Source organism: Orcinus orca, chromosome 1 (genome assembly GCF_937001465.1).
Source record: "Orcinus orca chromosome 1, mOrcOrc1.1, whole genome shotgun sequence".
In the NCBI taxonomy this organism is placed as follows: domain Eukaryota; kingdom Metazoa; phylum Chordata; class Mammalia; order Artiodactyla; family Delphinidae; genus Orcinus; species Orcinus orca.
The window spans coordinates 103,587,728-103,659,458 of NC_064559.1; the positions used below are offsets into that span (position 1 = coordinate 103,587,728).

A 71,731-nucleotide genomic window follows, 5' to 3' on the forward strand; every position below is an offset into this window, starting at 1 on the left:
AATAATAGGGATGTCCCTGGTGGTCCAGTGGCTAAGACTCCACGTTCCCAATGCAAGGGGCCCAGGTTCAATCCCTGGTCAGGGAACTAGATCCCACATGCTGCAACTAAGAGTTTGCATGCCGCAACTGAGACCCGGTGCAGCCAAATAAATAAAAAACATAAATATTTTTTTAAAAGAACTAATAATAAAAGCCACTATTTATGGAGTAACTAATATAAGCCAGGTGCCCTCCTAGGTATTTTATATACTATCATATCTATTATACAATAACCCTGCAATGTAGGTAATATCAAGCTCTATCCAGTTAACCATAATGATTCCCATTCTTAGCCATAAAAGTGTTCTGGGGGGAGCTTCCCTGGTGGCGCAGTGGTTGAGAGTCCGCCTACCGATGCAGGGTACACAGGTTCGTGCCCCGGTCCGGGAGGATCCCACATGCTGCGGAGCGGCTGGGCCCGTGAGCCATGCCGCCGAGCTTGCGCGTCCAGAGCCTGTGCTCCACAATGTGAGAGGCCACAGCAGTGAGAGGCCCGCATACCGCAAAAAAAAAAAAGTGTTCTGGGGTAATTTCTTTCTTTTTTTTAAATCCAGTCTTTATACCAATGTATTTATCAGTATAGTTAGGCCATGCTGAATTAACAAATTAATCCTGGAATCTCAATGACTTAGCACAATAAAGGTTTTTTGTTGTTGTTCTGGTTAGGTCCAATGTATTTTGGGAAACTCACTAGTTCAGCTCTCCTCCCTGGGGTGACTCAGGGATCTAGGCTGTTTCCATCTTGTGGTCCTACCGTTTCTCTAAATGGGAAGAGAAGAGCCACATCAACCTTTAAGTGCTTTAAGTGGGCTGGGAGTCACCAATCACACTCATATTCCCATTTGTCAGGACTCAATCTTGAAGCCCTACCTCAAGGCTGGGAAATGCAGAGAGTACATGAATATTCAATGAGTCACAGCCAATGAATCAGGTAAATGGGGCCAGGCATCCCATGAGGGTCACTATATTTGCAGTGTTGGAGAATCAGAGATAACTTCCTCAATTCCAAAGGTATCAATTCAACTGGCTGAGGTAGCTAGACTATCTGATAATCTTTCAGGTCTTAGAGGTTATTGGACTTTCACAGGTATTGAATAACATTTTGGGCAAAGGTAAAGGAAGAAATAAAATTATAATAGTAACAATAGTAATTAATAATAATAAGCCACTTGTCAGAATGAGAAGAATCTCTAGTTCTTTGGGCACACATGTTCATATGATTATTGAGAGGCTATCATTTCTTTGGGAACACAGGAAGTGAAGCATCTTGTCCAATGAGCCCAGGCCTGAGGTTCTTTCCCTGGGGTTCATGCACAGGCACATGAATGGGCTTTAAGCCTGAAAGTGTTTGCAAAATTTTGTGTATATGCACAAATGTGCATCTTTCTGGGGCAGATTATCCATAGCTTTCATAGAGATTTTCAAGGGGTTCATAATGCGGAAAAGGTTAAGAGTCACTTCTCTAGACTAGGAATAAGTTCTCTGAATAGGAGAAGCAGAGATCAGAGGCTGCCAGGAAGCAGGTGCATAGGAAAGAGGAAACTCATATTCGCACTTGACTCATAGTACTTACACACCAATGCATTTACACACAAACCTAGAAGCAAGAATTATTTCCTGGATGAATGAAGGTTAAATCATTTTCCTCCTATTAAATGATTTTAAATTGGTGAATCTTGGCACTCTCACATTTTCAGATTTTATTACCTTTATGTTTCAGGCAATAGAAACGGCATTAAAAAATGAATCCTTGGCTATCACAGGAGATAGCCTCCTTGCTACCTCTAACTCTTACTGTACATACTCAACAATAAGAAGAGACCCAAAAGGATCTGACCACTTAACTACACCAGAAATTTTTTTTAATTTAATTCTGGAGGATACCTCAGTCTCCTCATCTGTAAAACAATGATATTAATCCTCACGTCCTTCAAAAGAATGACTCGTTGTTTAATGTCCACAGTTGTGTTCTGGAAATTATTAATGACTACAGTAAAATACAAACACTGCTAAATTAGAAAAAGAATGTATCCTAGACAAAAAAAATTTTGCAATCTCTTATAATGAACAAGCCACATAAACAAGTGTGTCCATAAAATAATCCAATTCATTTTTCCATGAAGTTTTATGGAATCAGTTTAATTACTTGATAATCATACCTGCTCAACTCCAGAGCAACAACCTAGATGAAACAAGTATAGGTTTGCTTCTGAGTATCTCTTAAATAATATTAATTTAATTCAAAGTTTAACTAAATTATTATCTTCCATGAAATCATATAGCAACTCACTGAGAAGTCTTGATGACAGATGAGATTGCTGCTTATGCATTTCTTGAAAAATATATTTTGAAGACAGAGAACTTCAATTGCTTCTTGCTGAAAGCTAATGAGGAATTCTTTGAGAAACCCAGGCTGAAAACTTCCTCCAGCTATTTCTCACCTCCCTAGAATTTTCTGAGCCCCTAGGAGAGTCCTCAGCTCCTCTAAACATAAGGAGTTAACAAACAATATTCTTAAATACAATCTACAACAGCCTCCAAGTTCCCCATTTTTTATTTGACACTTGTCAAACATAGATCTTCATTTGTCCTTTATTTCACGATGATTTCCCTGCAAGCTAGGCATTTCCATGTCTCCTTCCCACTCCACATGTTGACTTCTTTAGACCCCCAGGCTCAGTGCAATCAGTTGTCAATCTTTTTGAGCTGGGAGATGCTCAGGTGGTGAAAATGTTTCCACTGTTTTTCTACCTTTTCCAAAATGAGTAGCTCCCTTTGAGCTCTTGGTTTTGATGACCCTAAGTGTGTTCTGTAAGAGCGGGATGCTAATTTTTAAGGGAACCTGGCATTGGCCCCCATGAAGGAGTCAGAGATTGGGTCTGTACATTAACAAACTGACAGCAGAGGAGCACCCATGGCTCACTACTTCAGAAGACATGTTGAAATCATTTGTGTCTCTGCCTTGACACTCTCCAAGTTACAGGTGGTTCCAATTTTCAGCTCGTGGCAGAAACCATAAGCCAAGGAAGCAAATAAGTGTTTCTATAAACTGTTGAAAAGAAACACTCTCCTGCTACCTAACTGTGAAATGCCCAACTTGGGACTTCCATTAACTTTTGACCTTTCTTAGAAACCCATATGGAGAGGATTCAGTTTTTCTAAGTTGGCTACCGAAGACTTGGGTAGCTTTTTAGCAGCAGTATTAGGGTCCCAATTTCTTCAATATACCACACTGGATTGGCTTTCAGACCCCAGCCCAATATGTTATACAGGTACATGTGAATTGATTTCTAGGGATTTCATCCAGGTTATTTGTTCTGCTGCTTCGGTTCTCCCATCATCATCAAGATGGTTCAAATACAGGAGACCACAAGTATCAGTTCTATTATTTCACTCTAGAAACTTGTGTGTTAGCAGATGACAACAAAATGTTCCAAGACTGTCCAAATGAATACAGGCTCTCCCTCTTCAGCTAGGAGAATACGTTTCTGGAAATGGGAACGCTAGCTATAAAGCCTTTTTTGAGATGTTGCTCTGGTGTTGCAAGGTGGTAGAGTTTTCTTCAAATGCTCTGAACTTATAGACGTCTCTGCCCCCGATTTCTTCCAGCTATCAGTCATTCAACTGTTGATCAATCCTCCCAGGCTGTGGCATAGTTAGGAAATCTTTTCAGTGTCAAAGAACTTATTCCATTCCCTGATTATCTGTTGATCTTTACCCTTGTTTCCTGAATTCTTTCCTCAAAGATGCCTCCAATCCCTGCAAAACTCCCATTTTAACATTCAGCAGGATATCCTTCCTTTATTTTTTTGTGGCAGGCATAGCACCATCACTCACACACATTTTGTTAGCCATTATGGGTCAAAACTGTCTCCCAGGGCACAAACTCAACTACAGAAAAATAGGTCACAGAGAAGTAAACAACATATTGCAGAACTCACTCAGCAGCTCCACAGCTCCCACCGTGGTCCAGGCCACCATCATCTCTCACCTGAAAATTGCAATAGCTTGCTAAACTTGCCCCTACCAGTTATTCTCTCCAAGCGGCCACAGTGTTCCTTTAAAGATGTTTCTCAGGTCATGTCACTCCTTGGCTCAAAATCCTCCAGGGACTTCACTTTCACTAACAGTAAAACCTGAACTTGGCTTCACCTTCTTCAGGTCTGTGCTCAAATGTCTCCTTAATGACAAAGCCTTCTCCAACCACCCTCTACCCCTGTACCACACTCCCAATTCCCTGTCCTGCCCTTTTCCCCATCATAGCACCTATCACCATATCACATATTATATATTCATTTATTTGTGTGGCAGATTGTATTCTCCAAGATGACCACAACAAGATTTCACATTCCACATACTTTTCTTACAATGTGATGTTTCCCTTTGAGAGATGTTTCCCATCCCTCTTGAATCGAAGTGGGCCTGTAACTGTGGTGGAAGCGATGCTATGTGACATCTGAGGCTAGGTCATAAAAAGCCAGACAACTTCTGCCTGGTCCTCTTGGGGCACTAAATCTTGGAACTCAGTCACTATAATATGAGGAAGCCTAGGCCACATGGAGAGGCCAACAGCTCACTGTTTTGACCAACAGCCCCAGCTTCAGTCCAAGCCAATAGTCATCATCAACTTCTAGACTTTTGAGGAAGCTTTTGAGATGACTTCAGCCTCAGCCACTGCATGAGACTCCAAGTGAGAACTGTTTAGCTTAGTCTAATCACCTCCCAGAACCGTGAGAGATAATAATAAAATTGTTGTGCTAACCCACCAAGTTTTGGGACCGTTTGTTATTCTGTAATAGATATTGGAACAATTTATGTGTATATTGTATGTCTCTCCTCACTAGAGTATAAGTTTCATGAATTCAGGGACTTTGTTTTCTTTGTCGTTGCATTCCCAGCATCTAGAACAGTGCCTGGCATATAGCAAGTATTCAATAAATATTTGTCGAATAAATGAATACATGCATGATGCATTTTCAGTATGGTATGCTAATGGTGATTGGTCAGTGGTAGATGGTACAATCTGCTGGGCTGCAGCTCATTGGCAGAGAGCATAAGCTGGCACTTAGAGCATGCCAAAATATTTTTCACCAAGAATATTTCAGAGGCAAATGACATTATAATGAATTGAATTATTGCAGGAAAGCATAAAATAGGATTAGAGCTTCATGCAGAATGTCTTTTGATGATTGATTCCATAATCCCAGCATGGGCTTTTCCAGATCAGGTCTGGAACGGTTTCAGAAGAATTTTCAGAAGGCTCAGTGGTTCTTCCAATTCAAGTAATAAAGTTCTTCCTAAGAATGACTAGTTGAAATCCTTCTCGTGTTTTTGAGATGTATGAAATGGGATGATGAAAATGGGTGGTGGTGTGTGCATGCCCACAGGTGCACAATTTGGAATGCTTACCTCCACTGCCTATTTTCATCGTCTGGTGGTTTGGAGTGTGTACCTAGAGAAGGAATAAATGTGGTTGTGCATCTCCCCAGTCTTGCACCAAGTACCTTGATTTAGCATTTGGTTTGGAGCAAATATTTGCGTATTGCTTAAAGAGCAACAATATCCTCAAATATCTAAGGAAAATACTAAAATTTTATCATCACTTCAGGAGGTAATAAAGGAAAAACTTTCTTAGTTACTTGGAAAAGAGGTTAGTTTTTGTTTGAGGAAAAATAACAGGAGGATAGTCTTTAATGGACAGAGCAATTTCTTTGGGCCAGTCCACCTCAGCCTTGATTGGAGCAAAAAGCACAATTGTGGAGTCTACAGTTTCTTTGAATTGAAGATCTCTGCTGAGTCTATTCATCTCAAAAAAGTTTCCATACATGAACTACCTTAATAAGCAATCATGGGTGACTTCCTTCCAGAATCCAGAAGGGTTCAGGGTAAAAATGGCTTTTAAAAGTTCTTCACTTAAAGCTACCTGACCGAATGTCTCGTGAAGAAGAACGAGTGCCATTTTGATGCCTTTGTTCCAATATCAGTCGTTGGTGCCATTGGGCCTCACCATCTGGCCTGTGGCATGAGGTTCCCCTTTTGATTAGGTATAAGCCTTGAGTGGAAAGTGTGGAGATTCCCAAAATTTCCTTGGGAAGTCCAGGGAAGTATTTTCTTTGGAAGTCCCATCTTTCTCACCAAAATTTAGATATTGCTTCTGGGCTAATTATTTTTCATTTCATTTTTTAAAAATTTTTATTTATTTATTTATTTATTTGCAGGCCCAGACAAACTTGACTAGAAAAGAAGCCCGGGCAGGTGTTAGGATGAGCACAGCACATGACGTGCCACGCGCTCCAACCAATTGAAAAACCACGAAAGGGGGAGGGCGGAAGTGACGAGCCGTATCCCTCCGCGGGGCGAGAGGGTCGGTGGGGGGAGTCGGCGTCTCTCTCCCCCGCGCCAGCTCCCGTACACGGAGGCGCATTCCTTGGCCCCCCCGCCCCCCTCCCTCGGGGCCCCCCCGCCCCCCTCGGGAAAAAAATCCACCCCAAATCACTCGAACCCGAGGGAGGTTTCCTTTCACCCTCGGGAGACGCGCTTTCAACGGTTCCCTCTTCTTCGTCTCCCCCCAAGCCCCCGTCCCCTCCCCTGCTCCCACCCCCTTCTCCCGGCGCCGGGTGCAAGGTCCCTTTAAGGCGACGGCGCCTTCCTCGGGTCAGACTACCGGCGGCGACGACCACGGGAGGTGAGTGAGCGAGCGAGCTTTCTCTCTCCCCACCCCCCTTCTCCCGGGGGTTCCGTTATCTTTTCGCTCGGCGAGGCGTTCCGAGGCGAGACAATGAGAGGGGGATGGGGCGGGAGCGCGAGGGGTGGGGGTGGGGGCCCGGTGGCGCGCGCCCCCGCCCCCCTCGAGTGGCGGCGCGGCCCGCGGCGGCGGGCGTGGGGTGCGGCGCGCGAGCGCGTGTGTGAGTGCGTGCGCCTTGGGAGCCGCGCGGCGGGCCGGGCAGGCCCTTGTCTGCCTGCCGGCCGCCCCCGGCGCCTGCAGCGGCGCGCGCGCGCGCACTCGCGGTCCACGGCCCCGCACACACCCGACGTCCACACGCACACCCGGCGCGAGGCGTCTCGGAGGAGTGGGCGGGCGCGGGCGCGGGCGGCGGCCCGCTGGGGAAGAGGCGGGGGCGCGGGCGGCGGCGAGACGGCGGGGCGCGGCGGGAGGGGAGGGCGAGGCCGCGCTGGGGAGGCGGGCGGGAGGGGCCGTGGGCCGACGTCCCCCGGGGGTGGGGATGGTGCTCGGCCGTCCCCGCGCCACCCCCGCCGGGGAACGAGTGGGGCGCTCTTTTTGAGCGCGAGGAGGAGAATGAGTGATTGCTTAGTCTCTCCCTTGTGTTATGTAATCCCCGCTCGGTCGTATAGTACACCCGAAGCCTTAGTGCACAGCGGTTTACAAAGTCTCCTCCCCCGGCTCTAAAATTTTGGGGTGGCGCCGTGATTTATAAAATGGGATGTGGCGGAAAAAGCTTTATTTTCGTATGGTTATATCCTGCCGCGGTGGGCGCCATGTTTATCCCAGGGACTATTTTCTCTAGATTCTTAGCACCTTCTGAAAAGGAGTGATGTTGATCCACCTGCTTTCTCTCCATTCTGCGAGTTTTCCTGATTTCCTCTTCTGTCAGACGCGGGATTCTCTCAAATTGTTAATAACACTGGACGTTTCTCTCATTGTCTTGGATATTTTCAGCTCAGAAAAAGGTAGAGCTGGAAAGAGTAAGTCGTTTAGCCCAGATCTCTTTTTCGAGATGGAAATTGAGATACAGGTGTCCTATCGGAACAGCCGTCGTTCTGTTGCAGACTGTGGCCCAGCCCTCTACACTCTTTTAGAGACCTCCCACCGCAGCTCAAAACCCCACAGAAGTACAATTTCACTTTCAAAGGAATTTTCCCATCTAGATGAAGGGAAACGGCGGGGCCGGGGGGGACTGCTTCTTGGCGAACGACATTGAATTTTGATACCCCTTGCTTTTGGAACTGGGAATTGGACTTTGAACTACTTAGCACAATCGTTCTTAACTTCGGGGTGCATAAAAAGTACCTTGCAGATCGCTAAAAGTGCGGTTTGGGGGGGCCTCATCCCCAAGCTTTTTTGGATGGGATGGGGAGAGGGGTATCATCTCTACATTTTTAATCTGCAATCCTTCAGCTGAGACTGATTAGGGTAACCACCATATTGAGTTTTTGATCCAGCATAAAGGTGCGCAGACTATAATCTTCGAACAATTAAGTGGCAATCTATGCCCTTGATTTCCTTCCCCTTTCATATATTACGGTTATAACGTACCAGCTATGCTGATGTATCTCAAACTAAAGGAACTAACAGAATGAAGACTCTTGGGATGAACAGAATTTTGTTAGTTTCCACCCCCACCTTGAACCAGTGGCATAATCTAGAAAAGCAGTTCCCAGAATGTGGTCTGCTGACCCCTGGGAATCCCCTCAGGCCCATTCAGGAGAGCTTCGAGGTCATAACTGTTTTCAAAATAATACTGAGACAGCTTATCTTTTTCACTGACATTTGCACTTATGATCCAAAAGCAACACTTGATAAAACTACTGCAGGAAACTCTATACTTACTTGAGAATGTCCTTGATGAAGCAGTAAAAATAATTAGTTTTATTAAATTTCAGCTCTTTAGTACATGTCTTTTTAATTTATAAGAGTCTATGACCAAATGGGAAGTGTGCTTGAAGCACTTAACACCGCCTGCTGAGGTAGATCTTTGTTATAAGGAAAGGCACTTGAGAGATTTAGTTGTGAGTTACTTGTTTCCTGGAACAGCATTTTTACTTGAAAGAACGACTGATAAACTACAGCTTTTGACACTTGAGTGTTTGTGGATGTTTTCTTGAAAAAAGTGTGAGCTTGTCACTTCAAGGAAAACGATAGTATTTGTTCCCAGTGATAAAAATTTGAGAGTGAAAATTAGAATTTTTAAAAAGTTGATACCTCAACCGTAACAACTTCCTGGTACTTGAAAGACTTTTCTTATAATGTCAGTTTTAATAACTATGTTTTTTTTATATTGTATGATGACATGTGTCAATAGTTGGAAGATAGGCATAATTCAGTAAGTCTGTATTTTCCAAATGACCATTGCATGAAGTCACCATGAGTAAGAAATCATTTCAAAATTTAAGGTACATCAATGGATTTTAACATAACATTCATTGATAGGGTTTCAGGTTCCAAGATGCAGTTATCCTTTAAGAAACTATCATTTGTCTAGTTTTAGTACTATATCAATATAAAAACTATCTGAAAAGGTTTTTAGAATACTTTTCCCTTTTTCTATCTGTGTGACAGCAGATCTTTGTTATATACTTAACCAGAACAACATAGAACCACAGACTGAATGCAGAAGCAGTTACGAGAATCAAACTCTTCTATTAACCTAGACATGAAAGATTTGCAAAAATGTAAAACAACGTTATTTCACTCTTTGGGGGAAAAATAGTAATTTTTAATTGAAAATGTTATTTAAGTTAACCTGTAATGGGTTTGTTTTTGAATATACTGATAAGTATTTACATTTTTTATGATTTAATTTCTAATGTAAATATCAAAATGTAAAGTCCACATAAAAAAAAGCTCTTTGGGATCCTTAATAATTTTAAGAATGTAAAGGGGTCCCAAGACCAAAAACTGGGTCTGTCTTGTCCTTCTCCTTAAATCATCCAAATCTGTCTCCCTATAGAAACTTCCGGAGAATTCAGAAATGTTGGAATTAATAATGGAAGAGGCAATGACTTGGGGAAGAATTCCAGAGCAAAAAAAGCTTAGTAAATATCCCAGCCAGGATTCAAACCAGCTGTAACCTAGGGCAAGTTACTTGAACTCTCTAAACTTCGTTTTGACCTTATCTGTAAAATGTATTACTTAGGGTATATAGTGAGAATTAATTGTGATAATGTAAAGTGCATAATGCCTGTTATTAGATCATAGTAAAATAAAATGTATTCCAGATAATGTTTCAGTCTTTATTCTCCATATATGTCTTTTTGATGAAAGTGGAGATTTCTAATTTAAATTACAAACCCTAGAGCTGGTGGTGTCTTTGTCATAATATCAGTATGGTAAGACTTTGATAGATTCTTTGGCAATCTGGTTTGTGATAATAAGCCATATCCACAAAAACGTATTTTTACATGTAACTCCAGAGGAGAGGAGAAAGGACTAATGTTTTACTAGTATTTGGCAGAGTTAAATGAAATTGAGTAGAAATGGAATTTAGACAACATACAACTGTCAGTGAAGAAGAACTTTTCTTGGGAGAAGAACTGAATATTGTACCCTTTAAAAATAGGAAACTTAGGGCTTCCCTGGTGGCGCAGTGGTTGAGAGTCCGCCTGCCGATGCAGGGGACACGGGTTCGTGCCCCGGTCCAGGAGGATCCCACATGCCGCGGAGCGGCTGGGCCTGTGAGCCATGGCCGCTGAGCCTGTGCATCCGGAGCCTGTGCTCCGCAACGGGAGAGGCCACAACAGTGAGAGGCCCGCGTACCGCGGAAAAAAAAAAAAAAGGAAGCTTAACTGCTCACTTTAGTTGTTGTTTTAGTAAAGAACCCATAATGAATATATTTGGGTTCTTCTTGATAGGAGATTTGCTGCCAGATAAGTGGAAAGTATTTTATGTTTGAGAATATTAGGCAGATTATTAAGACTATTTAAGAACCCATTGTGAATATTATATGTGAGGTTCTACAGCAGTTACTGTGAGGGACAAAATGGGCCATACGGAAGACTGGGTAAATAAATGCTTCTTATTACAAGTTTAACAATAATTAGTTTTATAGCCATACTAAGTATTCAGCCCTGTAGGTTTTCTGGAATTAATCCCTTTTAAAGTCAAAAATTGAAGTAACTTGAATACAGATTTTTTTGAGGATTATTATTGTTTATTTCTAACTCAGGAGCAAGAGAGTGGTATTCTTAAATTTGTTGTTTAAGACATTTTTTCTGTTCCAAATGTTCTTTTTATCTTGATTTATGTATGAGTGGGTATGCGCTAGCAGTGAATTGAAAATGTTAGATACTGAATTCTTCATTCCTGGAGTTTACTTTAGAGCTATAAAAGAACCAGACAAATTAAAGGAATTCAATGCTTCAAGAGCCAAATCTGTCTGGAGAGTTTTGGTAGAAAACATGTTTTCCTAATCTTATTTGAGGTGAAGATAGGTAGAGATTTCTGCCCATTAAATACTTCAGAGGTAGACTGACAGTTGTAACTGAGGGATTCTTTTTGCTGCTTTTAAATAAGATTGTATAAAGAGTCTCTTTGTATCTTGCTTTTCAGTTATGTAGGCTTTTACTGACTAGCTGATTTTATAGGACCTGAGTATAAGGTAGACTACCATATTTGCCAGCATTTAAGGTACAATTCAGTCCTCCCTAGAAAGGTATGTATCTGGTACACCCATATGGATGGAAAGATGAATGCCAAAGACTTAAAGCCTGTGGGAATCACTAATAGTCCCGTGTGAGTTGCAGTGTTGAGTAAAACCTACTGAGTGCACGAAAATCACGTTACCAGTGTAATTACTGCTACAAAATACAGAAACCAGATAGGTTACCAAGATGTCAGATAATCATGATGCGTTGATTAATGGAAGACGGCAGTGTTCATCTCATCTTACAGTACCTCCTTGGTAACCTGTATAACTCAACTTCGATTTATTTTTTTCTAACATTTAATTATGGTGCAACATCTTTAGAAATGTGTATATATAATCTATGTGAAAATTGCTCCTAGAAATGAGAACAAGTTAACAGAAAATTCAACCCATGAGGCTACCAGTTTGATTTAGTAAATGGCAAAAAGAAAATGGCAGAATATAGTAGAACAAAATATCACAACCAAGATATGAGTAGGTAGTTATTCCCCATTACTTTTTTTCTTTTCTTTTTTAAATTTCAGCTTTATTGAGGTGTAATTGACGTATAAAATTGTATGATGTTAAACTGTACATCATGGTGATTTCATATACATAAATATTGTGAAAGGATTCCCCCCATTCAGTTAATTAACACATCCATCACCTCACATATTTATCTTGTGTGTATGTGAACATTCTACTCTTTTAGCAAATATCAATTATAGTGTTATCAACTATAGCCACCATATTTTATGTTAGATTCCCAGACCTTGTTCCTCTGATCCCCCCAACTTTTTATTTTAAGAAAATTTCATGCGTGTAAAAAAGGTGAAAGAATACTACAAGGAGTGTCTACAATGAACCCACCACCTAGACACAACGATTTTTTTTTCATAAATTTATCCATTTATTTATTTTTGGCTGCGTTGGGTCTTCATTGCTGCGTGCGGGCTTTCTCTAGTTGTGGTGAGCGGGGGCTACTCTTCACTGCGGAGCGGGGGAGTCTCTTGTTGCGGAGCACAGGCTCTAGGCGCACGGGCTTCAGTACTTAGGGCTCGTAGGCTCTAGAGCACAGGCTCAGTAGTTGTAGTACACAGGCTTAGTTGCTCCGCGGCATGTGGGATCTTTCCGGACCAGGGCTCGAGCCCACATCCCCTGGATTGGCAGGCGGATTCTTAACCACAGCGCCACCAGGGAAGTCCCGACACAACCATTTTTCATGTTGGCATATTTGATGTCTGTAAGAAAACGCCAAAATATATATTTGCTGAACCACCTGAAAGTCACAGTCATGATACTTCCACTGAACATTTCATGCATTTGCTAAGAATAAATACGTTCTCCTACATAACTCTAATACCACTATTCTTTCTAAGAAAATTAAAAATAATTTCCAAATATCGTCTTGTATCTAGTCTATATTCAAATGTTCCGGTTCTCCCCAATATGTCATTTATAGCTTTTTTATGAACCAGAATCCAGTAAAGGTTTACATGTTGCATTTTGTTACATCGCTTTAGTTTCTTTCAGTCTGGTTTAGTCTTCTCACTCTGTGTGTGGGCATGCATGTATATATACATGTGTGTGTGAGATTGACATTTTTAAACTGTGTTAGTAGTTTTATAAAATATTCCATATTCTGCAGTTGTCTTATTTCCTTTTAAAATGTCCCACTTTTTGGATTTATCTCATTATTTCCTTGAGGTGCTACTTAACTTATTCCTCTACTGCTGTATTTCCTAAAAACTGGAAGTTAAATTTAAGTGCTTGGTTTGATTCAGGTTAAACATTATTGTCAATAGCTTTTGTTTGTTTACAAAAGAATAAGCCACAGACCAAACAGCTGATGACAGAGTTTGTATTATTGGCTAACATTTTTCTGTTTAAACTTATTACTGCATAACTTTTGGCTTTGAGACATAGAGCTACTTCCATAATTTTAAGTTTAAGCATAACAATAGGACTTTGAGAAGGACCACAGAAATAAGTTTGCATCGTGTCATTTTGGTTCACTGCCCTCTGAGAAAATGATTGGAAAGTTGAAGAGGCAATAAGAGCTGATATATTTAGCAAAAGCAACCCACAGAGGAATAGTAAGGGGGTGAAAACCAGAAATTTTAGAAATGGAGATTTTGGGACTTTGGGAAATTATTTTCACCAAGATTATTTACCAGTTAATACTGATAGTAACCATAAATTTACAGAACTAACATCATAATGCTAAAGTTTTATAAGGAGAAATTACGTACCTAGGCAGGAACAAGTTTCACAGGTAGATCATTATAGGGTGAAACAAACTAGATGTATATGAGTTTTATAAAAATGTTTTTACTGTGTTAAGATGTAACCCTTTGAACAATTCATAGGGATCTTGTTCTCATCTTTTCTGTTGCAGAGAGGATAAATTATTTTAAAAAGAAATGAGAAAATTAACATAACATTGTAAGTCAACTATATTTCAATTTAAAAAAAAAGAAATGAGAGTTCTTTATGCATAGAACGTGGGATGATTTTTTAAAAAATTTTCCCCTTCAGAACATGGATTCAGTTTGATCAGGGTTTCTCAGTCTTGGCACTATTAACATTTTGTGCCAGATATGTCCCCGTCTGTCTCGTGCATTGTAGGATGTTTAGTAGCACCCCTGGCCACTTGCCACTAGATAGATGCCAGTAGCACCCTTCCCCAACCCCACCCCTAGTTATGACTACCAAAAATGTCTGTAGACATTGCCATATGTCTTCTGGGGGCAGATTATCCCTGTTTGAGTATTACTGAGTTGGATAAAAGCCACTGGCATATGTGGATTCCTTAATGATCTAGGTTTCCCTTTATATAACCTATGTACAGACTTTGAACACAGTTCCCTTCTGCAGATATGCTGCACAGCTTGGGTGCTTAGTATATGTTGGAGAACACTGGAATATGATGACATTTTTTAGCTCTATTGGAAATTTTATTGAAGCTAGAAATGAGCTCTTCATTTGTAAGGTATAGGTCTTTTGCTTTATCTCATCCCCCTCCCACCTCCCAGTTTGCTTGGAAAAGAACCTTATTAGCTGTGTGTTATGGGTAAAGTTTTTGTTAGGAGTAGTTGATAAATTTGATATTTTTGAGGTGATCTGTTTATATCTTGGCATTCAAGAAAAGACAGTCTTTAAAAAAATAGTTACTGGGGACTATATTCAATATTTTGTAATAACCTGTAAGGGAAAAGAATCTGAAAAAGAATATATATATATATTATACATATGTATATTACATCCATATATATTTTATATATATGTATGTATAACTGAATCACTTTACTGACACAACATTGTGAATCAGTTGTACTTCAGTTTAATAAATAAGAAAGACATGGTTCCTGCCCTCTCAAATATTTCAGTCTAGTAGTTAAGGGAAGAATGTTAAATTGAGTATCTTTTAGTTAAATATGAATGTTCCTGTTGTTTCAGAGTATCAGCTGAGGGCCCCAAACTAAGAGTCATAGGAGCTAAGCAACCCCACATTATAAAGTATGTTACGGTGACTTCCCTGCCAGTCCAGTGGTTAAGACTCCATGCTTCCAATGCAGGGGGCGTGGATTTGATCCCTGGTCAGGGAACTGAGATCTTGCATGCCCTGTGGCATGGCAATAAATAGATAGTAAGTTACAAGACCATCTCTGCAGGACTTGTAAATTGGGTAAGTCAGAAGCTACTTAGGCTAGTGTTTGGAAAATTCGCCATTTCTTTGGAAGTTAAACATACACTTATCCTGTGGCCCAGAAATTCCTCTCCTAGTTATTTATCCAAAATAATGAAAACATATGCACATACAAAGACTTGTGCCCAAATGTTCATAGCAGGTTTATTCATAATAGCTGAAAAATTGAAAACAACTATCTGTCAACATGTGGATGGATAGTTTATCCATAAATGGAGCACTACTCAGTAATAAAAAATGAACAAACTACTGAAAAATGCAACAAAACATAGATGATTATGTTAAGGTAATGAAGGCAGCCTCAAAAAAAGTTACTTGCTAAAGGGCTTGGTTAAACTACATGCTGTGTCCTCTTTGTTAATCTTTGATCTTAAAAAAATTTTTTTAACTATATGTAAATTCTGCATATAGAATTTATAGGGAAAGGTTGGAAAAAGAGTGGAAGTAATGAGAATTAGTTAGTAAAGTTTAAAAGATTGAAACATCTCCAGTAAGAATCTCAGGAGAAAATAGAAGTTTGTTTTAAGTTTCTAAGACAAGTCTTATTTGTAGATTTGGAATTTTTCTGCCAAATGACATAGAAGTGAAATTGAAGGTAGCTGACTAATAGTTGGGGGTTCATATGGAGATAATTTTATGTTTAAAATGAGCAGAGGGACATCCCTGTGGTCCAGTGGTTAAGAGTCCGCCTTCCAATGCATGGGACGTGGGTTCGATCCCTGGTCCGGGAACTAAGATCCCACATGCTGCAGAGCAGCTAAGCCTGTGCACTCTAGAGCCTGCGTGCATCACAGCTAGAGAGCCCTTGTGCCTCAACTACTGAGCCCACACACTCTAGAGCCCTCACGCCGCAACTAGAGAGAAGCCCACGCGCTGCAACGAAAGATCCCGCGTGCTGCAACTAAGACCCGACGCAGCCAAATAATTTTTTTTTTTTTTTAATGAGCAGAGAAGTCACTAGCATCTAGACTGCGATCTTGGAATATCATTCCACACCAAAAGGAATCAGGGCTCCTTAGAGAAATGGCTGATTATAGGTCTGGGGCAAGAATGTATGAGATGAGCCTGAAACTTACAGCCAGCATTTTATCAAACACAAGGGTTGTGTCAGAAGGACTCAGGAGCTAACTGAGAAGTTCCCAGTAGCCAAAATAGGACACTTTGAGTATCAATAAGGATAACTGCAGTGGATCAAAACATATCAAATATGTTTAAATTGATGTGTCATATGATGTGATATAATGATAGTTTAAGAACAAGCTTATTGGACTTCCCTGGTGGCGCAGTGGTTAAGAATCCGCCTGCCAATGCAGGGGACACGGGTTCGAGCCCTGGTCCAGGAGGATCCCACATGCCACGGAGCAACTAAGCCCGTCTGCCACAACTGCTGAGCCTGCGCTCTAGAGTCCACGAGCCACAACTACTGAGCCTGCGTGCCACAGCTACTGAAGCCTGTGCATCCAGAGCCTGTGCTCTGCAACAAGAGAAGCCACCGCAAGAAGTCCGTGCACCACAACGAAGAGTAGCCCCGGCTCACCGCAACTAGAGAAAGCCTGCGTGCAGCAACAAAGACCCAACATAGCCAAAAATAAAATTAATTAATTAATTTTTTAAAAAAGAACAAGCTCATTGGTCACTTTGAGGAAGTGCTAGTAAAACAGATCATTATTTTGAAAACTGGTAAATAAAGGGAAAGAAGCAAGATGGAAAGAGTCGAGACTTTTACTATATGAACTGCACCACTGGGTAACCAAATAGTAGATATGTTTTGTTTTTTTTTTAAATCAAGGTGTTTCAGGTAATAAATGAAAAGGGAATGATAGATTTAGAATGACTAGATCAAGGCATTGAGCCTGGATAGAAGGATTCCTGTTGGAAGAAAATCCTGCTCTTGTGAGTAGTCTTGGGGGAAAAAAATGTTAAACCTGTATCTAATCATGTCTGTAGATCCAGCTATCAATTTCAGGATATACAGAGGCCAGAGGCATATATTAAATGCCATGTGTATGTAATCAACAATATCCAGACTGTAGAAATTGCAAGAGGTGACCTGGTTCTTCAACAGATAAATTACAAGGTGGGGGGAAAAAGATGAAGCAAGATCTATAAATTAAAAGAGACCTGGGCTTCCCTGGTGGTGCAGTGGTTGAGAGTCCACCTGCCGATGCAGGGAACACAGGTTCATGCCCCGGTCCGGGAAGATCCCACATGCCACGGAGCGGCTGGGCCCATGAGCCATGGCCACTGAGCCTGCGCATCTGGAGCCTGTGCTCCACAACGGGACAGGCCACAACAGTGAGAGGCCCGCGTACCGCAAAAAAAAAAAAAAAAAAAAGAGGCCTAAGAAACTTACCAAATAATCATAATATGTGGACCTTATTTGAATCTGAACCAAACAAACTTTAAGAAATATGGTATTTAGTTAAGACATCGAAGCAACCTAAATGTCTATCAACAGAGGAATGGGTAAAGAAGATGTGGTAAATATATACAATGGAATATTACTCAGCCATAAAAAAGAATGAAATAATGCCATTTGCAGCAACATGCATGGACCTAGAGATTATCATACTAAGTGAAGTAAGTCAGAGAAAGACAAATATGTGATATCACTTATTTGTGGAATCTAAAAAAGGATACAAATGAACTTACTTACAAAACAGAAGGGGACTCACAGACTTCAAGAACAAATTTATGGTTACCAAAGGGGAAAGGTAGGGGGAGGGATAAATTAGGAGTTTGGGATTAACATATACACACTACTATATATAAAACAGATAATCAACAAAGACCTACTATATAGCATAGGAAACTCTACTCAGTATTCTGTAATAACCTATATGGGAAAAGAATCTGAAAAAAAATGGATATATGAATATGTATAACTGAACCACTGCTGTACACCTGAAACTAACACAGTATTGTATATTAGCTATATTCCAATATAAAATAAATTTTAAAAGAAATACGGCGTTTGAGAGAATTTGAGATTTCAGTGTTGACTAGATATTTGATATTGAGACTATAAATCTTTTAGGCATATTAATGGTACTATGATTTATTTATTTATTTTAAAATTTGGCCATGCAGCTTGCGGGATCTCAGTTCCCCAACCAGGGATCAGACCCAGCCCCAGCAGCGAAAGCACTGCGTCCTAACCACTGGCTGACCAAGGAATTCTCTATGATTTTTCTTTTTTTTGGTACATGATCTTTTCAAGTCCTTATCTTTTAGAGCTACATAATAAAATATTTATAAATACGATATTAGAGATTAGTTTCAAAATAATATGAAGAAGAGAGGGCATAGATGAAACAAGATTGGTTGATAATTTTTGAAGCTGGGTGATGGATACATGTCTACTCTTTTTTTTTTTTTTTTTTTTGCGGTATGCGGGCCTCTCACTGTTGTGGCCTTTCCCGCGGCGGAGCACAGGCTCTGGACGCGCAGGCTCAGTGGCCATGGCTCACGGGCCCAGCCACTTCGCGGCATGCGGGATCTTCCCGGACCAGGGCACGAACCCGTGTCCCCTGCATCGGCAGGTGGACTCTCAACCACTCCGCCACCTGGGAATCCCCATGTCTACTCTTGTATATAATTTTTTTTTTTTGGCCCCAATCAAGGATCAAACCCAGGCCCCCTGAAGTGGAAGCATGGAGTCCTAACCACTGGACTGCCAGGGAATTCCCTACTCTTGTATATAGTTAAAATTGATATCTCATTTTAGGAATAGCAGAAAAGGAATCACTACAGTCTTGATTTAGAGATTCATAGTTGTAATATGATGAAAGTTTGCCCCTTTACTTGGTTACAGTATATGATTCTCAAATTTACTACCTGTGCAAGTTTTCCTCTTGATGTAGCATGGTGTTCCCTATGTGCTGGCTTTTAATTTCTGGAATTCAGGTTTTTACCTGGCACTTTTTCGGAAGAAATGAAAATGTCCCAAAACTGAGTAAGGATTGAAGTTCAATGTAAGGTTTTTGGTTTTGTTATTTATTTATTTGGCTGCGTCTGGTCTTAGTTGCGGTTCATGGGATCTTTCCTTGTGGCCTGCAAGTTTCTCTCTAGTTGTGGTGTGCGGGCTCTGGAGTGTGCAGCCTCAGTAGTTGTGGTGCATGGGCTGTAGAGCATGAGGGCTTAGTAGTTGCAGCTGCGGGCTTAGTTGCCTTGTGGCATGTGGGATCTTAGTACCCTAACCAGGAATCGAGCCTGCGTCCCCTACATTGGAAGGTGGATTCTTTTTTTTTTTTAAATAAATTTATTTATTTTATTCATTTTATTTTTGGCTGTGTTGGGTCTTCGTTGCTGCGTGCAGGCTTTCTCTAGTTGCTGTGAGCAGGGGCTACTCTTCATTGCAGTGCGTGGGCTCCTCATTGCGGTGGCTTCCTTGTTGCGGAGCACGGGCTTTAGGTACACGGGCTTCAGTAGTTGTGGCACGTGGGCTCAGTAGTTGTGGCTCATGGGTTCTAGAGCGCAGGCTCAGTAGTTGAGGCGCACAGGCTTAGTTGATCCGCGGCATGTGGGATCTTCCTGGACCAGGACTCGAACCCGTGTCCCCTGCATTGGCAGGCGGATTCTTAACCACTGGACCACCAGGGAAGTCACTGTTTGTTTTTGCATGTAAGATGTATTCCAAGCCTATGAGTACATTTATCCTTTATAGCAAAATAATAGGGTAGAGAGGGGAAAATTCCAGATTTTTCTTTTTCTTGTGAGAAATTAAGTTGAAGGTTTGGTGTAGAAAGAAATTAAACATGAGTAGACTGATAGTTTGGGAAGATTTACCTATTTAGTAATTCCTGTCTTCTTTGATCAAATATAGTTGAAAGGTGGTTATAGGCCATGGATCACTTGGAATACCGCAGAGAAAGATGGTGTTCCTTGAGCATCTTGGTAGAGATATTAAATATAGCATTTCATTATATTAATGAAGATTCCTTTTTGATAGCTGGAAAACTACTGAAGGGTGCTAAATTTGCATTTTTTAATTTTAAAGTTTATAAGGAATTTAATTCAGGTTGATACCTCTATTGTGGTATGGCCCATCTTTTCAACAGAGTTAATTTTTTGACCCTGAGCTATAGGTGCTGAAATGAAAGGAATGATCACATTCTGAGATAGAAGAGGCTAGATCAGAAATAAGGACTGTTTGGAAAACTTGGTTTCAGTGTCTTTCAGAGATGTTTTGCTGTGAGTCATAAAATATGCTCAGTCAGCAGATTTATTATTTTCCGAGTTGTCAGACCTTGTTGGTTAACTGTCTTCTCCATTGTAAAAACCTTGAAAAATATTTTCTAAGTGTAATTTTCTTTCCATTTTGAATCTTGTAATTTACATTGGTTGTCTTGGCAGAGCTTATATCTGAGGAGTTATTTTTCTTTCTCACTTGGTCAAAAGTAGTTAGGACATAAACATTCTTCTTTGCCATCGTTTCACATCTGCCTTTTCCACTCTGTTTCTTAGAATACCTTGTTCATGGTAGGAATAATATAATTTGACTCCCGTCAGATGGAAGAATCTTTCATTTTTATTAGTCTTCATTGTTTGACAGGATAAAACGTGAACTCAGTCTTTTATGATACTATAAATAGTTGAGGTAAAAGACCAGCCTGTGGATGTGCTATTAAAATATCCATAAGCATGACATTGAAAACCACAATTTGCATTCAGATAGCTCTGCTTATTCCCAAGGAAAGTTTTCTACAGATTGCTCAGCGTATGTATGGAGAGTTTGCTTGCAGCTGGCCACAGCTAAAAGAAGGTCCTTGAAAACCGTCTGTAGAGGTTATCCACAGTTTATATTCATTCTGCTGGATGTTTGATAGTATGCATTAATTGTCTGTTGGCTGTGGGCTCTAAGAAAGTTACACAGCAAACAAAGAACAATAGTATAAAATTAAGCAGTTAGGAAAGAGTTGTTTAGAATGTTACCTCTTTCAGTGGAACTAGACTGGAAAATACAAAAGTGTGTTGTGTAGTCCTGACTCAAAGAATGCCTTTGATATGGATTTGGCTTCTTTTTAATTCGGTTTCTGGCTAGCATTGTCTTTTGTATATGTAAATTAAATACAAAACTAAGAAAATTTAAGTTGACACTTTAGAGCTTTTTCTTACCCTGCTCATACCTTCTTTCCTTTGTGGTTTTGGTTTGGGAACACAGAAATAATTAAAATAGAATATTAGAGACCAGTTAGAATCAAATGAAGCACTTTACCCATTAAAACTGTGGGCACATCTTCTTTATCCATTCATCCGATGATGGGCACTTAGGTTGTTTCCATCTCCGGGCTATTGTAAATAGAGCTGCAATGAACATTTTGGTACATGACTCTATTTGATTTATGGTTTTCTCTGGGTATATGCCCAGTAGTGGGATTGCTGGGTCATGTGGTAGTTCTTTTTGTAGTTTTTTAAGGAACCTCCATACTGTTCTCCATAGTGGCTGTACCAATTCACATTCCCACCAGCAGTGCAGGAGTGTTCCCTTTTCTCCACACCCTCTCCAGCATTTATTGTTTCTAGATTTTTTGATGATGGCCATTCTGACTGATGTGAGATGATATCTCATTGTAGTTTTGATATACAATGGAATATTACTCAGCCATAAAAAGAAACGAAATTGAGCTATTTGTAATGAGGTGGATAGACCTAGAGTCTGTCATACAGAGTGAAGTAAGTCAGAAAGAGAAAGACAAATACCGTATGCTAACACATATATATGGAATTTAAGGGGGAAAAAATGTCATGAAGAACCTAGGGGTAAGACAGGAATAAAGACACAGACCTACTGGAGAACGGACTTGAGGATATGGGGAGGGGGAGGGGGAGCTGTGACAAAGCGAGAGAGAGGCATGGACATATATACACTACCAAACGTAAGGTAGATAGCTAGTGGGAAGCAGCCGCATAGCACAGGCATATCAGCTTGGTGCTTTGTGACCGCCTGGAGGGGTAGGATAGGGAGGGTGGGAGGGAGGGAGATGCAAGAGGGAAGAGATATGGGAACATATGTATATGTATAACTGATTCACTTTGTTATAAAGCAGAAACTAACACACCACTGTAAAGCAATTATACCCCAATAAAGATGTTAAAAAAAAACAAAAAAAACTGGGCACTTGACTAGCCAACTTACTGCGGCATTGCTGGAATATTTTAAATTTTCAAGGGGACAACGCCATCTGTTGGGCATCTTGCAAAGTAATACTATCAAATTGTAGGGCCCTAACTATTTAAACACAAAGGTTAGGTTGGTTGTTTTGTTTTGGTTTTGCTTTCGGGGTGTGGTGAAAAAATTTCTGAGATACTAAGGGCACCGAGAGTCCTTGCCTTAAAAGTTTTGTTTGAACATTGAGCAGTAATGCTACTTCCATTCCAAGACAAAGAAATTGACTTTTAGTCAACTAATACTGGAGAGCAGCATAGTAATAATAACTCTTTATTTGTATTATAAAGATGAATGTAATTTAAGCAGTGTTTAAGCAGTGTTTTCAAATTAAAGCCTGACTCCCAAAATCATGGTGGAGTTTAAGGTAGTAGCAGGGTTGGAATTAGATTGTGACAAGTGAGGTTCTCACTTAAGTGCAAAAAAGCTCAGTAATCAAGATAAAATACTATTTTAATGTATCATTTTTATGCTATTATTTTTATTTTATTTACATTTAAATTTCACCAAACACAGAGCTCAAGTATATCCTGGCCCTTTGTTCAGATTCTTGAAATAAAGATAAATGGACAGACAGCTTTAAGGATGCAATGTATTTTACATTGCACAATATATTAAATGATTGGAGAAAATTTAGAGGGTGGTATAACTATATACCTTTATACATTTAGTAGCACAAATATAGGGACAAGCCATGCAATTGAGGAAAAACCCGTTAAGGACTGAACAGAGAGGTCTTGGTTGCTGACAGAATCTCCCCTTGACTTCAGACTTGAGACAAACCAAGGAGTCTATCAGTATACAAAAACCACTGAGTTCAGAACAGTAACAACAGGATAGATATTAAGGAACTGGCTCTTGCCAATTAGGATTGTGGGGGCCAGTCTGAAGCAAGCAGGGTTGGCTGGAGGCTGGAAATGTTGCAGCTCAAGTCCAGAATCAGTAGAACAGCAGTCTAGAGACAGAATGGTTAGCGCTTTCTTCAAAAATTCCCGGTTTTCCAAACAAGTTCCTAGGGTACTTTCCTCAAACAGCAAATGTATCATTTTTGAAAGCTCAATATTAATGCAAAAAATTTCATAATGAGCAAAATATCAATTTTAAATAAAGCAGGATCTGACCCTCCACTTGCATGATTCGCCTCACCCTAATCCCAGCCCTGGGTATTATAGATTAAATTTTCATAACCCTAATTATTAAATAATTTGCTGTGGACTCTCCCACATTAATTTTTTTTTTTCAAGAATAAAAGTTATACTTCTGGAACCTTGGAAATGGGGGGAGGTTAGGGGAAATGGTAGAGGGAGCACAAGGGAATAGGTTACCAATAGATTCAGGAATCTGATTCCATATTTTATATAAAATTATTTCTCCCATTCTGAGGTCAATATCTTATTCAATCTTCTTTTTCTTGTAGCATGGCGGACACCGACCTCTTTATGGAATGTGAGGAGGAGGAGTTGGAGCCATGGCAGAAAATCAGTGATGTCATTGAGGATTCTGTAGTTGAGGATTATAATTCAGTGGATAAAACTACTACAGGTAACAAAAATTCTTTTGCTCTTAGATCATTGTTATATTGACTGAATTGAATGGCATTTTTGTTAAGAAAGTGTGAGGTGGAAGAAGACTACAAGAATCCAGGGTTGCTTCACTGTGGCACTGGTGCTACCTTTTTCCGCTGTGCTCTGGTCTGTAAGTGCTTTGGTTTCCTTGTACATAAAGCTAAAAACACATTTAATAAATTGAAAACATTGAGAATTGGATTAACCAATGTTTATCAAACACATAAGCAATCCTCTTACCAAATGATGTATGAACAAGAATGCAAAGGTGTGTGTCAGTGCTCATTTATATACCCAGTCAAAAACAGGTTCCCATAGTCTTGGGGGATTTTTTGTTTGTTTACTTGAACTTGGTTTCCTTTGTGAGCTGAGCAGAATTCGCTTCGTGTCTGCCTCCATGGACAGTTTACAAACTTAGGCTTGTTAGCTTCTCTTTCAAAAAGGTGATGTTGCAGGGTCAAATTCTAGATTGCCCTGAATTCAGAAACTGAGTGGTAGTTCTTTTCCCCTCTAAATTGTATCTGTTGCTCTTTTAATTTTTTTATCTTTCCTGCCTTGAGAACTGAAGATGGCATTGGTTTGGGCTGAAACAGGACAGTTCAGGGTCTTGTGGACGGCTTACTAATGCATGGTTATGAATACCAGTAGTGGAGATAATAAGCCTTTGAATTCTAGAGGTTTGCTTGTGCTATATAAGCAAAACAGTAAAATCCGGGTTCAGTGAGCTCATAATCTAACTTAATTTACCAGGAAATGTGAGGCTAAGAAGAAGGCATTGTGTCTAATTTGTGGTGTGAGGGACACATAGGAGAAATCAGATGAACAGTTGGATTTACGAATAAAGCAGGAAAGTTTTTGGCTATAGAGACCCACAGTAAGATGAAAAGGGAAGATTAGAACAGTATCCTTTAGTGTCATCTGTCCCTGTCTCCAAGTGACTGTGCCTCCCCTTCCCCACAGTTTCTGTGAGCCAGCAGCCTGTCTCGGCTCCAGTGCCCATCGCTGCCCATGCTTCTGTTGCTGGGCACCTCTCTACATCCACCACCGTTAGTAGCAGCGGGGCACAGAACAGCGACAGTACAAAGAAGACTCTTGTCACACTAATTGCCAACAACAATGGTAAGTGGGATTATTGGGAAATTCTTCCTGGGCTAGAGGGGTGAGAGACTAAAAAAGGTCTTAGGAACAGCTGTACCTGTTCAGTTTTAGGTACTGATGTGGTTCTGCTGGTGTTGGAGTGAGTTTAGTCCTGATTCTCTGTTACGGAAGTAAGTGGTGCTGTTCCTTCTGATTTAGTGCTGAATCGATGCTAGTGTTTCAAGTCAGAGGACAGCTGAGTCTTTTTGCTGATAATTTCTAGGAAAGAAAATGTAAACCCCAAATTCCTAACTATTAAAGAGATGTATGGGGGGCTTGTTTGATTGTTTATGTTTTTTAATTAGAAGAGCCCCACTAGTCTGCTAAGAATTCTCCGAGGGCAGCTTTGTTCCATATTTTCTTTGGCAGATTCATTTGGTTATTGGTTCCTGGGTATGAAAAATAGGATAGGGTTGTTGTCTACCTGAAGAAATGGTGAAAGAGAAGTGTTTTTTAGTGAGTTTATTGACTAGAGAAGTTATATAGTATTGGTTTCTGTTTCATTTCTGATGACTGTTTCTACATTCTGAAAGTGAGTTACTGGCAAGTTATGTCTCAAGATTCATGTGTAGAATAAGCACCTTCATAGAATCATTGCATTGCTATAAAGGACTTATTTAATTCCTTTAGCTTTATTAATACAAGAATAATATATGCATTGTAGAAAAAGTGGACAGTAAAAAAAAAAAACAATTTTTAACTGTAATCTCACTACCTGGAGATAACTGTTTGTAACTTACTCTGTACATATATGTACTTTTATGTACATTTATATGCTATGTGCAGTGATTCACTTTTTATAAAAATAGATCCATACAGATTGTACTTGCTTTTTTCCCTCAATATGTAGTGAATATCTTCTCATTTTAATAAATCTTTTTGTAACATTTTGATGACTATTTCCCGTTGTTTGGCTAACTGTTATTAGCAATAGGTTGTAAAGCTGTGTACTACTACTTTAAAGGGCTATTGTGAACATCTCTGTCTCTCTTGTCTCTCTTGTCTTTTCTCACATCCATAGTTCTGAGAATACATTTCTAAATGTCAAATTGTTGGATCAAAGGTTATCACAATTTTTAAGGATTTTGATCAATATTTTTCCTGGATTGGCCATCTAGAAATGTTGTATCCATTTCCATTTCCATTAGAGGTGCACCTGGTGTTCTTAGTGTTGGATATAACCATTTACCTCCCTTATTGTTGGACATTTACTACAATCCCATTTTTTTGTGATTACAAACAGTGCTGCAGTGAACATTCTCAGACATTGTATCTGTGCCCACTGTGTAAGCATATCTGTAATGTAAAGTGAGATTGCTGGGTCAGGCATTTAAAATTTGTTAGCGTCAAATTGCCATAATAGATTGCTCTACATAAGTGGATACTGAAAAAATAAAATTTTTTAAATTTATTTATTTTGGCTGTGCTGGGTCTTTGTTGCAGCTCATAGGCTCTTCGGTGCAGTATGCGGGCTTAGTTGCAGTATGTGGGAATTTGTGGTGCACGGGCTCCCTAGTTGCAACGCGCAGGCTCTAGAGCACGTGGGCTCAGTAGTTGCATTGTGCAGGCCTAGTTGCAGTATGTGGGATCTTAGTTCCCTGACCAGAGACTGAACCCAGGCCCCCTGCATTGGGAGCTCAGAGTCTTAACCACTGGACTACCAGGGAAGTCCCTGAAAAAATAATTTTTATCACATGAAAAATCCTTAGAATTTTTTTAAACCTATAGTGACCCTCATATATATAAAGATGAGGAACCTCTATCTAGAGATTTTCTCATTTTTACAGATGCAGAAACCAAGGCGTGGAGAGTCTAAATAATGTACTTAAGGTCAAATAGTAAGTGACTAAACTGGATTTGAATTATTTAGACTGCAAAACTTGTGGCCTTCCCACTGTATTATACTACTTTCCTATGTTTCTCTTAATATAAGCTGTCAAAGTGCTATTAGCCACCAGTTTAGCTGAATTTTTCTTTGATCCCAGCATTCCAAGGCCCATGATGAGCATCTCATGACACACTGATGTGACCTACTCTCTTTGAATGGACCCTTGATTCCTGTGGCCTGTGTACAAAAATTTTTTGAAATATGAAAATGGATTTTATTTACTTTAGAAAGCCCTAGTATTCAAATTAAAATGTTAACCTGTGTTCATGGTTTAAAAAAAAAGTGGGGGGCTTCCCTGGTGGCGCAGTGGTTGAGAGTCCGCCTGCTGATGCAGGGGACACGGGTTCGTGCCCCGGTCCGGGAAGATCCCACACGCCGCGAAGCAGCTATGCTCGTGAGCCATGGCCGCTGAGCCTGCACGTCCAGAGCCTGTGCTCCACAATGGGAGAGGCCACAACAGTGAGAGACCCGCATACCGAAAAAAAAAAAAAAAACTGGTAACCACAGTTACGTATGTCTTGTGTGTTCATCCAAAAATTCTTTCATGCTGGGAGTTCCCTGGTGGTCCAGTGGTTAGGACTCCGTGCTTTCACTGCCGAGGGCCTGGGTTCAATCCCTCGTTGGGGAACTAAGATCCTATAGGCCATGCAGTGTGGCCAAAAAAAAGGGGGGGCTCAAAACTTCTTTTATGCGTAGATAAGCACACAATTGTGTGACTTTCTAAAATCAGATACTCTTGAAGTGCCAGCGTTATTCATTATAGCCCGGAATTGGAAACAACCTAAGATGTTGAATGAATAAGCAAAATGTGGGACTTCCCTGGTGGCGCAGTAGTTAAGAATCTGCCTGCCAATGCAGGGGACACGGGTTTGATCCCTGGTCTGGGAAGATCCCACATGCCATGGAGCAACTAAGCCCGTACGCCACAACTACTGAGCCTGCGCTCTAGATCCCAAGAGCCACAACTGCTGAGCCTGAGTGCCAGAACTACTGAAGCCCGTGCACCCAGAGCCCGTGCTCTGCAACAAGAGAAGCCACCGCAATGAGAAACCCGCGCACTGCAACGAAGGGTAGCCCCCACTCGCCGCAACTAAAGAAAGCCCGCACACAGCAACGAAGACCCAACACAGCCAAAAATAGATAGATAGATAGGTAGATAGATAGATATCAAAAAGGCCACATATATGACCCCATTGTTATGAAATGCCCATAATAGACAAATCTGTAGAGACAGAAAGTTAGATTGTTCGTTGCCAGGGCTGGGGGGAGGAGAATGGGGAATAACTGCTAATGGGTGTAAGGTTTCTTTTTGAGGTGCTGAAAATGTTCTGGAATTAAATAATGGTGATGATTGCACAAACCTTGTGAATACACTAAAAGCCTCTAAATTGTACACTTTAAATGGGTGATAAAATATGTATGGTATGTGAATTATATCTCAATAAGGCTTTTTTCTTTAACAGAGTGTTAGGAATAAAATTTTAGAACATTTTTACTATTTTTGCTGTTCTTCAGAATCCACCACTCAGCATTTAGAAATTATTCCTATAGTTCTGACTGATCATATGTTTGCATTGGAAAGGAACATTATGAAGTGAAATGAACCACTGCTTAATTCTGAGCTGTGAATGATATGAATTTAATGTTATACATTTTTTACTGTAATTATGATTTTCAATTCCTGTTTGGCCCATTTCAACTCCATTTAGCCCTCTTATCTCTGGGGTTTAAGGCTGTGTAAGTGAACTTAAAAGAATGAAGAAAAAAAAATCAAGACCTTCAGATTTGTAAAACAAACAGAACATGTTGTGAGAGAAGCTGCTAAATCTTCTATTATTTAATCAGTTTATGGCTGAGGTACCTAGTTTATTGGAGAACAAACTTACAGGTAGGGGATTGGTCAGATAATTCTTTTAAAGGCTTTTTTTTTTTTTTTTTTTTTTTTTTTTTGTGGCACGCGGGCCTCTCACTGTTGTGGCCTCTCCCGTTGCGGAGCACAGGCTCCGGACGCGCAGGCTCAGTGGCCATGGCTCACATGCCCAGCCGCTCCGCGGCATGTGGGATCTTCCCGGACTGGGGCACGAACCCGTGTCCCCTGCATCGGCAGGCGGACTCTCAACCACTGCGCCACCAGGGAAGCCCGTTTTTAAAGGCTTTTTTAAGTCTCAGGGTTCTAACTTCCTCTTTCATTCTCTGGAAATAGAACTTCATAAGACCTTTGAATTGTCAGAATTTCTTTTAGGAAAGACTTAATAAGAATGCAGAAATCATTAAAAACAACTCATTTGTTAGAATTGGAATTATTATAATTCATTAGAATTATAAGAATGAATTTATAGAATACATTAAATAAATATTTACTGTGTGACTTTAATTTACCCAGTGTGACTTGCCGTATGCTGGTTTTTGCTTTCAATTGAATTGTAAACCTAGTCTAGGCTTAGAAACCTACTTTTTTGTTTGCACTTTATTTTTGGAAAGGTCCTAACAATCCACCAAAATTCAAACATGACCCTGAGGTCAGAGAGAATATTTGCAGAAAATGCTTGTGTTAACATTCTTTATAGTAGTAGAGTATGTGTAGATTTCATGGGAACAAGGCCTGTCTTTTGAGACTTGCTAATGCTGGTTGATTTCACATAAATGCAAAAAATTTTCCATCCTTCCCTTCCTATATTTAGTTGAGATGTTGAGTCAGTGATTATCTTAAGAATTCTTAGGCTTAGATAAATAACAGATAATTTATTTTCTTTTACCCTAGCAGTTAAAATAGTGAATAGAAAATACATGTTTTTGCTTAGTCAATATTTTCAACCGTAAATTGCAGAGGAGTAAAAAAAGAGATGGATGGGGAACCTATAGATTAAAAGAGATTGAAGAGGTATGTCATCAGTTATACTTTATGAACCCTTTTGTAACATAATTCAAACAAAAAAATGTAATTGTCAATTTGAATTCTAACTGGGTACTTGATATTAAAGAATTGTTCATTCATTCATTCATTGATTTATTGCCGCACAGTGCGGCATGTGGGATCTTAGTTCCCCCACCAGGGATGGAACCCGTGCCCCCTGCAGTGGAAGTGCAGAGTCCTAACCACTGGACTGCCAAGGAAGCTCCCAAGAATTGTTGTATATATTTAACTTTATTGAGGTATAATTGACAAATAAAATTGTAAGATATTTAATGTGTACATTGTGGTGATTTGGTATATGTATGCATTGTGCAAGGATTCCCACTATCTAGTTAATTAACACATCCATCACCTCACATATTTATCCTCTTTTGGGGGTAGGGATAGGGGGTAGTGAGAACATTTAAGTTCTGTTCTCTCAGCAAACTTCAATTATATCATACAGTATTATCCACTATAGTTACAGAATTATTATAATATTTTTTTTAGGAGTGATAATGGTGTTGATATTTCCTCTTTTTTAAAGTCCTTTTAGAGATATATGCTGAAATATTTATAGATGAAGTGATATGATCTGAAGCTTGTATCAACATAATATGGGAGCTGGTAAGAGAATGGGAAGTATAGATGAAACAAGATTGACCTTAAGTTGATAATTATTGAAGCTGATATAGGTACATAGAGATTTATTATAGTGTTCTATTTTTATATGTATTTGAACATCTCCATAATAAAATACTTAAGTTAAAAATGTAGAGAGAGAGAGTCAATAAATTGCCAGTGTAATTAGCATAGCTAGAATTTGGAATTTTTTATCTGTCAGCATCTATAATTACTAGTCTGCTGGCCCAGTAACTATGAGGGTCTAGTCCACTGATGGACTCTCAGTTTCTGGGAGAACATGGGACAATTCAAGGTTGGCCCATTAATAGCCACCTGTATACCCACTTTGGTGGTCTAGCTCTGTAGCTAACTATAGTGACACCATTTGTCAAGTGGAACTTAAAGCTTCAGGGGAGTCCATCCCATTCTGGTGATTTGAGGTAAAAAAGTTGCAGTATTTTGCTTGAATCTTTGATTTAGGTATTGGGTTGGCCAAAAAGTTCCTTTGGTTTTAAAATAAAAATAAAAGACACATTTTTCATTTTCACCAAGAACATTATTGAACAACGTATTCACCATTTTGTTCCACTACCTTCTGCCATTTTTCAGGCAACTTCATAATTCCATCTTCCCAAAACTTTTTATCTTTTTGAGCAAAGAACTGTTCCAGGTACCTTTTACAGTCTTCCAGGGAATTGAAATTTTTTCCATTAAGAGAATTTTGTAAAGACTGAAATAAATGGAAATCCGAAGGTGCAATGTCTGGTGAATACAGTGGATGAATCACAACTCCCCAGCCAAGCTGTAACAGTTTTTGCCTGGTCATCAAAGAAACATGCAGTCTTGTGTTATCCTGATGGAAGACTATGCATTTTCTGTTGACTAATTCTGGACACTTTTTGTCGAGTGCTGCTTTCATTTGGTCTAATTGGGAGCAGTACTTGTTGGAATTAATCGTTTGGATTTCCAGAAGGAGCTCATAACAGAGGACTCCCTTCCAATCCCACCATATACACAACATCGCCTTCTTGGGATGAAGACCGGCCTTTGCTGTGGTTGGTGCTGGTTCATTTTGCTTGCCTCACGATCTCTTCCGTTCCACATTATTGTACACTATCCACTTTTCATCGCCCATCACAATTTTTCCGTTTTAAAAATGGAATATTTTTGTTGCATTTAAGTAGAGAATCGCATGCAGAAATAAGGTCAAGAATGTTTTTTTCACCTAACTTATGTGGAACCCAAACATCAAAGCGATTAACATAACCAAGCTGGTGCAAGTGATTTTCAGTGCTTGATTTAGATATTTGGAGTATGTCGGCTATCTCCCGTGTGATATAATGGTGATTGTTCTCAGCTAATGTCTGGATTTGATCGCCGTCAACTTCAACTGGGCTACCCAGCCGTGGAGCGTTGTCCAGCGAGAAATCTCCAGCACGAAACTTCACGAACCAATTTTGACAATGTTTGATCAGTCACGGCACCTTCTCCATACACTGCACAAATCTTTTTTTGCATGTCAGCGTTTTTACCTTTCTTGAAATAATAAAGCATAATATTGCCAAAAATGTAAATTTTTTTCTTCCATCTTCAGTATTAAAATGGCTACACAAAAAGTCAACAATCTTGATAAGTTTTTTTTAAATGCACACTATGGCAGCTGTCCCAATACAATCTAACAAAATTGTTTTGAATGAAGTTAAAGACAACTAAGTGCTACTAGAGCCATCTTACAGAAAAAAAGAACGTGCTTTTTGGCAAAGCCAATGTTTTGGCTCTCTGAAATAGAATTTCTGTTTTGGAGTATTCTTTGTAAATCAGGAAACTTAGTGTAAATGATTTTTTAGCCAATTGTAGCAAATACAGGACTTAAAAACATTACAAAATTACTTTTAACACACATGAAAAAGAATTTAAAATATTTCAAAAAAATTAGCCAGTTTTTTAATATTTATGATATTTGTTACTATTTATTAATGAATGAATCTTCTTAAGTCATATCAGTTTTACTTGGTGTTGATTAGTTTTGGCCAGGTCTTTTCTTTATCAGTTCTGATGACATAAAGAAGGTAGCCTGTCAGTCTCTGTGTTCCCATACCTATTAAAGACAATGGATGTTTAGAGAATCTGTTGCATTTCTGAGATTTGATGCGCTAGGAAGAGATCCCATTTTTTAGATTCTGTGTACTTGCTGAATTAATGTTTGTAGATGAATATTCCTCTTTTTAAAATATAAGGTGGATTAGCTAACAACAAATTACATTCTGATAAAATAGGTTTTTACCTAGTTAAAATGTGGGGAAGGAACTTATATCTTACTTTGTTTTGCTGATTTGGTATGGGGAGATTATTTGTGGTCACTTAAATCATCAGAGTCAAAGTGATAGCCATGTAGAAGTCTTACTGTGTGTGTGACGACATCCCTAGTTAAGATATATGGGGGAGATTTTAGTGAACTTTCCCTTTCTGTGTATTTTTCTGTTAGTTGTAGCTTTGGGTGAAGCTTAAATATTTGGTAAGTTTGCTGACATTAAACCTGAGGTGAGTGACAGTCTTGGATATCTTGATATATGGGAACACCATTTATCTAAGACCATTGTGTTGCTTATAATGGTGGGTTTATTTTCTCTTACATTGTTTTTTTTTTTCCTCTTCCCTTTAGCTGGCAATTCTTTGGTCCAACAAGGTGGACAGCCGCTCATCCTAACCCAGAATCCAACCTCAGGTCTGGGTACAATGGTTACTCAACCAGTATTGAGGCCTGTCCAGGTCATGCAGAATGCCAATCATGTGACTAGTTCCCCTGTGGCCTCACAACCAATATTCATCACTACACAGGTAAATAGGACTCTGAATTCTACTGAATTCAGACATGGTAGAGGAGAGAAAGACTATGGGAACCTTTGAAGGCTATGACTTAAGTCTTTATCATCATTAGAAATGGTTGTAAGTCCTGTCTTTTGATTTGGCTTTCTCATTTGCTAGTTTTTAATTTGATACTGACTTTAGTAGAAAGCCCAACATAGTGTACAGCTGGGTAATCTCCTCTTTATACCCCTGGAGGGCTATTAAGTAATTTGATTGAGGTCTAGGCAGGAAAGAGTGGGAAGCTTGCATTAGGAAGCCTTAACACTTGGTCCTCAAGGGTTCTTACCCTTTGCTTGGGCTATTTTTCTTAAAATGGGGTGAGTTAGTTGACTTATGGAAATATACATGCAAGATTGGTGAAGTGCCGGCAGATCTTTGGAAGAGAAGGAAGATGACTTATTTGATATAAATGTGAATTGGAGTTGAAAGCCTAATGCTGGTATGGAATGTAAAGGCAAATGCTTTTTTCTGCCTTGTCTAACAAATTTCCCAGAGGTGTATGGCCTTTGAAGTGGACTTTGGGAACAGTTTCGTACAATTGTTTGTATGTTGAATCACTCCAGTGAATACTGTTAGTGTCATTTTTTTGCATTCTATGCCTTTAGCAATTGAGGGGCCAGTTTGTGGATGAGTTTTTTTTTGTTTTTTGTGGTTTTTTTGCGGTATGCGGGCCTCTCACTGTTGTGGCCTCTCCCGTTGAGGAGCACAGGCTCCGGATGCGCAGGCTCAGCGGCCATGGCTCACGGGCCTAGCTGCTCTGCGGCATGTGGGATCTTCCCGGACTGGGGCACGAACCCGTGTCCCCTGCATCGGCAGGTGGACTCTCAACCACTGCGCCACCAGGGAAGCCCCTGTGGATGAGCTTTTTAAGCTGAGGTTCTCTTAAGACAAGAAGTAGGTTTTCATTTTTGTTCATATGTACGAAAACTCATTCTCCAGTTTTAATATTTGCCACTCACAAGTTTGCCAGAAGTCCAAAATTTCTCCATCTCAGTCATTTAAAAGCTCTAGTTCTAGAGAGAGAATCATTAGGTAAGGGTGTGGGCATTTTTTTGGATATAGGTCTTAATGCAGTCTCTGCTAGTGTTAGCTGATCTCCATGTTAAAGATCATTTTGCTTTTTAATGCAGGGATTTCCTGTAAGAAATGTCCGGCCTGTACAAAATGCAATGAATCAGGTTGGGATTGTGCTGAACGTACAGCAAGGCCAAACAGTTAGACCAATTACACTAGTCCCAGGTAAGGAAAAATGTCTACCCATTTGGAATAAACCAGCATCCAGAAGACTTGTTTTTGTTGTCTCAAAATATTCAAGGTCATTTAAAAAGTGTATTTAAGGGAAATCTAAAACTACAAAAATCATATTGGTTTAAGCCCCATTTTTAAAAAACTCTAACCTTTGGCCAGGGTGGTGGTTTTATTTTTTAACCTTTTACCACCCTTCATAAGGCAGTAAAACAGGGTTTATATAGTTATTTTTCTGTTTCTGCTGTTTTATTCAGCTATTAAGTTTGTTATCCTGAAGAACTATTATTAATGCAAACTCCCAAATTCTGTATTCCTTATAAGTCTACTCACTTACATGGTGGGATTATAAAATTATTTTGCTTTACTTTTATAGCATAGATTTGGAATATAAATTAAACAAATGGCATATCCTTTGAGGATAAATATTGACAATGGCTAGTTTTTTTTTTAAGAAACCAAATTGAAAGATAATTTTTAAAAATCTTGTAATTTTCCCCCAGTTCCATATTTAGTGTCTGTAAGTTTACTACAATTCAGGCCAAAAAAGGGTATCTTAATTTAGTTGTAGTAAAGGTATCTCTGTAGCTTGTCTTCCTAAGTTTTTGTTGTTGTTCTCAGAGCCCATAGGGGTTTTTGGCCTTCAGTCTCATGAGCCTATCCTATCTAGTTCTGATATTTCTTAAATGTTTGTCAGTGAAATTGTCTATAGTTGAGCCAGGAGACTCACCTTTGGGACATCCTAGTAGAATGGCATAGTCTGTCTTCTATTTGAGTTTGTATAAGGGAATGAAAGACTCCTTTAGTATTCTGAGAAAGATCACTTTTTTCAGCGCCAGCTCTGCCCTTTGGCCTATATATACCCATACTGCTTCCCACTCTAGACCTATTATTCTCTTCCAATAACAGAGGTCAAGCTACTCATGATTGTATTCTTGGAATAGAAAAGGCAGTGTGGTAAGGTGTTCTGGGAGGAGTTGATGGGACTCTTCTTTCACTTTAATGTTTTCAGGGCTGATTACTAAGGCTAACTTGTTTTATCAGTTTGTGATACCTGTTGTCTTAGACATTAGAATCTATGCTTCCCTTGGGAACCTGACAGTCACCAATCAGTTTGGGGAGATAATCTTTTCCTATTCCAGTATTTCCAGTAAAGACATGGGGAATGTATTATAGGTGAGCTCGTTGACCAAGATTTGGTATTTTTGTCTCTCTTTTGAAGCCCCAGGTACCCAGTTTGTTAAGCCGACAGTTGGAGTCCCACAAGTGTTCTCTCAGATGACCCCTGTGAGGCCAGGCTCCACAATGCCTGTGCGGCCCACCACCAACACCTTCACCACCGTCATCCCAGCCACTCTCACCATTCGAAGCACCGTCCCACAGTCCCAGTCCCAGCAGACCAAGTCCACTCCCAGCACTTCTACCACTCCCACTGCCACACAGCCGACCTCATTGGGGCACCTTGCTGTTCAACCTCCAGGCCAGTCCAACCAGACTCAGAATCCCAAACTAGGTGAGGCTTGGGAAGAGGAGATGGCAGAGCTGGGGTGGGTGGTGGGTGGAGAACAGATGATTATCACTTGGCCAACAAAGCTCCCTCCTTCCCCTCTCCACCTGCAGTGAGCATTGCCAGCTTTGTCACTGTGAAGCGACCTGGGGTTACAGGTGAAAATAGCAATGAAGTGGCCAAACTGGTGAATACCCTTAACACCATCCCTTCCCTGGGCCAGAGTCCTGGGCCAATGGTGGTATCCAACAACAGCTCTGCGCATGGCTCTCAGAGAACCAGCGGGCCTGAGTCTTCAATGAAAGGTACGATAACCAGAAAGACTCTGGGCAGCCAGTCATTCAAAAACATTAATAAAGTATTTGTTGTATCAGAACTCTATACTATGAAATAGAGAAATAAAATAAGGTATAGTTGCTATAGTGTGTTCTCACAGAAACTTTAATGCAGTAAAGAGGATCGCCACTTGTGAAAAGTGTAACTGAATCAGCCAGAAGGAGTTTTGTGTTAATTGTTCTTTGGAGATTAGTAAAATGGATTGGTTGATCAGAGATCAGTGGGATAATCAAAAGATAGTTCATGGAGGAGGTGGATTTCTGAACAAGATTTTATTTTAGTTTTTAATTTAATTTATTTATTTTTGGCCGCATTGGGTCTTCATTGCTGCACGCGGGCTTTCACTAGCTGCGGCGAGTGGGGGCTATCTTCATTGCGGTACACAGGCTTCTCACTGCAGTGGTTTCTCTTGTTGCGGAGCACGGGCTCTAGGCTCATGGGCTTCAGTAGTTGTGGCTTGCGGGCTCTAGAGCGCAGGCTCAGTAGTTGTGGCGCACAGGCTTAGTTGCTCTGCGGCATGTGGGATCTTCCCAGACCAGGGATCGAACCCATGTCCCCTGCATTGGCAGGCAGATTCTTAACCACTGCCCCACCAGGGAAGTCCCTGAACAAGATTTTAAAGTTGATATTTAGTAGAGAGGTTTTCAGATGTAGAAGGATATGAGCATAAGGATTTTCAACGGTCTGGAGCAGGGTTTGACAGACTTTTTCTGTAAAGGACCAGATAGTAAATATTTTAGGTTTTATGTACAATATAGTCTCTGTCACAACTACTTAACTCTGCCATTGTGGTACAAAAGCAGCCACAGACAATATGTAAATAATTGAGCTTGACTCTACTCCACTAAAACTGTTTATGGATTCTGAATTTTGAGTTTAATTTTCATGTGTCAGAAGATCATTTCTTTTGCTTTTATTTCAACCCTTTAAAAATACGAAAACCTTTAACAAATGGTGTTGAGAAAACTGGATATCCCCATGCAAAAAAAATGAAGTTGGACCCTTTACCATACACCATATTACAAAAACTAACTCAGTGAACTAAAGACCTAAACAAAAGAACTAAAACCATAAAACTCTTAGAAGAAAGCATAGGGGAAAAGCTTTATGACACTGGGTTTGGCAGTGCTTTCTTGCATATGATACCAAAAGCATAAGCAACAAAAGGAAAAATAAATAAATGGGACTACATCAAAATTTAAAACTTTACGACATCAAAGGGTTAGCGTTAGGGAGAGTGAAAAGGCAACCCACTAAATGGGAGAAAATTTTTTAAGAGTACTTTAAATCATATATCTGATAAGGGCTTAATATCCAGAATATATAAAGAACTTCTACAGCTCAACCAACAACAAAAGAACAAACAATCCAATTAAAAAATGGGCCAAGGAGCTGAATAGAGATTTCTCGAGGTACACAGATGGCCATTAAACACCCAAAAAGATGCTAAACCTCACTCACTAATCATTACGGAAATGCACATCAAAATTACAATAAGATACCGCTTCACACCCATTAGGATAGCTCTTATCCAAAAAAACAGAAAATAATAAGTGTTGGTGAGGATGCAGAGAAATTGGAACCCTCGTACGTTGCGGGTGGGAATGTAAAATGGGGTGATGGTCCCTCAAAAAATGACACATGAAATTACCGTATGTTCCAGCATTCCACTTTGGAGTATATACCCAGAAGAATTGAAAACAGGGACCCAAACAGATATTTGTACCCCCATGTTCACAGCAACATTTCACAATAGCCTAAAGGTAGAAGCATCCCAGATGTCCATCAGCTGATGAATGGATAAACAAAATATGGTATATACATACAATGGTATATTGTTCAGCCTTAAAAAGGAAAGAAATTCTGACACATGCTGCAACACTGATTAACGACATTATGTTAAGTGAAATAAGCCAGATACAAGAGGACAAATACTCTATGAATCCACTTATATGAGGTACCTAGAGTAGTCAGACTCACAGAGACAAGAGAGAATGGCGATTGCTAGGGTCTAGGAGGAGGGGGCAATGGGGAATTATTTAATGGGTGTAGAGTTTCAAGTTTTGCAAGATGAAAGAGTTTTGGAGATTGCACAAAAATGTGAATGTTCTTAACTGAACTGAACACTTAAAAATGGTTAAGAGGAAACTTTATGTTAAGTATCTGTTACCACAATTAAAGAAAATCTTATATAACCACCACCACAACAAAAAATGTAAAAGCTGTTCTTAGTTCATGAGGCAAACAGAAACTGGCAGCTGGCTGGATTTGGTCTACTAGCTGTGATTTGCTGACCCCTGGCCTACAGTTAGAAGAATGGTAGAAGGAATGTGCCTCATAGCAGTTTCTCATGCTCGCTTACCAACCTTAATATACCCTTCAGGAAGTGTTTAACCTTTTTCCAAAAGGCCAGTAGTCTTTTTCCAGTATCATCTTATTAATCTTATTGATGTTCTCACTTCCAGTGACCTCTTCCATCCCAGTGTTTGACCTCCAGGATGGTGGACGGAAGATATGTCCACGGTGTAACGCTCAATTCCGTGTTACTGAAGCTTTGAGAGGTCACATGTGTGTAAGTGATCACCTGTGATGGAGATTCAGCTTAAATGGCTACCACTCACTGTATACCTCCTGTAGTGTAGTGTTGGGAGCTTGTGAAGCAAGGACTCTGAAATGGCTTGGAAGCTTTTTAAAGGGTTACTCTCTTTTGGCCTGTTTTAGAATGAACTTAAAAATGTGATAGGATATATTTAAAGACCCTCAAATAGGTCAGAACATATGCGACCTTAATTCCTTAGTTCATAGATTTTGAACTGCACAGGAAGACAGGCCAACTTGGCCTCAGTCCATTTTCTATTTATTGTGTCATTGGATGAATCAGGAGCTATTAACCAGTTTCTAATTCTAGTCTTTTCATTTTTTGGTATTAGTCCAGATGCAAAGGTTGAGACTTCTTCCTACCAGGGAGCTCAGAGCCAGGTTATGCTAGTGAGTGGTTAAAGGATCTAAGACAGGAAGAAGTACAAAGTATGGTGTTTGGAGTGGCATATGGCTGTAAATACACACACACACACACACACACACACACACACACACACACACGAAAAAGAGTGAAACCTGGAAGCATATGGCTGTAAATACACACACACACACACACACACACACACACGAAAAAGAGTGAAACCTGGAAGCATATGGCTGTAAATACACACACACACACACACACACACACACACACACACACACACACACACACACACACACACACACACACACACACACACACACACACACACACACACACGAAAAAGAGTGAAACCTGGAAGCATTTTAGAAAACTGCAGGGTGAAAGCTGGTTGAGAATACCTAGAACCAAACACTTACAGAGAAATGTTAGTGAAGTTAGCACATCTCAGCCCCCAGGAGAACCAGGATGATCAGATGTCTTCTTTCTTTATAGTACTGTTGCCCAGAAATGGTTGAATACCAGAAGAAAGGAAAGTCTCTGGATTCAGAACCCAGTGTCCCATCAGCAGCAAAGCCCCCATCCCCTGAGAAAACAACTCCTGTTGCTTCCACTCCCTCTTCTACACCTATTCCTGCTCTGTCACCACCTACCAAAGTACCAGAGCCAAATGAGAATGTGGGTGATGGCGTCCAGACCAAGCTCATTATGCTAGTAGATGACTTCTACTATGGACGGGATGGTGGCAAAGTAGCCCAGCTCACAAACTTCCCTAAGGTCGCCACATCTTTCCGATGCCCACATTGTACCAAAAGGCTAAAAAACAACATTCGGTGAGTGTTGAAGAGCCTTGGAGCTCACCTTGGACAAGTGAAGTCTGAAAGCTTCTTACATGTTTAAGTCTTTCTGTTTGGAGAATGGCCCTAATTATTATCCTTTCTTGCTAAGGATTATCATTAAATCAATAACTAGTACTATAGAAGGAGATATTGTGGTAATAAATAAAACATAACTTTGGGTAGAGTGAGACCAGTGCATCTCCTTCCCCAGAAAAGTTTCGAGATCTCTCTTAATTTCTGGGCTCAGAAGATGTCCCAAAAAGAGGAAGTTGGATGGGAGGGTGGAGGGGGAAACATGTAATGTCTGTTCTGTGATTTCGCTGGTACATTTTTCCAAGGCTTCTGATTTTTTATGTTGTCTGTACTTTTCCTTTGTGCCGTGCTACAGATTTATGAACCATATGAAACATCATGTAGAACTTGATCAGCAGAACGGTGAGGTGGATGGTCATACTATCTGCCAGCACTGTTATCGTCAGTTTTCCACTCCCTTCCAGCTCCAGTGCCACTTGGAAAATGTTCATAGTCCCTATGAATCAACTAGTAAGTTTGGAAATTCTTAAACTCTAGGGGTATACTTCATTTTTCATTCAGTGAATGGCACTGGTGGGAGCCCATTATGTGTATTTATATGTGGATAACAGTGTCGAGGAAGTTCTTTGCATATTCGTAGTCAGTTTCTTACTTCACTTACCCTATTATCTTACAAGCCTGACTTCTATTCTGTTCAAGCATGAGTCGAGTTCAGTGCTTGATTCTAAATTAAGGGGCTTTCTTTCAGGACCACTGTAGAGAGGTATATGTAAAGAGTTTATTACCTAGATCCTTTTATAGAAGAAGCAGGCATCTGTATTTGGGTCTCCATTTTAGTTAGTACCCTCATAGGTTTTATGAAGGATAAAAGATAATGTTATAGAATACTTCACTATTAAGACAGTGCTTTCATGAGATATAAGATGAGTTGGAGTGTTAGCTACACTGTACATCTTACAGATGAGAAACACAGGCTGAATACAAGCCCAGAAACATTTAGTCATTTGCTTTAGAGCAAACACTTCTAATAAGGTGAAATTGTGAGGATTTGAGTCCAGTCTTCTAGAATATTTCTTTTGTCCTTTAAGGGATTTCTAGTTTGTTTTTTTTTTTTTTTTTTTTTGGATTTCTAGTTTTGTTGAAGAGACAAAAATTATTTAACTATAGGAAAATGTGAGAACAAGACAATATATTTGCTGTAAACATATGCATTGTATGATACCAGTGATAGGTGAAATAGTTCAGAGAAGGGAAAAGATCCTTGTGGATTTCACAGAAAGTAATGCGTAAACTTTTAGGGTCTTTAAATACAAGAAGGATTTAGATGGATGGAAAGTAGTAAGAAAAGATTTTAGGTGATAGGAAACACATAAAGACAGAAATTTTTGCTGCAAATTAAAAATCTTGACTAAAGATGGATTAAATGTTAAGGACATCTATTATTATATGATTTAACTGAAAAGACTCAAGGTGGAGTAAGCTTCAAGCCCAGAATGCGAGTCTTCTACTTTTCAACAGTTCTCTTGTCTCTGGCTCATAGCAGGATGGTTGCGTTAGTCTCAGGAATACAGGCGGATGTAAAATTTTGCAGATGAAGAAGAGACCGTATCTTCCTGTGTCTTTTCTAAGTCTGTTTCTTACAAGACAGAATTGTTTTCCCTTTATATCTCTTAGCCTTGGCCATATTGTCAAGGGAAATGGGATTGCCATGAGTGGCTCAGACTAGTGCTGGTCCACAGAAATATAATGAGTTACATATGTAATTTTAAATTTTTAGTAGTCATTTGAAATAAAGATGTTTTAAAGGCGAAAGTAATTTTAATATTGTATTTTATTTAACTCAAAATAGCCAAAATAAAATCATCTCGGCATGTAATCAGAACTTTAAAATTAATGAAATATTTACCATTCTTTTTTTTTTCTTTTCTTTTTAAATCTGGTGTGTATTATTACACCACAGCAAATCTCAGTTTGGGCTCACCACATTTCATGTCTTCACTAGCCACATGTTACTGGTGGTTACCATATTAGACCGTGGAACTTTGGGCTAATCATTTGTGAGTAGAGAAGATACTGGAATCAAACATCAGAACACTACAGTATAGTGGCAGAGTAGCCAACTTGGTCTAGGTTAGGACCCAAAATTCTTCACTGTCAGTCATGGGAAGCCCAAATAACTCATCTGAATCCCCAGTGAAAACATCTACTTTTATACAGAATCTGGTGGGGTGTGTTTTTGTTATTCCACTTATATATGTACTGTACATAAAAAGATAAATTTTTCCTAATAGGAAACAGTGCAGCACCTCATCAGTCTTTTTCTCTTGGCTTACCACTCTTTTATCCTTGACTATTAATTTTTGAGTATCTTATGACTTAAAATTTACACTGATGAAAAACCTGAGAAATTGTTGATCCAAACAGGTAAATACCGTTTCTGTACTTTAGTATATATCAATCTTATTTTTGGATTCTTTTGTAATTCCCCTTTTTTTTTTTTTAAATAACTCCCTTTTTTTTGCATCCATGGCAGATCCTTCATTGAAAGTAGCTTATTTTTTTTGTGTTAATATTTTGAGACCAATTGTTTTCTTTTTAGTTTTGAAAATTTCTTTTCCTTTTATTTTCTGAAGTGTTTTTAAACTAAATTATAGACATAATGATATTTCACTCTTAAATACTTCATTATGTATCTCTGAAAAGTAAGGACATTTTAAAATACATAGCCATAGTATGTTTGTCAAGACATAACAGAATTCATCGTAAATGTTTAATATTATGTATCTTCATTTTCAAGTTTCCTGAATTGTCTCCAAAACATCAATGGATTATTATATTTAATTATGGTAACAGTATAATTTTTAATAGCATTATGTTTTTCTTCACACTTGTTTAAAGACAATAGACTAAGGAAGAGGTAGGGTTGAGGGAAGGATGCTTCAGGGTGATTAATTGTGTTCAGGTGTCAGGAGGGTTCTATGGAAAAAGACTGAAGAAAGGGAGAACCACTTGCTTGATAAAGTCATGGGATACGTGGAATGATGAGATTGGATGAGCCTTAGAAAAGGCATAAGGAATCTGTCCTTCCAAATTTGGAAAACAGGAAGCAAAAGCTGTAGTAGTTCATGCCTGTTTTCTCAAGGCAGGAGACTATGGTAGGTGTTAGGGAGATGAGAGTGATAGTGCTGGGAGGGACAGTGTTAGGTTGCCACTTTGGAAAATCAGTTAATTCTTCCTCTTAAATCTTTTTTGACATCAACTCCAATAGGTGTGAAAGGTTACTAGAGATCTCTTAAATCCACTGATGCCTTTGGTTCCTTTCTCACTGATTTTCTTTGTATGAGATAATATATATAAATCTTAGCATGGTGTTTATGCATTAAAAATTGCTTAATAAATGTTGTTATAGTTGATGTGTGAGACCTATAAGAATAGAGCGGATGTATAGGTTGTAGGAAAAGCCTTTGAGGGTAAAAGAGATCGCCCAGGGAAAACATAGAGAATAAGAAAAGCCTGGACAGAAGGTTGGGAAACACCAATGCTTAAAAGTGTTCTAGAAAAGAAAAAAAGATTAACAAATTGAATTGAGAAGTAAGGGGGAAGAAAACAGGAGAAAATATTGTCATGCCACTAGTTACTGTTTCCCAAACATGACATGCAATACCATGCCTTTGCTCATGTTCTTCTCTCATCTCCTCTGTCTGGCAAACCACTCTTTCAAGGTTCAGCTCGTATATCAGCTTTTCCTCATTCTAGGCAGAATTTTTAATTTCTTTATCTTGTTCTTGTTCTTTATCTTATCTTGTATCTAATGTACCTCTAGGAAGTGGTCCTAAATGGGTTGCAGACACCTTTGAGAATAAACACAAAACTTCCCAGAAAAATACACATTTTACTCTTTTGCAGATAATTTCAGGGGCTACCTGGGTTCCCTGAGACCTCTTCCCTGGACCCCAGATTCAGACCCCTGGTTTTGTTTTTTATTTCAGCTTCACTCATTTGGGGGTACGGGGCAGGGGTTGGACATTGTCCAATAAATAAGCGCTTAGAGCTTCAAATTTACAATTTTCATGTTTGCAAAAACTTGAAAATAATTTCAGTAATGGTAATAAAAATGCAAATAACTATCATTATTTTGCCTGTATAATTCAAAATATGTAACAAAACTTTTGCCAAAAATTTAGAACTGCAGCCTTATAAAAGCTTGATAAAATGGCTAATTTTAAAGTTTAATTATCTCAAATTAGTTAATACTGAAATAACACAGTAACTCATAAGTCAAGAAGTTCTGTTCATATTGTCAGTCTTTTAAGGACAAATCCTTCTTTGTCCTCATTTAGTAAACGTTCAATAAATGTTGAATTATTCATAGGAGATAATCATTGTCTATCCTTGAGCAGAGGGATGAAGTAATGTAGTATTTTAAAAGAATTCATTTGGCAATGGTATATAAAGAATAGATACTGTATTGGAGAGATAAGGAGGTATTAGAAGCCAGCTGATCAGCAGTAGGAAATCATATGGGCTTCTACCAAGTTTCTGCCTGTGAGAATGCAGAAGTGACAATTCCTTGATGCATTTTGAAATAATGGTGACAGACACGGGTTTGGAGTCAGATAATGCCTAGGTTTTGAGTTCAGGAGGAGGTGGGATGTGAGAAGGGAAATGATGGGAAGCAGGAGGATGCTGAATTAAGTTAGAGTAGATGGTAGAATATTATGTTTTGTAAAGAGTTCAAAATCTAGAATGGAACTTTGGTAAAGAAGTCTGAGCTAGAGACAGAAGGATAGTTTTAATCAGCAGCACAAATGTTGAGACAGAACCATTTTAAAGAAAGACTAGAAGAGACTTCATAATTTACTGACTATTGAACATGAAGATATAGGAGTCAGAGAAAAAGATTATGAGTCAGCAGGACTTTGGTCTTATTTTCAGGTGGATTTATTGATTATTTTTCTTCTTACAGCCAAGTGCAAGATCTGTGAGTGGGCGTTTGAGAGTGAGCCACTGTTTCTCCAGCATATGAAGGATACTCATAAGCCTGGAGAGATGCCTTATGTTTGCCAGGTATTGCCTTTTTCTCCAGGGAGATTTAGCCATTTTGCTCTCAGGCTAAATACAAAGAATCCACTAATGAACATTGCCCAGTACCTACTGCACACACTCAGTTTTAGGAACACTGAGGAAATACAGAAGAAATAGTGAACATGGGTTCTATTTTCAGGGTTTCCCATGCAGGAGAAAAACATAAAGGAATATCTGCATGTACCCAGCCGAGGAACCCAGTCTGGGAACATATATATACCTGTACTAAGGGAGTGTCTGTCTCCTGAATGTGCCCGTTGGAGATAGAAAAAAAACTCTACTCCTCTGTCAGAATATGGACTGTTCTCAGACTTTCCTGTCTTTCCCATTTTTATCTTATTTCATGGCTGAATTTATCACCAACATAGCCCTGCAATAAACGTCAGAAAAATAATCTGATTTCTATACATTTAGGAAAAATTTTTTTTCATATCTTAACATTTTTGTTGCTACCTCTTTTTTAAGGCCTCAGTTGTCCACTTCACTCTTAGCTTATTTTCCTTCTTATGTGACTCAGGTGTGTCAATATCGCTCCTCACTCTACTCTGAGGTAGATGTCCATTTTCGGATGATCCATGAGGATACTCGGCACCTGCTCTGCCCTTATTGCTTGAAGGTCTTCAAAAATGGCAATGCATTCCAACAGCATTACATGAGGCACCAGGTACCAGGCACCAAGCAATTTCCGTGTTCTTATTTTTTAATTATGGATACAGGGGCCAGGACTGAGCTAAGCAAATAATTTTGGTAGAGAAGATACCATGTGTTTGAAAAATTTATTGAATTCCAGTGATGTGTGCCAGGCACTGGGCTAGATGCTAGAGATTTAGTGGTTAAACAGGACAATTAAACAGTACAATAAAGCAAGAAGAATGTTGTGTTAGGGGAAATACAAGATGTAAAAAAGAATGTACCTATTCTGGGAGCCTAGTAAGGCTTTTAGGAAAGGGGGTGTTCAAGACCTGAAGGATGAGTAAGGATGAGCCAGATGAAGTGGGATAGAAGGACAGAATGCTCTCAAAGACAGGGAAATTCAAGGAATTGAAGTTCAGTGTGGTTGGCGTGTGTAGGGTACAGGAGGAGGTTGGAAGTTAGGGAACAGATCATGGAGAATCTTGTAAGCCATATAAAAGGAATTTCAACTTTTATTATAATAAGTTGTTGGGAAGCCATTAAAGAGATTTTTAGTCCTGGAGTGATGTGTTCAAATTTGCTTTTAGTTATGATTGCACTGGCTGCTCTAAGGAGAATGAATTGAAGGAGGTTGAGACTAGAGTTAGGGAGACAAGCCAGAGGCTTTTTCAGTAGTTGAGATGAGAGATGATAGTGGCTACGGGCTTTTGAAATGAGGACAAAGAGGATAGAGTTGAGAGATATTGAGAAGATAAGTGATATCTATGATTTAGAAATGGATTTAGGTGAAGGTAGTGAGAGAGTAGTTAAGGATAGTGCCCAGGATTCTGTCTTCGGTAATTGGATGAATGGTGGGACTGTTTATTGAGATAGGAACACTGGAGAAAGTAATTTTTGAGGGGAGGATTATAAGTTTGGATATTCTTTTTTATTACTATTATTTTTTAAATTTTTGGCCATGCCATGTGGCACACGGGATCTTATTCGTTCCTGACCAGGGATCAGACCCACACTCCCTGCAATGGAAGCATGGAGTCTTAACCACTGGACCACCAGGGAAGTCCCAAGTTTGGATATTCTTGACTTAGCAGTATCTATGGACATCAAGTATAACTGACTATTAAATAGGTAGTTGGATATACAGGTCTGAGGCCTGGGAGAAAAACCTGGATTGTGAAAGGTACTTAGGAATCATCATTATATAAATAAGTGGATTTTAAACTTGTAAGTGCTATGCTGCACCCCCATCCCCCACCCCCCAAATTGAGAATAAGGTGAAGGCTTAGGACCATTGAAGTCTCTATCCACAAGGCCAGGACCATAGTCCTGGAAGGAAAACAAGAAGAGTCTTGGTGTCAAGGAAGCTGAGGGGACAAAAGTATTTTGAAGAAAAGAGTGTGGTCAAGTGTTGCAGGAAGGTACCAACAAGGTAGAAACTTTAGAGGCCAGCATTTAATTTAGCCGTTTTGTTGGTTAGCAAGGTGGAAGTCAGATTTCAGTGGGACAGATGATGAGAGGTAAGGAAATGGAGACAACTTATTTAAAGAAATTTGTTTATGAAAAAAATAATTAAAAAATAAATTTGTTAGGGCTTCCCCTGTGGCACAGTGGTTGAGAATCCACCTGCCAATGCAGGGGACACGGGTTTGAGCCGTGGTCCGGGAAGATCCCACATGCCGTGGAGCAACTAAGCCCATGAGCCACAACTACTGAGCTCGAGTGCTGTAACTACTGAAGCCGCCCGCATGCCTAGAGCCCGTGCTCCACAATAAGAGAAGCCACCACAATGAGAAGCCTGCGCACCACAACGAAGAGTAGCCCCCACTCGCCACAATTAGAGAAAGCCCGTGCACAGCAATGAAGACCCAACACAGCCAAAAAAATAAATAAATAAAATAAAAAATAAGTAAATTTGTTTATGAAGGGGAGGACCAAGGGTGGTAGATCCAGGAAAAGAGGTAGCAAGGGAGAATTTGTTGTTGCTTTTGTGTTTTGTTTTTAAGCTGGAATAGGTATGCTTTTGTTTTAAAATACTGCAGGAAAGGAGCCACTGGAGGAGAAGAGTGAAGGTACATAGGGAACAGAAGAGAGAACAAGATGGGTGGGTGTACCTGTGCATAACATCCACATGTGTGCACACGTGCCCTCACTCTTACTTGTAAGCAGGCACTTCTTAGGCTCACAGTAGTGACTGCTGATAATCCACCACTAATGCATTTCCATATAGTAGCGTGGAAATTATCACCTGTGACTCAGCTGAGGTTACAGAGAGAGCCTTGCTATCCTAGGGAAGAAAATCATAGACATGTCGTATTTCAATACTGGGCAGATTGAATCCTCAAAATGGCCTTGGAGGGAGGCATATCTGTATGCATTGATGTGTTAAGAGGAAAAAAACAGCACTGTGTAGAAAGGACTATCATTTTTGTTAAAGAAAGAGAAAGGAAAACAGGTGGTGATTGGAGATGTATGTGTTTGCTATATGGTTATATGCATAGACTATCTGTGAAAGAATACCCAAGAAACTTGGTAACAAGTTGTTTCTATGGAGAGGGACTGAGGGTTGGAGTTGAAGGCAAGCTTACCACATGAAGGAGTACAGAATAAAAGTATGATTTTTTTTTTACCACGTACATATTTATTGTATTTTTTAAAAAATAAGAATATCCAGAAGTAGTAGCACTGTCCATCCACACTGTAAAGATAAAGTAGTAGGGGCAAGTGAAGCGTAAGCCACTCAGCCAAATTGTTAAAGCAAGTCAGCGGGAGGTGGTTTGAGGACCTAGTTATTCTGACTTTGAGTCTGCCTTTCTCTGGGAGCATGGGAGGTGATGATTCTCACCACCCAATAATAGGTTTGTAACTTTACTTCAAAATAAATAAAGTTATATAAAAAGATAAAAAAATACTAGGTTTGGTGTTAGGTTGTGTATTTCTCTTTTTTCCTCTGTTAAATTACCAACAGAAGGGTGGGAAGAATACGATTGGCAATGATGTACCTTCTCCTCAGGGAAGAAAATTCATTGGGAACCTTTAAAGGATTCTGTCTCTTTTTATTCCCCCTTCAGAAGAGGAATGTTTATCATTGCAACAAATGCCGGCTGCAGTTTCTCTTTGCCAAGGACAAAATTGAACACAAGCTTCAGCACCATAAAACCTTCCGTAAACCCAAGCAGCTGGAAGGTTTGAAACCAGGCACCAAGGTAAAGGGTTTGTTGACATTCCCTTTACAGATCCAAGAAGGGGAGGAATAGAGATTTTCCGTGTTCTGAGGTTTAACGTGGGTAGTGTCTAATTATCCCTTCCCTTGACTCACAGGTGACAATCCGGGCTTCCCGAGGGCAGCCACGCACTGTTCCTGTATCCTCCAGTGATGTCCCTCCCAGCACCTTGCAGGAGGCAGCACCACTGGCCTCCTCAGCGGACCCTCTGCCCGTCTTCCTTTATCCCCCTGTCCAGCGCAACGTCCAGAAGAGAGCTGTTAGGAAAATGTCAGTGCCTTCTTCTGGAGGCTGGGGGCCGGGTGGGCACAGTTATTCCTGATAGCTAGTGTAATCTGGTAGCCTTTTAGGTAGTATCTGTTGTCTAAATCGCCTACAATTTAGGAACCCCTGAGGCAGTAATAAGAATTTTCCTTGTTTCTTGACAGGAGTGTCATGGGCCGGCAGACATGTCTGGAGTGCAGCTTTGAGATCCCAGATTTCCCTAACCATTTCCCTACTTATGTTCACTGCTCTCTATGTCGCTATAGTACCTGCTGTTCTCGAGCTTATGCCAACCACATGATCAAGTAAGTCAGGATTAAACCAATGTTCCTATCTGGGATTTCAGGTTCTCCAGAACTCAGTGCATTCCCTCCCCTGCTTCTGGGGTTTCCTTCTTCAACTTTTAGAGCTGTTTGCCCACCTGTCCTAGCAGGTAAGAGGCCAGACCCGGCTTCATTTGGCTTTGATGGTCTGTGCTCTGATTTTGTAGGACCTTGCTACCCAAAACGTGGTCCAAGGACCAGCAGCACTCATTTGGAGCGTCTTAGAAATGTAGCATCTGACCCTGGTCACCACCACGCCACCCCCAACCAGAATGTGCCTTTTAATAGATTTCCCCCCACCCCCATGATTCGTTTGCATATTAATAGGAAATATTAATGTGATAGGAAAACAGGCTTGGGTTGAGGTTAGGATTGAGTGAAGAGGCATATCTTTTGTTGGGGCATTGTCAGTCGCTGGTGATCTCTAGTTTAGCAAGCAGAACCACGTAACTCATACCACTTTTTGTTTGTCTTCCTCAGCAATCATGTTCCACGGAAGAGCCCCAAGTATTTGGCTTTGTTTAAAAATTCTGTGAGGTAACAAAAAACTTATTGATGGTCTGTTAATTTATCAAGTTTTTACATTAAATCCCTTTTAATATTTTGGGGGGTGGATATATGAATTAATTTGACAGAGAGGAGAAAGGAGGGACACTCTTTTTCTTTATTAAGCCTCAAAGCTTAACTCTCTCTAGTGTCACTGCTACATTTGTCTTATATACTCTTGACTCTCTTTCTTAGTGGAATCAAGCTGGCCTGCACTTCATGTACCTTTGTTACTTCTGTTGGAGATGCCATGGCTAAGCATTTGGTATTCAACCCCTCTCACAGATCCAGTAGCATCCTGCCACGGGGTAAGTAGGAGAGATGGGGATTAGGGAAAAAAGCTAAGGATACAGGTCATACCATGAGTCTGGTGCATCTCTACCTGGCCTGACCCATTCACTGTTTAGATACACTTCACCAAATTGGAAGCATTCTAACCTGAAATTTATATAAGACTGGGAAGACAGTAGGTTTGCTTTTTTGATTGAAATCTAAAGAACTCTTTGGAGGGTTTGTTTCTTCACTGAGCTAACACTTTTTTATTGTCTTTATTTCCCATAGGACTCACTTGGATATCTCACTCAAGGTAACAGAAACTCGCTTGATGGTTTAATTTCTATTTTATAGTATGTTTGGTCTTTATTATTACTACTACTACTATTATTATTTCATTTTTCTAGTTTAACTGAGCTTTTTCCTCCTCTTGTTGCTAACCTTTTAGGCATGGCCAGACTCGTGACCGAGTGCACGACCGGAACTTGAAGAATTTGTACCCTCCTCCTTCCTTCCCCTCTATTAAAGCTGCCACTGTGAAATCTGCGGGGGCCACCCCAGCTGAGCCTGAAGAGCTACCAGCTCCCATGGCCCAGGCACTCCCGTCACCAGCCTCAACTGCAACCCCACCACCAACCCCCACTCATCCCCAGCCTTTAGCCCTTCCACCCTTGGCTACGGAGGGGGCGGAATGTCTGAATGTCGATGACCAGGATGAAGGGAGCCCAGTCACCCAGGAGCCTGAGCCAGCATCAGGGGGTGGTAGTAGCAGTGTGATTGGCAAGAAGGAGCAGCTTTCTGTGAAGAAGCTTCGAGTGGTACTGTTTGCCCTGTGCTGCAATACGGAACAGGCAGCTGAACACTTCCGAAACCCCCAACGACGCATCCGGCGTTGGCTTCGGCGCTTCCAGGCCTCACAGGGGGAGAATCTGGAGGGCAAATATCTGAGCTTAGAGGCAGAAGAGAAACTGGCTGAGTGGGTGCTGACCCAACGTGAGCAACAGCTACCTGTAAATGAGGAGACCTTGTTCCAGAAGGCCACCAAAATAGGACGTTCTTTGGAGGGGGGGTTTAAGATCTCTTATGAGTGGGCTGTGCGTTTCATGCTACGTCACCACCTGACTCCCCACGCTCGGCGAGCTGTGGCCCACACTCTACCTAAGGATGTGGCAGAGAATGCAGGACTCTTCATTGAATTTGTACAACGGCAGATTCACAACCAGGACTTACCCTTGTCTATGATTGTGGCTATTGATGAGATCTCCTTGTTCCTGGATACGGAGGTACTGAGCAGTGACGACCGAAAGGAAAATGCCCTGCAGACAGTGGGCACAGGGGAGCCTTGGTGTGATGTGGTGCTGGCCATTCTGGCAGATGGCACTGTCCTCCCTACCCTGGTTTTCTACCGAGGACAGATGGATCAGCCTGCTAATGTGCCAGACTCTATCTTGCTAGAGGCGAAGGAGAGTGGCTACAGTGACGATGAGATCATGGAGCTGTGGTCAACCCGAGTGTGGCAGAAGCACACAGCTTGCCAGCACAGCAAAGGCATGCTTGTGATGGACTGTCATCGCACTCACCTGTCAGAAGAGGTGCTGGCCATGCTTAGTGCCTCTAGCACTTTGCCTGCAGTTGTCCCAGCAGGCTGTAGCTCCAAAATCCAGCCATTAGATGTATGCATCAAACGAACTGTCAAGAACTTCCTGCACAAAAAGTGGAAGGAGCAGGCTCGGGAAATGGCAGATAGTGCGTGTGATTCTGATGTCCTGCTTCAGCTGCTTCTGGTCTGGCTGGCTGAGGTGCTTGGTGTCATTGGGGACTGTCCAGAGCTAGTTCAGCGGTCCTTCCTTGTGGCCAGCGTTCTGCCTGGCCCTGATGGCAACATTAACTCACCTACAAGAAATGCTGACATGCAGGAGGAGCTAATTGCCTCCCTAGAGGAGCAGCTGAAGCTGAGTGGGGAACAGTCTGAGGAGGCCTCAGCTTCCACTCCCCGACCCAGGTCATCTCCTGAAGAGACAGTTGAGCCTGAAAGCCTTCACCAGCTCTTTGAGGGTGAAAGTGAGACCGAGTCCTTCTATGGCTTTGAAGAAGCTGACCTAGATCTGATGGAGATTTAAGTGTTGGGGTCATGAGGGGGTGTGGAGTGGGGGTGGGAAAGTGTTAGGGAGGGTAGAGGTAAAGGGGGGTATACCAGGTGGGGGTATTTGGGTTATATTTTTTAATTTTATGCCACCACTCCCCCCTGATGTTGACTTATACATCCTTGTGGATTTGTGGATTATTAGGAAAACCGATAGTGATCACGTCTGAGCCGATGAGCTGGTCCTGGCCCTGTTGGTCATTCACTTCTGCTAAAAACAGGTTTTTGTGACTTTTTTTTAAATTTAAATCACTGTGCTTGGTATTTTTCTGACAAAATCAAGAAAAAGGAAAAAAAAAATCTTTCGTGGGCGAATGTTAAATCTTTTGTTTCCCCTTTTACCTCAACTGTATCATAGTACATCTGGGTTTTGTTTGTTTTACTGTGTGGCCAGTGTCTTTGGGCATGATGCTATCCAACCATTGTCAATGTGAGAACATTTCTGAAGATGGGAAAGACAAAAATTGTAGCTCACAAACTGGTTTATTATATATATATATGGATAAAAAAGTTTTTTCATTGTGGTCTTAACACTTTTATATAAAAATGAAAATGGAAAAAAAATCCCACTGAACTCTCTCTTCCTTCTCCTTTCTTTCCTTCCCTCTCCAGAGATGTTGGTTTCTACAGCAACTCTAAATATAAAATTGTGGCTTTAAAAATGCATGAAACCACCTTTAATCGTCCAGAATGATGAGTAGATTTTTTCCCTCACCACCCTCCCTCCGACAAAAACACAACAAAACCAATATTCTTTGCACCTGTGATCCTTGGCCCCCTTCCCCATTCTCACACCGTCACTCTGGACAAAGGATCATACATGGGTCATTAGCAAGCAAGAGGTACTGAGGTGATCACACAGAACCTTAGGGTGGAAGCCATTCCCAGTGTATGGGTCTTCATCCTGCAATCCATGGGGGCAGTCCCTGCTTTGTTGAACTTCCTCCTGTTAAGTGGACAGCATACCTGTTCAAGGGATCACATGTCCGCCAGCCAGCAGCTAATTGTGCAAGAAGTTGTATTGAACTTTAAAAAGACCACTTGTTGAAATTCTGCTTACCCTGTGGCTTTCCCCTATTTCTCTTAATGCTTAGAGAAGAATCTGACATGAAGAAACACATAGGGGTGTGCACAAAGAAAAAGACATGAATCTTTATTTTTCACTGCCAGCTTCAAGGAAAGAAAATTTTTTCTACAATTTGCATGAGGGATTTTTTTTTAATTGTATGTACTCAATGGCTATAAACTGAAACGTACTGTAACACACAGAGAAAAGGAGCAAAAATCCAGGTCCACCTTTCCCACAACTATACTATACTTCTGTCCATCCTGAGGCTTTCTGCAACGTTTCCCTCCTGTGAGCCAAGGAGGCAACCTGCACAGGCTTGTAAATGGTTCATCTTTAAAATGTACATAAGTGGAACATTTAAAAAAAATGAGGGGAAATGGATTTATAAACAATGTGGTTTTTTTCTAGGTTACCCTATTTGAGCAGGCTTTCACAGACTGGGAGATGCTCAAGATGTGATGGGCCTGGTGGTACAGGTGTGACATTTGTTACCACCTGTTTCTCCTCATCCGTTTTTTTTTTGTGTTTTTTAACTCCCAGCACACTATAATATAGTGAACTGGAGTATTCCCCTCCATAAACAGCTTGGCCAGCTTTGTGAACCCATGGCATCTGAAAACTGAACTGAGGATCCACCTGGGCTTCTCTTCCCCAGCTTTTTGCCTGATGCCATTTTGACAGAATATGGACTTTTGAGTCAAAACTTTGCCTTTCAGAAAGTTCAAGAACTATGGTCAACGCTATCTGCAGTGACTTAATCCTTCTCTTTGGTAGTCTCCGCAGCAGCCCCAGATTTAGCAGAGCTGGGTTCCTGGCCTCTGCACACTGTATGACTTTCTCAATGGGTAATTTTTTTAAGGCCATAATACCAACAGTGGATCAGCTGGGTTTTGGCCAGGAAGTTACCTTTGTGGATTCTGCCCGCATGGCTTCGTAGTATAGGAAGTTTTTTTTGTTTTGTTTTTTATAATTCAGTTTAATCAATAAACAAGTATTTATTGACTACTTTGTGTTGAGACTGAATGTGTGGAAGATTCAAATTGAAAGCTGACAGTTTTCTTTGGCTTGAATTTACTAGTTGTAATCATGGGTAATACAAGTGGAGGGGTTTTAATTTCTCTCTCAGCTCTCACCTCACTGAATTTCTATACAGGCATACCTTGGAGATACTGTGGGTTGGGGTCCAGACCACTGCAGTGAAGCAACTATCATAGCAAAGCGAGTCACAGTCTTTTTGGTTTTCCAGTGCATGTAAGTTTATACTATAGTATATTAAATGTGCAATAACACTATGTATGTCTAAAAAATGATATACCTTAATTTAAAAATACTTTATTGCCAAAAATGCTGACCACCCTGAGCCTTCAGCAAGTTGTCATCTTTTTTTGCAGTAGTAACGTCAAAGATCACTGATCACCATATCAAATAAAATAATGAAAAAGTTTGAAATATTGCAAGAATCACCAAATGTGACATAGACACAAAGTAAGCAAATGCTACTGGAAAAATGGCACCAAGACTTTCTCAATGCAGGGTGGACACAGACCTTCAGTTTGTAAAACAACACTGCAGTATCTGCAAAGCATAAAAAACAAGATATGCCTGTAATAGTTTTGGGGTTTACTGCCTATACTAGTTTCTCAAAAAGAGGTTTAGAGAGGATATGCATCAGAATCACCCAGGGTGTTTTTTAAAATTCGGGTTTAACGCCATCCTGGTGATGGAACTGGCTAATAACCCCAACTGATTTGACTCACCACTACACCTAGGACTTAGTGAACACAATACTTGTAAGAGGTCTTCTGACAGTGCTAGAAATTAGTAGAAGACTTAGCTTAAATGTCGAAATTACTTAGTATTCCCCATGAAGGGTGAGGAGGTTGGACGGGTGTGGGATCAAGGCTGTTAGTTCCAGTTTGGGAGTAACCTTATACAGCTCTACGAGATGTTACATTTCCATCTTTGAAATGATGTTTTAACTAAAATCACATATAGAGCCAACATTAACCAGAAAGTCTGTATTTTAGACTAGTGCATGGGTGAAAACATTGAAGAAAAATGTTAAAAGCTAATTATGTTACCACACAAAGATTAAGTCTGACTTCTGTACAAAGCAGCCTTCCGTACAGACCCAGATGAAGACAGTAATGGGTCTTTGGTATTATCATGCGGACCGTTCTATATATATGCTACCAGAACCAAGAACCAAAGGGTTCTCTGACCAGGGAGGGAGATGGCACACAGCAGTACTTAGCAGTTTCACTCTTGGTGTGACCTAGTAAAACAGTACAACCACTCAGCAAGTGTTTCAAAGGATTTATTTTACAAAAGAATAGTACCTTTGAACCAGCCGAGTTCAAAGTTAGAAGAAGGGTACAACTTCAGTTCTGGATAATGCCTCTGTATTTCATTCAAAGCCACTAAAAAGGAAGAGATCATAATAAAATGGTGAAGCCATAGAGTGAGGAATCAATTCGTAAAAGCAGCTCTATCCTCAGCCCAAACCCTTGCCACCCAGAGAATTTTTTGGTTGAGACCTCCGGAAAAACAAAGCTTACTGCAACCAAGGGATCTCCCAACTATCTCTTCTACTGTAATTTTAATTTCAATCACCTGATCATGTGGGCAATATCCCAGCTGGTCTCTGCAGACAGGGGTCCCTCTATTTCAACACCTTTTTCAGTTACAGTGGCGATTTGAAACTGAAAGAAAGCAGAGATCTCAATGAAAATGCCAACCCTTATGTGAAAGAAGTCCCTGGTCAAAGGTCAAGTGGAGGGTCTTTCCCAAAGGTGAAAACAGGAGACACAGAAATGGGGCACTCTGCTTCAAAGTTTAGAGACTCGGGGATTGCAAAGCCTGCCAATTAGCTCCGCATCACTTATTATTCACACTTCTCACCCGGTTATAAGAACGGGCATCTCGATAGTACAGCACTCGCATGCAGCGTTCCACTAGCTCTTGGGCCTCAGTCTGGCTCAGCACTGGCTTCTTCTCCAGAACTTCTCGCAGCAGAGGCTAGGGATATCGGGGGTGGGGGTGGGGGGGAACATGGGAGATATCACGAGCTGAATACCAGGCGATTTGTCGCAAATCCACAGTGTGAAAAGAATCATAAATGAGTGAAAAGGCGACGTTCCACCTACTGCCTCAGCAAAATGAACTCTGCTTGCTTGTGCTAAGACCCACTTGAAGGGGAAATTCTAGGGTGTCCTCTCTTAGCACATGTATACTGACTCCCTCCAGGACATACCCCACCGTGTCATTATGGCCTCTGGACCAAAAAGAAAACCATCCGCCCAGCAGTACAGATCCTAGCCTGTTCCTCATGTCAGAATTTCAAGGGTAGAACAAGCAGACAACCACTAACCCCCCCCTGCCTTCTGTCTTCTATCCCTCATCCCTCAATTGGCTACTTACCTGAGCCAAGTATGCACCATAACCGGTGGCCACCGAAGGGGCTTCATAGGCTACACCAAGCATGTCCACGTAACCCAGGAAGCTAACAGGACACAATAGGTCATCTTAGGTTTCTGTATCTTAGCTGTAGGAAGGGACCATGGGGTCTGAGGTAGAAGTGGGAGTCACTCAGGGGGAAGAGACAGACATACACGGGCACTACAGATTGGGTAGTCAAGGAAATGAGTTATTTGTATTCAAGTCAACCTCTCTCCATCAGCATAGCCTCCAATGACCATGGTGTTCCACAGGGGGTTCATCTTGGAGCGCCGGCTGTACGTAGCCCTGGTCAGCCATGAATGAATAGCTTTAGGGCTATAGCTGTGTCCATCTCCCAACAGCTCCTCATCGATCCTTAAAAAGAATTGGTTGTGAAAAAAGGGAGAGAACGGAAGTCGGGGTTTCCATCCACCCCCAAAAGATGTTACCACAATCTTCCCCATTTAAACTAAAATAAACTAAAACTACTTATTTGCAAACATTCTCAAATCTTCCACGCCAAGTCTCCCTGTCCTCTGCTGCAGCTTCAAGTTTCTCCACCCTAGAACTTCTTGAGGGGATAAAAAACAGTGTATTCCCCTCCCCACTTGGAAACTACTCCTATTCTCGAGATGACTTACACCATTTGGCCGAGAACTTGCTTCAAATATTGGAAATCAGCGTAGTCTCCGGAAGCACCCAGCATGGTGCTGTTGTTGACTCGCATAATGCGAGAGATGTTGCGGAAACGAGCCAAGGAGCCGTAGGAGCCCAGCATGTCTGCTGCAATCACCACTCCGCCCTCAAACTTGACGCCCAGGACCGAGGTCCCGGTCACCATGGGGTTCCTGGAGAGAGAGGGTGGTCTGGAGAGGAGCGGCGCGGGGGGAGAGCCTGAGCCCGCTTCCCGCGTTGTGGGTTCCGCCTCTGACTTTCAACGGCTCCTTTCATTCTCCGGGACCCTCCTCCCCGAGCTCCCGCGCCGTTAGCGTGCCCCGGGGTGCCCCCTTCGCCTTCCCCGGCTCCCAGAACCTGCCGGCCGCACCAGGCCCCACGGTCCCTCCCCCTGCGCAGGCTAAGGCGCCGAGAGCTTACTGGGTGCGCGTAATCGGACCCCCGTAGAGCGCGGACGCCGGATCCACAGAGGAACCGGGAGTGGGCGGGATGCGGTAAAACTGCCCAGGGGCCGGTCCGCACCGCGACTCCAAAAGCGCTTCCATCTTAGTCACGGTAGCACGGGAAACGAAAGCGTTGGCGCCGACGGAAGCGGAAGTGATCCTTCAGTGCCACACCTTTCTTCTTCCTGCAAGCTACTTCCAGCTGCCATGTTGATAGGGTCAGTGCCGACCGTACCAGTGTCCCGGGTGGCGACCAAAACCCACAGATGTGGAGTTGCCAGACGTCGTATCACATCGCGGTAGAGTCTGGACTAGAACAGTATTCTGACGCACAAATTCAAGGAAGGGGTGGGTGGTGTGGGAGATGGGTATGGGTCGTGGGTGGATGGGAGGGCGGGGCACTTCAAGACGCTGACGCTGAGCGAGGAAGCAGAAATTCTCCTTTCCTTTTTGGATCCTTATGAAAAACAAAAAACCCACACGAAACTAACAGTGAACCCAGGATCATGTGGCATATTCGACCCATTTTATATATAAGAAACCGAGACTTGTGTAGTGATTTACCCGATTACACAGCAAGTAGTAGAAGATCTGAGTCTTCAAACAATTAAAATAGGAATCATACAGTTGCGCGTACCTTGGGGTGTATGATATCTCAGATGGAACACTCACTCTGTAGGACCTTGTACAAATCTCTGAAAGTTTCCTAATTGTCAAAGGCTCTTACCTGCCCCTTAAACATCAGAAAAATTCCATTGACTGTGGGAGTGTAACTAAATTACAGGCGTTCCTTTCTAAATGTGGTTCTGTAGCAAGGGCTGGAAGCAGTGTCTAGAATCAAACACTAAACCTAAAACCACTACTTTGCCACAACTCCCTTCACAACTAGATTCAAAATTTTTCACTCAGCAGGAAACCAAATCAGTTTTGTTTTTTAAAATTCCCTGAGTTAATTTGAACCAAAGCAATGCAAAAAATTTTAGCCTAATTGAAATAAAATATTTTATTAGGTCATGAAACCTTGGAAAGGGAAGGGTCAAGATCTTGTGTCAGAGGCACCCAAATGATGCTCTTTGTATCACCTTTGGGACTTGAAAACTAGATAGTAGATTTTTTCTTCAAAGTAATAGCCACGTTCTCGCAAACCCCATATTCCAGGTGACTCTTGGACCTCTCTGAGGCTTACCTGGACAAATAGCAGGTGTCGTTTGTGATGACAAAAGGCTTACTGGGATTCCTCCAAAACTGCTTGAATACTTCACTTTCATAGCTACCAGAGTCCTCTTCATATGAACTTTAAAGCAATTAGCCATCAATTAATTGGCTATATCCTTGTTTAGAAGTGGCCTGAGGTGGCTTGCTGGTTTCAGGTCTCACTCCTTTCAAGGTCCCTAGATTAAGGCTCTGGTAGGGCCAGTACCAGTTCCAGAGATCAGGCAGGTGGTCAAATTCCACAGAGTCTAAAAGAAGAAAAGTGAAAGGATCTAGAATCATTCAGCCTGGGAGTAGGATGACAGGGAAAGCAAACCACTAACATTTGATGATACAATATTCAGAGGAAGGTGACCAGCATGTCTTTTGTGCTAAGATGAAAACAAGACATAAGTTAAACTGAAGGGGAAACTTAAAGGGAAACTTATAAGAAGTTTCTTCTCTTTTTAAAGCATTTTTAAGTTTGCCCAGTTTTCTATGGTTGGCTATTACTTCGAGTTTAATTAGTATTTAGCTCTCACCAGTGTTCGAGCTTTTAAGTCAATAATCATCAGACTGGTTTTGTATCATGTCAGGGTATCTCTGGTTATGGGGAATGTCTTGAAATTCTCAGAAAAGAATAACACTAGACTAAATTGGAATTAATAATCACCATCATCACCACCTCACAAACATTTTCACTGCTCCATATTTTAGAAGTGGTATTTGAAACTTCAACTCCAAAAGAGTTAAGGATCATTTTTGACCTGCTCAGGGCCTGGCTCCAGGGGGCTGTAACAGAAATATGAGAAAGAAAATGTGTCTAGCTTGTCCATGGCTGCACTACCCTGTGGGTATGCCCTGAGGATTTTTGTAATTTTACATCCTCTATAATTCAGTTCTGCAATATCTCTCTTGCAGGATGTGTCACACTTGTCTAAAGACTGACTTGCTAAAGCAAAAGTTCCACAAAAGCAGAAACAGATTGTCTTTCAACAGTATCCCTTGATGCACAGAAGATTCAGATTCAGATGTGGTCCTGTTTATCTTTTTTTGTTGCCCATACTTTTGATATCATATCCATACTTTTGATGTCATATCCAAGAAATCATTACCAAATGCAATGTTAAGAAGTGTTTCCACTATGTTTTCCTCTAAGAGTTTTGTACTTTTAGTCCTTATGTTTAGATCTCTTAGCCATTTTGAGTTAAATTTTGTCTATGGTGTAAGGTAAGTGTCTAACTTCATTCTTATACACGTAGGTATCCAGTTTTCTCAACATCGTTTGTTGAAAAGACTGTCTTTTCCTCATTGAATGGTCTTGGCACCCTTGTTGAAATCATTGATCATATGTGAGGGTTTATTTCTGGGTTCTCTATTTTATTCCACATAGTCTATATGTCTGTCTTTATGACAGCACCACACTGTTTTGATTACTGTAGCTTTGTAGTAAGTTTTGAAATCAGACTGTACAAGACATTATTCTTCTTTTTCAAGATTGTTTTGGTAAAGATATCTTTAAATTTTATATTTTATGGCATTTTTTTCCTTTTGGTATAGAATTCTAGGTGGACAGTTATTTTCTTTTGGAACTTTAAATATGTTATTTCATTTTCTTCTGGCTTCCATTGTTTTTGTTGAGAAGTCATCTGTTAGTCATACTGTTGTTTCTTTGAAGATAATGGGGCTTTTTTCTTCTGACTTCTTTTAAGATACCCAACAGTGTCTCTGATGTTCAACAGTGTTACTAGGATATGCCTAGCCATGGTTTTATTTGTACCTATCCTGCTTGAGTTTGCTGAGCTTCTTGAATCTGTGGTTTGATATCTTTCATCAGTTTTGGAAAATTCTCAGCCATTATCTCTTTAAATATTGCTTTTTCCCAATATTCTCTCCTCTTTTTTAAGATTCCAGTTAAACATGTGCTAGATATTTGAGCATGTCTCCTATGCTTCTTACTTTCTTTTTGTTTTCCATTCTTTTTTATCTCTGTGTTTCAGTTTGGATGTTTTCTACTGACCTATCTTCCAGTTCTCTAATTCTGTGCCCAATCTGCTGTTAAACCCTTACATTTCAGATTTTGGCTTTTTGTTTGTTTTTCAGTTCTAGAATGTCCATTTGAGTTTTTTGGGGTTTTTTTTGTGGTATGCGGGCCTCTCACTGTTGTGGCCTCTCCCGTTGCGGAGCACAGGCTCTGGACACGCAGGCTTAGCGGCCATGGCTCACAGGCCCAGCCGCTCCGCAGCATGTGGGATCTTCCTGGACCAGGGCACGAACCCATGTCTCCTGCATCAGCAGGCAGACTGTCAACCACTGTGCCACCAGGGAAGCCCCATTTGAGTTTTCTATAGATTCCAATTTTCTGTTAAAATTCATTTTCATTTATATGTCCATAATTTTTGCTATTTTCTTTAACATGTTAATCATTGTTATTTTTAAATTCTTGTATGCTAATTTTAGTATCTGGATCATCTATGAGTCTTTTTATATTTTTTTTCTTTTCATTTTGGTCATATTTTTTTTTCTCTTTACAAGTCTCATGCTTTTTTATTGTTTGCCAGAAATTATGAATAACTACAGAAGGCTCCATATCATGTTCTCTTCCACCAGAGAGGGTTCTCACTTTTTCCTATTAGGCAGATAGGGTGAGGGACTGATTCACCTCAATCCAGTCAAGGATTAGGCTGTCTCAGGGTTGGGTTGCTGTTTCAGTCTGGTTCATCCATATTCTTCAGGCATGTTCCTCACAATCTTTTGACTGAAAGCTGGGCAGGTATTCATCTCCTTAGCTCTGAAGTGCTGAAGAAGATTGAGCCAGCTCTGCAGGCTCCTGTTCCAGGGAGTCTCAAAATCTGGCAAATATCTTGAGGAGGAGACCAGTTGAGTAGTTGAGGCTCTTCTCCTTTCCCTGCCTCAGCAGGTCTTCACTTCCTAATCAATAATGCCAGACTGTGGGAGGTTCATTGTGCCTTTTAGAATCTTTTAACCCAACTCTCCAGCCTCATGAACATTCCAGGAGTTCCGCAAATTTTCCATAGATAAAACTAGCCATCATTAGAGGCCCTTTAAAATTTTAACTCATCACTCCAGCATTGCATGACCATCAAAGTCTTTGGTGATTTCTTTTCCCCAAGCAGAGGCATTCTGTCTAGGTTAGGCCTTATCTTCAGCCTGTGCTCAGCTCACTTCAGAAACATTCTCCTGTCTCTGGAATTTTACTTGATCTAGTCCTCATTCCTTTGACATCCCCTTGTTGCCTTTAAAAAACATGGTTTTTGTAGTTTTTCTAGCTTCTTATTGCAGGAGGAAGACTGACCTGCCATGACCTACAGCTTACCTGTATTGGTTTATTGGTGTATTGGTGTATTGGTTTCCTGTGGATGCTATAGCAAATAACCACAATCTTAGTGGCTTAAAACAACAGAAATGTATTCTCTCACAATTCTAGAGGCCAGAATCTGAAAGCAAGGCAACATCAGGGCCACACTCCCTCTGGAGGGTCTGGAGGGGGATTCATTCCTTGCCTCTTCTAGCTTCTGGCATTATTTGGTGTTCTTTGGCATGTGGGTACATAACTCCAATCTCTCTCCATCTTCTTCTCACCTTCTCCTCTTGGTCAAATCCCCCTCTGCTTTTCTCTTATAAGGACACTGTGGTTACATTTAGGGCCCACCCACGTAATGCATTATAGTCTCTTCATTTAAAGATCCTTAGTTTAATCACATTTGGAGGAGGAAAAAAAAAACCCTTTTTCCAAATAAAAACCTTTTTTCTTATTTTTCAAAAAAGGTAACATTCACAGGTTCCAGGGATTAGGCTGTGGATATATCTTGAGAAGCCATTATCAGCCTACCACATCTGGAATCAGAAGTCCATGATTTGTTTTTTTTTACCTTTATAACTGAAAAATAAAACACACATATAGAAAATCACACAAAACAAATACATGACTTGAATTACTTTAAGGCCAACACCCTTGAAACTACCATCTAAATCAAGAAATGGAACTTCTCCAGCTAGCCCAGTTCCAATCACAATTGTTTCCCTCTTCTAGAAAATAGCCACTATCCTGACTTTTATGATAATTATCCCCTTGGATTTCTTTATAGTTTCATCATTCAAGTGTGCTTCCCTGAACACTATACTTCAGATTTCCCATTTATTTGATTTTATATGTATTTTGAGTTTTTTAATCTACAGATTTCCTCCTCTAGCCCTTTCTTTCCATAACAGTGTATCTGTTAAAGACCCCAGGATGTTTGATCTGTATACCCTGCTTTCTGCCCACAGTCTGGGTTTTGCTGATTGCATACTAATAGTTTAGTTCAACATGTTCTTCAGTCCTCTGCAGTTCCTGCACGTGGACAGCTCAATCCAGAGGTCTGTTCAGACTCCGGTTTGATGCCTTTGGCAAGACGGTAAGTGGTGGTGTGTTTTTTCACCAGGAGGCCCATTGTGTCTGTTGTCTCTTTTTCTTGTGATGTTAGCAATTGCTTCTGTTCAGTTAATTCATTTGGTATTGCACAATAATGATATTCTAATTCTATAACTTTGTTTTCATTCATTAACGTGAATATTTCCATAAGGGGACACTTTTCTCATCTACTTTTTTGGTTACCCAGTGTTAAGCTCATATAAGAAATGTCAGATAAATGCTTTATTCTTTCTCTTTAAAGACTTTTAAAATGATTTTGCCCCATCATTATCTAAATGTGACCAGTTAGCATTTTTTGTATTTTTATGAACTCATAGATTTAAACATTCATTCTGATACTCAGATTATTCCAGATTTGGCCAGTGAGAGCCTTTTCAAACTGGCTTCTAACAACATTGTAAATCAACTATACTCCAATAAAAATCAATTTTAAAGAAAACTGGCTTCTGGGTCCTTTTAACATGTCCCCATCATTATTTGAGCACATCGTTACTTTTTGGCAAAACAGGATGTTCCAGGCTCATACTTTCTCTGCACCAGCCCTGGAATCAGTCATTTCTCCAAAGGGCCTTGATTCCTTTTAGTAGAAACTGGTATTTATTCCTTTTTTTGGTTTTTTGTTTGTTTGTTTGTTTGTTTTTGGCTGAGCAGCTTGTGGGATTTTAGTTCCCCAACCAGGAATCGAACTCGGGCCCTTGGCAGTGAGAGCACAGAGTTCTAACTGCTGGACTGCCGGGGAATTCCTGAGACTGGTATTTAGAAACCAAGATTTAGTCCCTAGGTGAGCTCATTACTGAGATATTGCTGTCCCCAATACTTCTCAGTGGAGAGAGCTATGCACATACATTTACATCAATATTTATTTCTATATCTATCTATTATTAGTAGATAGTAGATAACTTATTAGTTATCTATCTATCCACTGAAAACTACAACTTTACACCAGTATCTCCAATTTCAATTCAACACTACTGGACATAACATATTCTAACTTTCTCCCTTTCCATATTTGTTATTCCCTTTTCTGAAAGTGAAAGTGAGAAACCTGGCTCCCATTATCCTCTCTATATATGTAAATCAATTCCCTTATGCATAACCAATCTCCCATCACTGCCACCAACTCCATCCCTTCACCAATGCCCTCCTCACTCTGCTCCAGCTCCAACATCCTACTGCACCATCCCCTCATGAAGATTTTCTCTGTACCCGACTCAGGCTCCCATACCTTACTATGGACCATCTCTCCAAGTACACACCCGCTTTATCCTACTGTGGCTCCAACAACCTACATCAGGTCACTGTCGCTGCCACCTCCCTGCTTAGACGTCTTCCTCACATCTCATGCTGGGCCACTGTGGCTCTGTACCATTTTCTGCTTCACACCTTTGCCTCCCTTGCTTGGTCCCACTTAATGGCTTTGGACTAAATTGTTCACAAAAGGAAGGGTTAGAGGAAAAGGAAAACATACAGATATATTTATTCTTAGTTCTACAAGTTATACATATATTTATATCTCTATCTATCTATCTCTGGCTTACCACCAATCCTTATGTTGATGTTGCTCTAATCATTTTGTTTGTAAAGTTTTTTTCTAGATCCTTCAGGGAGGGCTCATGGAATCTACATTCTCTTAATTATTGAATACTGGTAACAGTTGTGTGTGCCCTTCAAACTTCCAAGTCAATTTTTTAAAAATTTTATTTTATTATTATTTTTTAATACAGCAGGTTCTTACTAGTTATCTGTTTTATACATATTAGTGTATACATGTCAATCCCAATATCCCAATTCATCCCACCCCAACACCCCCACCACCCCCGGCTTTACCCCCTTGGTGTCCATACATTTGGTCTCTACATCTGTGTCTCCATTTCTGCCTTGCAAACCGGTTCATCTGTACCATTTTTTCTAGATTCCACATATATGCGTTAATATACGATATTTGTTTTTCTCTTTCTGACTTAACTTCAGTCTGTATGACAGTCTCTAGGTCCATCCATGTCTCTACAAATGACCCAATTTCTTTCCTTTTTTGGCTGAGTAACATTCCATTGTATATATGTACCACATCTCCTTTATCCATTCGTCTGTCGATGGGCATTTAGGTTGCTTGCATGATCTGGCTATTGTAAATAGTGCTGCAATGAACATTGGAGTGCATGTGTCTTTTTGAATTATGGTTTTCTCTGGGTACATACCCAGTAGTGGGATTGCTGGGTCATATGGTAATTCTATTTTTAGTTTTTTAAGGAACCTCCATAGTGGCTGTATCAATTTACATTCCCACCAACGGTGCAGGAGGATTCCCTTTTCTCCGCACCCCAAGTCAATTTTGCTGGGTATAAAACCCTTAGCCTTGGGACTTCCCTGGCGGTCCAGTGGTTAAGACTCCATGCTTCCACTGCAGGGGGCACAGGTTCAATCCATGGTCAGGAGGTCCCTCATGCCTTGTGGTGTGGCCAAAAAACAAACAAAAAAAAACCCTTAGCTTACATTTTTTTGCCTTAAGTATATCTTAGTTATGTTACCCTAATTTCTCTGACATAAATTGTTCCTGTCAAACAGTCTAATGACAATATAATTTTCCCCCTTTTCTAGGTCACTTGCTCTTTTTGCCTACATGATGAAATAATAATTTTTTCCTTAAAGTTCAATAATTTTACTAGAACAGGACTATGTTGGTCATTCTGAGTTGATAATCTTATATATGCAGTGTGTTATTTCAATATGTAGTGGTTTAATTTTTTTTCCTTGATTTTAGCTTTTAGTATGTATTCTCTATATCCCTTCATTTATTTTCAACTTAAAAAAATTTTACTTTCTGTTTCTCTTAAGCCATTATCTATTATATTTACTTAGTCTTATATTCCTTTTAATTTAGTCTTCATTTCTGAAGAGATTTTTTTCCTTTCTTAAAAATATTTATTTTGGGCTGCGTCGTGTCTTAGTTGTGGTGTTCAGGCTCTTCATACGGCACACGGGCTTCTTGGGCTTCTATCTAGTTGTGGTGCACAGGCTCAGTAGTTGCAGCGTGCAGGCTTAGTTGCTCCACGGCATGTGGGATCTTACTTACCCAACCAGAGATTGAACCCGCATCCCCTGCATTGGAAGGGGGATTCTAAACTACTGGACCACCAGGGAAGTCCCAGATTTTTTCTTTTATTTCCAGTTCTTTCCCGAGTTTAGTCACCTAATAGCTGCATTTTCAAATTCTGACTTCTGTTGTTCTTTTATTTCTTACATTATTTTCACAGTATCTTTCAGCTCATTTTGAAATGGTGGATTACGGTCTGTTTTGCTCGTGGACATGACTGTCTGGCGTGATTTCATTGTCAGTAGAGATGTTATTCTGCTTCTTATTCTCTTTATTTTTGTAATAACTGTGTGGGATTTGCCCTCGATCCTTTGACCCTCTTTTCTTTTGGAAACATTTGTTTTCCTGAACTTTTAGGAGGCAAGGTTCAGGATAGCTTTTCTAACTTCACAGAGCTCCCTCTGCTGTTCTTTTTGTGTAATTTTCAAAAACATGACCAGTTGCTCTCTCAAGATTTCCTAGCTTTGTTCTTCTTTTCCACTTTCATCCAGAGCTTCCTTCTCTTCGTGTGGCTCTGTTGTCCTGTTTTAATTAATTTTTATTCTACTTCCATCATTTTCTCCTCAGTGTGGAACCCTGTTCTAGCAGGAGCCTTGCTGGTCAGTTGGAGAGTTCCTGGGACTTAGACTACTCCAGCCTCTTCAGACCTTACCATGGACTCCTTGCATGTGTCAGCTATTGGACTGGGCAAAGCCCTGCTCTGTTTGAACTGCTGTTTTCAAATTACCCTGTTGTCCTTTCCTGTGAATATCTGTTGGCTTTTTTGGGGTCTGCTGTTCTCAGGTGTGTCAGAGGCCCCAGTGTTTCACTCTACTCTCTCCCACACAAATGCTGACACCACGCCGGTCTTTTAACTGTTGGTGGTTTGTCCCCACTCACTTGTTTTTGGATTCATGGGGATACCTTGTCATGTCATTTTGTAATTGTTGGAAATGCTGTTGATGGGATTTTGGCTTTGCTGTCTAGTTGTTCTGTTTTTATGAGAGAATTGGGTGAGATTCAAAAACTATGTAATCATCGTTGTTCCAGAATCCTGTACTTTGTTTTTATGATGTACAAATACAGAAAAGTGTACAGTAGAAAACAAACTCACCCATTAGTGAATTTTAGTGTACGTAAGTTATACATCAATAAAGTTGATTTTAGATGTTAAAAACAAAATTTAAGGGCTTCCCTGGTGGTGCAGTGGTTGAGAGTCCGCCTGCCGATGCAGGGAACACGGGTTCGTGCCCCGGTCCGGGAAGATCCCACATGCCACGGAGTGGCTGGGTGGAAATACAGGGAAATACATCTACCAAATTGCTAACATTGTTTACCTGGGGCCAGTGGAGAAGGAGATTATTAATTTTGGAAAGACATATTTGTATCATTTGACATTTACTTTATCTTTGAAGAAAAAATATTTCCCTAAAATGAACTATTATTAAACTACCCTTTAACATTTTTTGTAAAGCTGATTTCATGGTGCCAAACTCTTTTAGCTTTTGCTTATCTGTAAAACTTGAGCTTGCCTTCAAATCTGAATGAAAGCCTTTGGGTAGTGTATTCTTGGTTGTAGGTTTTTTCCTTTTCATCACTTTAATTATATCATGCCCCTCCCTTCTGGCCTGCAGAGTTTCTGCTGAAAAGTCAGCTGATAGCCTTATGGGATTTCCCTTGTATATAACTTGTTGTTTTTCCCTTACTGTTTTTTTAAATTAATTAATTTATTATTTTTATTTATTAAAATATATTTATTTATTTGGGGGCTGCATTGGGTCTTCGTTGCTGTGCGCAGGCTTTCTCTAACTGCGGCGAGCAGGAGCTACTCTTCATTGCAGTGTGCAGGCTTCTCATTGCTCTGGCTTCTCTGTTGCAGAGCACGGGCTATAGGCACGTGGGCTTCAGTAGTTGTGGCTCACAGGCTCTAGAGCACAAGCTCAGTAGTTGTGACGCACAGGCTTAGTTGCTCCACGGCATGTGGGATATTCCTGGACCAGGGCTCGAACCCGTGTCCCCTGCATTGGCAGGCGGATTCGTAAACACTGCACCACCAGGGAAGTCCTCCTGTGCTGTTTTTAATATTCCTTCTTTATCTTTAATTTTGGCTATTTTAATTACAGTGTGTCTTGGTGTGGTCCTCTTTGGGTTGATCTTATTTGGGATTCTCTGTGCTTCCTGGACCTGGATGTCTGTTTCCTTTCCCAAGTTAGAGAAGTTTTCAGCTATTATGTCTTCAGATATGTTCCCTGTACGTTTCTCTCTCTCTTCTCCTTCTGGGACTTTTATAATGTGAATGTTAGTATGCTTGATGTTTTCCCAGAGGTCTCTTAAACTGTCTTCATTTTTGAAAATTCTGTTTTCTTTTTTTCTGATCAGCTTGAATGATTTCCACTACTCTACCTTCCAGTTTGCTGATCTGTTCCTCTGTATCATTTAATCTACCATTGATTCCTTCTAGTGTTATTTTTTATTTCAGTTATTGTATTCTTCAGCTCTGTTTGGTTCTTCTTTATATCTTCTAACTCTTTGTTAAAAACTTCTAACTTCTCACTCTGTTCATCCATTCTTCTCCTGAGTTCTTTGAGAATCTTTATGAGTATTGCCTTAAACTCTTTATTGGTAGATTGCTTATCTCCACTTAACTTAGTTTTTCTTCTGGCGTTTCTTCTTATTCCTTCATTTGGAACATATTCCATTGTTGCCTCATGTTGCCTAACTTGCTGTTTTTATTTCTATGTGTTTGGTAGGTTGTTTATGTTTCCCAATCTTGAAGAAGTGACCTTATGTAGGAAATCTCCTTTGGGGCCCAGCAGCACACTCCACTCTGGTCACCAGAGCTATATGCTTTAGGGTTGCTCTCTACATGTGCTGCGTGGGTCCTTCTGTTGTGTCTGGCTGACTACTTTGGGTGCATTGGTAGACATGGCTGGTCCCTGGTCTGGTTGGTTGCCAGGCCCTGCCTTGTGTGGAGGCTGCCAACTGATGGTGGTTGGGGCCGGGTCCTGGCTGTAGCTGGCTACGTGGCCAGGGGAATCCCAGTCCTGGCGCCAGCCCACAGGTGGGTGGAACCAGGTCCTGGTGTGATTGGCTACAGGCCCAGGGGTTTCAGAGCTAGTGTCAGACTGCTGATGCGCTGGACCGTAGCCTGGAGGGAGGTTCAGGGACTGTTGTCAGCCTGCTGGTGGGAAGGGCCAATTCCTGACATGGCTGGCTGCAGGGTCTGGAGTGACCTGGAGCTGGTGATGGCCTGCTGGTGGGTGAGGCCAGGTTCCAGGGCTGGGTCTGATGGCTAACTGCAAGGGGCCCAGGGCTAATGCAGGTACACTAGTGGGAAGGTCTGGGTCCTGGGCCCCCTGATATGTGGGGCCATGTCCCCAGGCAGCTGGGGACTCAGGGGGTCCTAGCGCAACTAGCCTGCTGGTGAGTGGGACTGTGTCCTCATTCAGCTAACTGCTTGGCCTGGGACATCCCAGGATGGGTGCCAACTAGCTGGTGGGCAGGGCCAGGGCCGGCACTAATAAGGTGGAGGGAAGATTCTAAAATGGTCCTTACCACCACCAGTGTCCTTGTGGTGGGATGCACTCCCAAAACCAGCTGCTGCCAGCATCTATGTCCCCAGGGTGAATTTCAGTTGCATCCTGCCTCTCTGGGAGGCTCTCTGAGATCAGCAAGTGGGTCTGACCCTCTCAAATCACTGCTTATACCCTGGGTCTCGGAGTATGTGAGATTTTGTGTGTGCCCTTTAAGAGTGGGGTCTATTTCCTACATCCCTCTGGCTCTCCCAAAAGCAAGCCCTGCTGGTCTTCAAAGCCAAATGTTCTGGGGACTTGTCTTCCTGATGCAGGACCCCCTGGCCTGGGGAGTCCGACGTGGGGCCTGGACCCCTTGCTTCTTAGGGAAAACCTCTGCAATTATAATTATCCTCCTGTTTGTGGGTTGCCCACCCAGGGGTATGGGCCTTGACTATACCCCCATCTCCACCTCTCTACCCCTCCTGTGTCTTTGTGGTTCCTTCCTTATATTTTTAGCTGTAGAAGATCTTTTCTGCTAGTCCTGAGGTCACTTTCATGGATAGTTGCTCTGTAAATGTTGCAGTTTTGATGTGCTTGTGGGAGGAGGTGAGCTCAGGGTCTTCGTACTCTGCCATCCTGGCCACATCCCCCATTGGGGTTCTTAATGGAAACTAATCAGTTGAGAAGGATTGACATTTTTATGTTAAATTTTCCCTTCTAGAAATACAGTTTACCTTTCCGTAGGCATTTCTTGATCTTTAAAGTAAGATTTCATCTTTTTCCTTATATAGACCATGGACTTTAAGTTTAATACTTTTTACTAATTTTGTCAACATTAATTCACTATATCAATAAAATAAGGGAGAGAACCCATAAGATTGTATCGATACCCCCAAAGTAGCACTGTGTGAAAATCAGCCGCCATTCCTAATAAAACTCTATGCAAAATAGGAATAGAAATAGAAATCGTAAACATAACAGTGTCTATTTGCCAAAAACCAGCAACAAACACATTAACTGCTGAAGTATTCAAATTAAGAACTAGACCAGGGGACTTCCCTGGCAGTCCAGTGGTTAAGATTCCATACTTCTACTGCAGGGGGCGCCGGTTTAATCCCTGGTCTGGGAACTAAGATCCCAAATGCTGCAGGGCGTGGCAAAAAAAAAAAAAAGAACTAAAGAGGGAAGTCTACTGTTAGCATAAATATTCAACGTTAATTTGAA

General features: G+C 40.7%; 2 protein-coding genes across 6 annotated transcripts; one reads left to right on the forward strand and one right to left on the reverse strand.

Moving 5' to 3' along the window:
* The first annotated feature begins 6,380 nt into the window (after positions 1-6,380).
* On the forward strand, positions 6,381-54,742 carry POGZ (pogo transposable element derived with ZNF domain). Of its 5 annotated transcripts, none has more exons than XM_004285206.3 (19): positions 6,381-6,725; positions 23,698-23,822; positions 24,806-24,964; positions 33,050-33,225; positions 34,386-34,494; positions 35,723-36,013; positions 36,094-36,312; positions 38,809-38,915; positions 39,804-40,141; positions 40,536-40,690; positions 45,147-45,247; positions 45,783-45,929; positions 48,967-49,101; positions 49,217-49,389; positions 49,548-49,688; positions 50,187-50,243; positions 50,448-50,560; positions 50,814-50,838; positions 50,974-54,742. In XM_004285206.3, the coding sequence occupies exons 2-19, from the start codon at positions 23,699-23,701 to the stop codon at positions 52,643-52,645; spliced, it is 4,242 nt and encodes a 1,413-aa protein (XP_004285254.1). In that variant the 5' UTR covers positions 6,381-6,725; position 23,698; the 3' UTR covers positions 52,646-54,742. The 5 variants fall into 5 exon arrangements, with proteins under 5 accessions (XP_004285254.1, XP_004285255.1, XP_004285257.1 ...); XM_004285207.3 differs by having other exon boundaries at positions 36,121-36,312; XM_004285209.3 differs by lacking the exon at positions 24,806-24,964 and having other exon boundaries at positions 36,121-36,312.
* Positions 54,743-56,038: 1,296 nt separating this feature from the next.
* PSMB4 (proteasome 20S subunit beta 4) lies at positions 56,039-58,432 on the reverse strand. The gene is made up of 7 exons (XM_004285205.3): positions 58,271-58,432; positions 57,817-58,023; positions 57,404-57,550; positions 57,158-57,239; positions 56,639-56,755; positions 56,351-56,439; positions 56,039-56,157 (listed from the first exon to the last, which is right to left on the reverse strand). The coding sequence occupies exons 1-7, from the start codon at positions 58,393-58,395 to the stop codon at positions 56,145-56,147; spliced, it is 780 nt and encodes a 259-aa protein (XP_004285253.1). The 5' UTR covers positions 58,396-58,432; the 3' UTR covers positions 56,039-56,144.
* Positions 58,433-71,731: the final 13,299 nt, after the last annotated feature.

Excerpts from the sequence above, each read along its gene's own strand:
- PSMB4 (XM_004285205.3), bottom strand. The coding sequence starts at position 58,395 with ATGGAAGCGCTTTTGGAGTCGCGGTGCGGACCGGCCCCTGGGCAGTTT. Across the intron at positions 57,551-57,816 it reads CAAGTTCTCGGCCAAATGGT|GATCGATGAGGAGCTGTTGG; the intron begins GTAAGTCATCTC and ends ATTCTTTTTAAG. Across the intron at positions 56,440-56,638 it reads ATGCCCGTTCTTATAACCGG|TTTCAAATCGCCACTGTAAC; the intron begins GTGAGAAGTGTG and ends GCTTTCTTTCAG.
- POGZ (XM_004285206.3), top strand. The coding sequence starts at position 23,699 with ATGGCGGACACCGACCTCTTTATGGAATGTGAGGAGGAGGAGTTGGAG. Across the intron at positions 34,495-35,722 it reads ACCAATTACACTAGTCCCAG|CCCCAGGTACCCAGTTTGTT; the intron begins GTAAGGAAAAAT and ends TCTCTTTTGAAG. Across the intron at positions 38,916-39,803 it reads CTTTGAGAGGTCACATGTGT|TACTGTTGCCCAGAAATGGT; the intron begins GTAAGTGATCAC and ends CTTTCTTTATAG.